Source organism: Hakea prostrata, chromosome 11, assembly GCF_041222555.1.
Source record: "Hakea prostrata isolate BN-2017 chromosome 11, UWA_Hpros_2, whole genome shotgun sequence".
NCBI classification, from domain to species: Eukaryota; Viridiplantae; Streptophyta; class Magnoliopsida; order Proteales; family Proteaceae; genus Hakea; species Hakea prostrata.
In genome coordinates, this window is record NC_142610.1 from 12136597 (window position 1) to 12208685 (window position 72089).

The window sequence follows — 72089 nt, forward strand, 5'->3', positions numbered from 1 at the left end:
GCCCCAAGGCAAAGGAACAAACTATCTCCAAGATGGGAAGGACCTTACTTGGTGGTCCGAGAGCTACAACCGAGAACCTAGAAGCTCAAGGATATGGAAACTAATAAAGAACTCGCTCACGTGTGGAACACCATGCACCTAAGGAAATTTTACCGGCAAGGGGGGCGGATAATGCGAAATTACAACTCCAACGAAAATTCTTGTATCAAAACTTTCTTGGAGACCAAGTGTACAAGAACAACATTCCTGCTACCATTCTACTCTACAACTATTTTTCAATCGGTGAAGCAGGGGGAGAAGTGGTCTGCCCAAGGTCGTCTTCAGGAGGTGAAGGTAGAACACCAAAGGAAGAAAAGTTGGCTTCCAGAAAGGCGTCCCAGGAGTCTTTTCCTACAGCCAGCTGAAAGCCAAAATTTGTAGCCTCTCACAAGTGCGAGCATCAAAGGGTGAAACTTGACAGACCAATCGTAAGGTTTCCTCCAGCAGCTTCTTCACCATAAGATCAAAGGCTGTATCCAGGCCAAATTCAAAACCAGGAATGGCCTTATTGGCAAGCTCAACCTTAAAATCCTCTGAAGCTTTGTACTCATTGATGATATCCTCAACATTACGGGAGCTGCACATTATCAACTCCTGAACATTCTTCTCAGAAATCGGTAGGTCGGCAACCAATTGATACCTCTAGGTAGACAATTTGAAATGAGAAGCAGAGATAGATTCGACCTCCTTCCGGAGCTCAGCTATCGTGTCATCGGCGGCCTCCTTGTCGTTGTGAAGCTGGGACAACTCGGAACTCATCTCCTCCATCAATGCGGATTTAGCAGCCAAGGCATCTTTCTTCCGTTGTCTTGCCGTCTCGGCTTCCGACCAGGTGTTGTCTCTACCCCTTCGATAGTGCTCGCAGTTTGAGCGAACCTTGCCCAAATCTAGCATTGTCTTCTCCAGACTCTTCTTGGACTTGTTGGCCTCTACGAAGGCTTCATCAGATTCCGATTGAAGGATCCTATATCTTTCAATCTGATAATCTAGATCGCGGGTAACACTGGAGTGTTCTTGGATCGATGCCCTGTACCTCCTCACATATGACTCCATCAGACTCAGAGAGGCATACAGATGCCTGCAGAGAAAGAATAAGTCAGGAAAGCTTATGGAACAAGAAAAAGCGAAGTACCGAGAGCAGCCTGAAGCTCAAAACTTAATGAGCAAACTGCGAGTGAATTTTCAAAGACAGCAAGTCATCGTAGGCTTCTCGGTAGGCAGGAGCTGTGGTATGCTTTGCTCACATATTCGACTTTACAGGGTCTCCCAGGATCCTATCCCTCTTGTAGAGCTCCCATTACAGAACCCATCGAGGGGGGAGGGAAGGCAGAGTACCCTTAGTAGGCATCGCCATCTCACTTGCAGCTGCCATGCTGGAAAACCCGACTTCGGGCACAAATGCTACCTTAGTGGCAGGCGCTACTGTGTCAGCCATCAGAGGGGTCTTCTCAGGGATGCTTGGAAGAACAACCACTGGAGGATCAGAATCTTTTCCAAGCTCTTCAGACGGAACTCCACGAATGGGTACCACTCCTATAACCACTCCTGCAAGGGACGACCCCGAAGTCAGATAAGAGTCAGGTGTAGGGGGCTTCTCAAAGCGAACCACCTTCATCTTGCCTTTATCCGGAAGAGATGAACCCAGACGTTTGCGGCGCACAAGAGGCTCTTCCTCCTCATCGGGAGTCTCCTCGGTCTCCTCAGTATTAACCACGTCCTCTTTTGCTGCTTCTCGGTTAATGTCAAGTGTTGTCTTCAGCTCCGAGTCGGGAGGAGTCCTAGCCACAGGGCCTGGAAGTCCAAACGCTGACGATGAAGATCCGGCTCCTATCCCCTTGGCTTTCTCATGTTCCCTCCTAGCTGCGGCGCGGGAGTCCATGTAGCGCTAAAAAACGAAGTCCTTGTTGACGGACATCTCAGGGTCTACAAAAACACACATATATCAAGACGACACCGATGATTGAGAGCAAAAAAAGAAAAAAGGACTTAGGGACTTACCAGCCATGACTTCCCAGAGAACTAGAGGGGCCTCAAACTCCATCTCTCGGCCATGGATGGGAGTCCCCTTCCTTGCTGTGAAGAGGGAATACAAGTCTAGCTCTTCCTTGCTCAGCGAGGGTTTGATGCTCATTTGTAGAACATAATTCTGGCTCGGAGATAGCCAACCTAAAACGATACTATCGGAAGGGATGCGACAGGCAATGAACCTAACTTTCCATTTTTTGTGGCTGGTAGGGAGAGTTCCCTCTTCAAAGATGCGAAACTTCAGGGAGGAGGTGCTCCGCTTGCAGAAGCTAAACCAGCCTTCCTACTCTAGGGCTTTTAGGGAGTAGACAGACCTAAACACGTTCAAGTTACAGTCGATGCCCATACACCGGCAATACCCCATAAAGCCGACGAGGCTCCTCCAGCCGTTGGGAGCTAGCATCCCCGAATTAAGCCCAAAGTAAAAGAGGACTTGCATAACGAAAGTGCAAAGGGGAAGCCTCAGGCCGCCCAATATAGAGTCAAAGTACAGAGGGATTTCCCCCTCTTTCAACAAGTATGCCCTCTCGCAAGGACCAGGAAGTCTGACCGGGTATTCATTAGGGATCCTGAATGCAGTCTTCATCAATCGAATGTGGTGAGGACGAAGAAGGCTGGGAAAGAATAGGGACCCAGAAATGGACTCGCCTTCGACATCGTTGCAAACTGGAGGACTCAAGGGAACGACTCCCAGGGTCGCTCCCCCAGACTTATGGGATTCTGGAACTGCACCCCTACAAACAGGCGATAAGGGTTTCACCACAGGGCTTGCAGCCACAGTTGAAGCGGAAGAAATAGAGAGGGGCTTGTCAGCAAAGGGATCACTGGAGATCCCATGTTCAGCCCATGGACCTGAAGGAGGAGGGGCACTGGCCACGGTAACAGAACTATGTTTCTTTACCAATTTCCTACCCATTGCACCAAAACAGGGAAGAAAAACTTACTAAGGAAGAAAGGCACCCGACGTGTAAAGGAAGCTCTAAGATGATGCTCGGAAAATCGCAGGTGATTTGAGAGCGTCAACCGGAGAGAGTCCAGCCTGAAGTTGTTCAAAATAGCGCAAAGCTTAAGGGCTAACTCCAACGGATACTTTGTCTGCAAAAACTTTGGTTCAAAGTTAGCACCACTTGAGTGTGGCCCTTCGCTCAAAGCGTCAGTTTAGGAAACGACGTATGCGAAGTGACCCCTGACGACAACCGTATGGACAGTTGGCACCCACTAATGCTGACGTCTCGAGAATCACCTCCTTTGCTTCACACGATAGCCAAGAAGTGATAATAGGACTTCTCAAATGATTACAGAAGGATTGTTCCTACTGACTCGAGAGTACTCTTCGTGACTGAAAAGTGTCACAAAGATTAGGGGGCTAATGTTGTGGATGACCCGAAGAGAACCATTGGACCGGGACGGTTGAGTTAGAACAACCTTGTGATTCCACGATTCGGACAAATATTGCTCGCCAGCTAGAACGAGAGACTTCTCGGACGACAGTAGGCAATGTAGGAATGGCTCGATGACAAGCCCAATTGCTATAGTTGCCCAGCAGCCCAGCGTCTTTTCAGTAAAGCCAGCGGCCTTTAGGGGATTCGGTATATCTCCTCGCAGGTGATGCCTCCCAGCATTAATTTCAGCAATAAATGTCTCGAGGCTTGTGCAATGACAGGAGATAGCTTGCATGCTCCACATTCGCTCTAAGACTGCCATGGGTACTGCAACACCACCTTTTGTCTCATTAACCAAGGAGCGATGTCACATCAGGCCGATACTTGAGTTGATTCTTTGATTGCAAGAGGTACTCACAGCTGCCCTGAGAACTGCCGTTGCCAGAGGGCAACATCACCATGGCACAGAGGCTATCTCCACCATCGAGCCCCACCATGAAGGATCAGTTGGCCATCGCAGGCATGGAAGGCTCATAGGTTCGTTATATATAGAGGCAGCACCCCCAGGTAGAGGCGAAGCTTCTCCAGCCATTACTCCTCATAACTATACGAAAAATATTCCCTCCATGAATTCCTAGCATTTATTCTTCAAACATTGATTCTCAGCTTCTTCTTTAAGGACTGACTTAATCATTGGAGGTGGTTTCCCGTCCCAAGAGGCGACCCACTCTCACCTTCGTTCTAATTCCAGGAGGCTAAGGAGAACCTGAACTGTTCGACGAAGCTGATCTTTCCCTCAACAATTTCCATAAAGACCTTTTTAAGACTTTTTTTAAAGGAAAAAGGTAGAGTTAGAAGGAAAAAAGAAGATAGCAAGGGGCCAGAATGCCAAATTTTACTGAGATAATGGAGCCTCAACACAAGTGCGCACACACACAAAAGGAAAAGCAAAAATAAAGGATGTATAAGTTATTGAAATCGAAAACCAGAACTAAAAGGTCTCTAAGTCAGAATCCAAAATCAATGCTTAATCAGACATAAAAACAAACAAACAATAAAAGTTAGAGAGAAAGTACCATCCCATATATACTCTGTCTCTAATATGCCAGCAGCCAGGAATTCCTCTTGTGATCCATAGTGTTTTGCATACAAACCATTTAGCCTGAGCAATTTCTTTGACTGCGTCAGATCTGGTAATCTTACCAATGATGTACACCCTCTAAAATCCAAGACCTGCAAAGACTCCCATAATTCATCACCAGCTTGAATCTCAGTCAGCTTCTTGCAGCATGCGATTATTAGTTCCTTCAAATTTTTACAATTTGAGAGATCTGGTAATCTTTCTAAGGACTCACACGACAAAATATTCAGAGTCCCTAAGAATTTCAATTCATTAACGCCATGAATCTGGGTTAGATTCTTGGAGTCTGCAATCTTTAGATTCTTCAAGTTTTCAAAGTTTGACAGATCAAGTATTATGATGGAATCACACACACTAATGTCCAACCTTTCCAAGAACCCCAATCTGCCAATACCTTGAATCTCGGTTAGATTCAAGCAGCGCTCAATCACTAGATGCTTCATGCTTTTTGGCAGACCATGTAATATTTCCAAGGATTCACACCACCTGATAGTCAAGTTCTCTAATAATTCCAACCTGTCTAAACCATGTAATCTTGGAATGAGTCGGCATCCTACTATCGTCAATTCTCGCAGGGACTCCAATCTGCCAAGGCCTGGGATATGGGTTAACTTCCAACAGTACTCAATCCACAATATCCGCAACTCTTTCAACCTTGAAAGATCAGCAGATAATGTCTCTAATGATGTGACCCAATTTATTCTCAACTCTTGTAAGCATTCATAGTACTCAAGGTGCTCAATCTCGGACAGTACGCGACATCCAGTGATATCTAATTTTCTCAAGCTTTTCGAATCTCGCAGGTATGGTATTTTTACCAATGATTTGCAGTCCTTTATCTTCAACGCCTCCAGAGAATCCATCCCTTCGCCTTCAAAATCAGATATGAAGTGATTCCTCTCCAGCTTTAAAGTCCTCAGATATTTCGAACCCCTCAGTTTTGGTATCTTCTTTAATCTTACACAGCCTTCAATGTTGAAGTCCACCAGGGAATCCAATTTCTCGTCGACGCCTTCAATTTTTTCTAGGCTGCCACAATGACCAAGATCTAATATCTGTAAATTCCACAAGCCTCCTGGTGTACTTGATAGTGTTAACAATGACGTGCAACGGTGGGCACAAAGTCTGGTCAAACTCAAGGGAAGAGATGAGATATCTCGAAGTGAATAGCAAAATGAAATATCAAGGCTAGTCAAACTTGAGGGAAGACCTGAGACGGTTTTAAGTAATGTAACATTCTGACTAATGAAGCATTTCAGACTAGTAGGAAGATCTGGAAGGGACTCAAGTCGGTTGCAGCCACTTATCTCAAGCGTTGCCAAGGAGGTCATGCAACCCAATTTCTCCGGCAGCTTTTGTAGAGTACGGCATCCATTTAATTTCAGACTTTCAAGAGAAGTCAACTGACAAAGTTCATTTGGGAGCTCCACCATACTTTCACAATCACTTAAATTAATTTCTTCCAAGGAGATCAAGTGGCCCAGCTTCTCCGGCAGAGTGACCAGACCAGGACATCTCTCTAAATTGAGCCTTTTGAGTGACGTCAACTGGGTAATTTCACTCGGCAGATCCTTCAGATACTTGCAGTGACTCATATCTAACATGATCAAGTTCCTGAGATAATAAATGGATTTATCCATCATCATCAATTTTCCACAACCTCTAAGAATCAATACCTCCAGGAGTAGATTCCTTGAAACATCAGGAGTTCTAGATAATTCATGACAATACCTGAGATCTAGAACTTTCAGACGGACAGCAACCTACAAAATTGCATTTATGTAGTAATTAGCTCGAGAAGGACAAAATAGAGATTTTTTTTTTCCATGCAAGATTTTGCTATTAACAAATTATATGAAATAGAAAATTAATTGCTCCAAACCTTAATGTGCTCCCAGCCAATCCATTCATCTGACATTCTAGAATAGGATAGATCAAGAATAACCAACTTTATTGGATGGAAGTTGGGCAGTTGATATTCAGATGGACAAAATGCTCTCCAACAAAGCCATCTTAATTTTGAAAAAGAATAAGTGATGTTCTCAGGAGAATTTCTTCCACATAACATTCTTTCAGAAACAGATGTAGCATCAATATGAAGTAAGCTCAGTTCTGTCATTGAAGAAATTCCTTCATTGGCAATTAGATTATCTTCTTGAACATGGAGTCCTTTAACAGTACTTGTTCCCTACAATGACAACCTCAATTAAGTAAGAATAAAAGAATACCTAATTCTGAAAACTCCTCACATAGATTAATATATATATATATATATATATACCTACCGTCAGTGTATCGACTACTTCAAAGGCTTCCTCCTCAGACCATATTCGAGAACGTTTTCCCGGTACGAGTTCATTTTCTTGATAAACAATGTATCTTCCGAAATCCCGAAGCTGATCATGCATCCTTAGGTTATTATATTCATCAATCGTTAGCAACGACCTTGCACGGAGAGTATCAACTCCCTCTTCAGCGAAAAAACCATATCCTTTCCAAAAGTAACATGCAATGTCTTTATCCTTTCCAATTAAAAAACAAGCAATGTCAAGAAAAATTTCTTTCTCCACAACATCTAACTCATCATAACTTACTTTCAAGCTTTTCATGACATCAGTATTGGGAAATTTTTGCAATTTCTTTAACACATTTTCCCATTTTGATCTTTCTTGTCTTGAATAAAGAGATGAGCCTACAACTTTAAGAGCCAAGGGAAGTCCTCCAGTGGTTTCCACAATCTTTCTTGAAAGATCCAAATAATAAATTGGAGGTTTATCAGTTCTAAATGCAGAATGGCTGAAAAGGACAAGTGAATCTTTTGGATCCATTACTTGGGGTTCATAAGTCCTTTGGTTTGGGGCAACTATGAGATCCATATTTCTACTTGTGATAATGACCCTACTTCCAATACTAAACCATTCACCATTTCCAACCAAAGACTTTACTTGATCACTTCTATCCACATCATCAAGCACAATAAGAACTTTTCTATTGTGGAATTTTCCCTTGATTAGTTGCATTCCATCAGACACATTGGTAATATTATGTTTTTCTTGACCCAAGATACCAGTGATAAGTTGGTTCTGCAAATATTCAATCCCATGCTTTTTAGCCTTGTCACGAACATCTTCAATGAATTTATGCTCTTCAAAATGAATGAGGACTTTACTGTAAACAGCCTTAGCAATTGTTGTTTTTCCAATACCACCAAGGCCGTGGACCACTATAGTTTTTCGGTCAGTAGATTCAATGTCTAAACGGTCCAGCATATTTTCAATGTGAGATTGAATTCCTACTAGGTTGTCAAGAAGAATGGAACGACTCTTTTGCAATTCAATCCGAATTGTTTTAACAACTTCCTCTATTAACTTTCCTTCGTACCTGCATAGTTGAAACCAACTTAATAGTAATAAAAGCATTTAGGTGATGAATGATATAGATACCGAAACAAATTAAGAATACTTAACAGGGAAGAAACATTAAGTGGATTTATATTTAGGTCTCATTTGATTACTTTCATTTTTGCATGAATTCTTATCAAAATTGTCCTTAATGTTCTAGCTATAGTAGTCTACCAAGGGTTGCAGTAGGCTAACGTTCTCCATCTAACTGTTCATTCATTTGTTTCAAACAAACAACTTTGGGATCAATTAATCCCATCTCCTACTAGTTTGTGGCTGATATATTTGCTGTCTCTTCTGTTGACAACATCCACCTTCAGTTGCTTTCTTATTTACGGTAAGTCTGTTACCCATGTTCTTATCTTGGAGTTACAATAGGAAATTGAAATCAATTGTAACCCAAGACAAAGAGAAATGTATAATTCTGTACCTAAGTTCTCTTGTAGTTTAATAACAATTTTATCTTTCAGCAGAAAAAAGGAAAAAAGAAAAACAAAGTTCATAATGAGCAAATAGAATGCAAGCAAGCAAAGTAGATAAATCAATATCCCATATGTCAATTTTTGAGGGACCTTAACCTAATATATATTAAACATGAAAAAAAAAATTCGTATCAATAAGAAAGGGGAACTCGATTACAAGTGACAACACAAGTATTTCTTTTTTTCGTACATAAAAGAAATTGAAATTGAAATTGATATAGTTTATTTAAAAGTATATACAATGAAAAACTTGGATGTTAAGCCTAGTTTGTGAAATCTTCTAATTACTTTTCACTTTTTATTATCGGATAAAACTCTTTTTGATTGGTGTCAGTTATCATTCTCTTCTTTGCCTATTTGAAAATCTAATACAAACAACCATTGTCGTTCAAAAATGACAAGGAGTTTTGTTTTTTTTTTTTTTTTTTTTTTTTTTTTTTTTTTTTTTTTTTTTTTTTTTTTTTTGAGGTAAAAATGAAAAGTAGTTCGACAACAATAAAGAGAAGAGATTATAAAATAAAAAATAACTTCAAATACTGAATACAGAGAGAGAGAGAGAGAGAGAGAGAGAGAGAGAGAGAGAGAGAGGTGTATTATATCGACTATATATAATATATATAATTTTAAGGGTAAATATCACTTACCTCCCCTCTTACCTGGCAAAGATACCAAACACTTCCCTTCTGTTAAATTTTGCTGGAATATGCTATGTTAGCATTGTTATATCAACCTCCATTAGTTTTGATGATAATAAATATGAAGTACTGATGTCTATATTGAGTCATGATTGTCCAGTTCAATATGAAAGCATGTGGACCTAGTCCAACTCATTAGATGTTCGAAGCCAAGTCAAAACAAGCCAAGCTTGAACAAGAAGTCTACGTCAAGATGAACAAGAAGATTCAAGAATATCAAGCCAAGCTTAAGCAAGACGACTTAGAAAAATTCAGGACTTAGGACACTCTCATGCACACCCACATGTAATTGCACTCAATTGCACATGTATCATGTCATTGGACTGACCTAGGACATGTTAGGAGAGTTATAAGGCTTATGGTTGGCTATAAATCCCTAACCCACCCCCCAAGTACCTATGATTGAGTTTACTGGGCATTTTGTGTTGCAGACAAACATCCGTCTGGTCACAGAATGTTGTCCGTTTGACCAGATGGAATTTCGTCTAGTTGCAAATAAGCCTAATGGCAATATTTTAACGGTTACTCTTTAGACGGAGCTCTGTCTGAATCAAATGGACGTCCATTTGAACTGTACTTTCACTGAAATTTCTAGATTGGGCCAAACAATTGTGTGCCATCTTTATAGGCCCAATCAACCCCATTTGAGACCTTCTACCTTGCCTATTGAGCAATAACTCACCTACAACTTTCAAGCTCTCAAATTGTGAAGAAGCACTTGTTATTGCCTTCCATCCCCACTCAACTTTGAAGAACATACCAAGGTGTCTAAGCAAATTCATTGGAGCCAAGTTTGAGGTGATTGAAGGGTATTTAAAATCATTTGTGGTGCATCCATTTTTATCTAAGCTTTCATTTTCATTGCATCACATTCACACTAGGGGTAATGTGTTACACCCCTTGTTAGGTAACATCCTACATCTCTTGTATTGTATTTGTTCAATTCTAGTCAACCTTGACTAGAATTGATTAAGGGTGTTTTTGCATTAGGATAAACAAAGATTATAAATGGTACTCTTGCCCTTTCTAAAACAAAGATTATAAAGGATTTTCTTGCCCTATAAATTGTAAGGGTTTGATCTTTACCCACCGTGTTGAAGTGAATCACTAGTGGAATACTCTCTTAAGACCAAGAGAGGAGTGGACATAGACTTGTAAAGTCGAACTACTATAAAATCTTTTGTCTTTATGACTGATTGTAATATTTTAATTTCATTTGAAGTTACAATATATCTTTTATTTGCAATTAAAATGAATAATTAGGCAAATCCACTAGTTGCAACTTATTCACCCCCCCTCTAGATTGCTTTGACAATTCTACTTTTACCCTTAAATATTTTTTAAAACCCCAAACTACCCTCAACTTCAAAGACTTTTTAACTTAAACCCTAATTGGCCTCAATTACCCAAGTAGTTAAAACACTAAAGCACCGTCAACTTCTTTACATGGCACCTACAATTATTGGGGTGAAACTAGTGTCCACCCACTATTATGGCCTAAATTGCATGGCACCCATTTTCAAAATTATAAGTTACCCAAAATGAGGATTTTCTATTAAGTTGGGTGTAAAATGACCTAAATGCCCTTTGGGCAATAAAATGACTTAATTACACTTATTTAATACCCTCCCATAACTAACCCTCCTATCCCTTGCCAAAAACCACCATACTCCCTCCCTGCTAGGAACCACTGCCACCCCCATTTGAAAGATGAACTGTCTAGTGTTGGCGCATCTCAAGCATATGGAAAATCGGCCAAATATGCAGAAGTTTATCTCCTCTTCTTTTTCTTCTTCCAGAAGAGGTACTATGCAGGGGCATTCATTCTTTGATAGCTGCTGGTAGATTGAGAGCTTTGCCAGATCCCAGGGGAGTAGAAGTTCCTTCCATTCTGATGTATGCTGATGATATTTTTATTTTTTCAAATGCTTCTTTATGTTATGTTAAAGCTTTGAAAAATTTCTTATTGAAGTATCAAGAATTTTCGGGTCAACATATTAGTTTGGAGAAGAGATAGCTTTTTCTTGGACGTGTGCCTCCTAGTCGAAAACAGAAAATTGTGGACACATTAAATATCCCAATTGCTCTCTTTCCTACTTGATATCTGGGGATAGATATTTTTAAAGGAAGAGTTATTCGTGTCGATTCGCTGTCAATTTTAGACAAGATTAAGAATCGGCTACAAGGGTGGTGTGGAAAGCTGTTATCTTTGGCAGGTAGAGTGGAGTTGGTACATTCAGTTATTTCTAGCATGCCAATTCATAATTTTTCAGTGTATTGGTGGCCTAGCTCTATTATTTCTCAAGCAGAGGCTTGGATGCTTAATTTCATTTGGACAAGGAGTATAGAGGCTGTGAAGAAGGTTACAATGTCTTGGGAAAAAGTATGTACTCCAAAATGTGAGGGTGGTTTGGGTATTCGGAGATTAAGAGATGTCAATTTTGCTTCCTGATGCAAGTTGGCTTGGACAATTAAACATAAACACTCTGTTTTTGCTCATTTTTTAAAGGGGAAGATGGTGGACAAAAGGGGAAATTTAAAGATTTATGGGCAGCAGTCATCTTTGATGTTGGGATTGAAGAAGGTTTAGGGTTTTGTTCAAGCTAATGAACGGTGGTCAGTTGGAAATGGTCAGAATATAAATTTCTGGTTTGACAGATGGTTGGGGAATTTTACCATTGCAGACTATGTTGGTATTCCTCTAGATTTAGAGGGTCATTTGAAATTGACTGTTGCAGATTGTTTACAGCAAGGGGAGTGGAGATTTCCGTCCGTGGACAATGCCAAATTTCAAGAGGTAATCTCTCTTATTATGTTATATCCTGTACCTTGTGCTGGTTTTGTTGATGTTTGCCATTGGCAAGGTTCGGTGGGGGGAGAGTTTAGTTTTCAATCGGCATGGGATCTCTATCGTAGAAAAGGAGAACAACTGGAATGGGCTAAAAGTATTTGGAAGACTTCTTTGCAGCCTAGACAACAAGTTTTCTGTTGGAGACTTTTTCATGATAGGCTACCTGTTGATGCCTTGTTGACTCGGAAAGGGATTATACTGGCCTCTCGTTGTAATCTATGTGGTAAAGCTTCAGAGGACATAGGACATCTCTTTCTTCACTGCTCATTTTCACGTGGATGTGGTGAAGCTTTTGCAGCAAAGTTTGGTTATAGTTGGACAGTAAAAAATTCGATTGTAGAGTCGTTTAAGGCTTGGAAACACCAGGCTTCACAGTCTCCTTTACAGACTGCTTGGATTAATGGATGTTGTTTGCTTTTATACTTTCTTTGGATGGTCAGCAATCAAATCCAGTTTGAAAATTTAAATTTCAGGACTGATGAGGTGGTGAGTTTAATTTTTTCTGACTTAGTACAGTTTGGCTTTAAAATGGATGGAAGAAAAGTAACTCCTACAATTTTTTCGGATGCAAGAAGACTGGGCCTTCACTTCTCTGTTTTTAGTGCTGCTCCTCCACAAGAAATTTTTTGGTGTCCCCCTGTTGTAGGTTGGGTTAAACTAAATATTGATGGGTCTTCTTTAGGCAATCCAGAAGGTCTTGGCGGTGGAGGAGTATTTCGAAATGAAGTTGCTGCGGTGGTTTTCAATTTCAGTCTTTTTTTAAATGTTAAAACCAACTTTGAGGCTGAAGTTGAAACTTTCATTCACGGATTACGTTGGGCAAGGCATTTACAAATTAAAAAGCTTTGGGTAGAAAGTGATTCAAAAGTTGTGGTGACTTTAATACAGCAGAAGAAAATACCTTGGTATATCTTTCATATGTGGAGAGAGTTACAAGAATATTTGTTGACTATAGATTGGAAGATTTCACATTGCTATCGTGAAACTAATACAGTGGCAGATTTTTTGGCAAATTCGGCAGCTAGAACAGGAATTTCTGATATTAACATTCCTTGGTCAGCTTCAATCCTTAATGAACTTGATGTGGATGCCTCTAGACGTCCTAGATTTCGTTTTATAAGTTAGTGGTTTTCTAATCTGAGCAGGAACCAGTGAGGAAGGGTGTATTGGGGGCAACAGTGGTTGCGGGTAAGGGAGGTTGGTTCTTTATACGGTATTAATTGATGTACTTTTAATATTTCTTCTTCGCTTAATATAATGATCCTTTTAGCGAAAAAAATCTGGCCAAAAGCCAACCTCATGGAATTCAGCCTCTAAGACATCCCTACAAGGGGCTTTTTATCAAAGAGGTAGATTTGGATGTGGATGCTTCCCTTCTAATCGTCCCCCGCAGTTAGCTCAATCACCTTCTCAAGTTGGTGGCCCTAGATAAAAAATCATTTTTCAGAACTGTGCTTGGCCTCGCCATAAAGCCAAGGATTGTTATCAACACTTCAACCATGCAATTTAAGGTACCAAAAACTCATGGTCCTTCTATGAATATTTCTGAAAAATATAATGTTTCTATTCCAAACAAAAATTGGTACCCTGATTCTGGAGCCACTCACCACGTTACCAATGCTTTTGACAATGTTCATTTTGCTTAACCCTCATTGGATCAGATCGTGTTCAAGTTCGAAATGGTGTTGGCTTGCCTATTGGTAACACTGGTAACATCTCTATTGGTACAAATTCTTCTTTGGTATATCTGAATTTAGTTCTTTATGTTCCCTTTATTTGCAACAATTTACTATGGGTCTCACAATTAACAAGGGATAACAATGTTTGAATTTTACCCTATCTTTTATATGAAAGATCGTACAATGGGGAGATGTCTCCTTCAAGGCAGCATTAAGGATGTATTGCATCAACTTTGCTTGGGAAACTCTTTTTCTCCCAAAGCATTGGTTAGAGAAAAGACTTTTTAAATTGGCATTCACATTTAGGGCATCCTAATTCTAAAGTCGTTAAAAGTTTGATTTACTAGTTAATTCAAAGAATTTTGTTTTAGTGTGAGATGCTTGTTAGAAAGGGAAAAGTCACAAACTCCATTTTCACTCTTCTAACTCTATTTCTTATGGACCCTTGGACTTGATTTTTTCGGATGCATGGAGACCTTCCCCAGATGAGTCTATTGATGGCTACTACTACTATGTTATTTTTGTAGAGGATTTCAACAAGTTTATATGGTTTTATCCTATGACTGTCAAATATGAAGTTCTTACAATTTTTAAAAGGTTCAAATTGCTTTTTGAGAACCTCTTTTCTAGATATATTAAACGTTTTTGTGGTGACAAATGAGGAGAGTATATGATCGTCTCTAGCTTCAAGAAAATGGAATTGAACGTAGAATTTTATGCCCTCACACATATGAACAAAATGGAGTTCCTGAGCATTGTCATTGACATGCTGTAGAGACTGGCTTATCTTTTTTGGCTCACTTTTCTTGCCCTAGAAAATTTTAGGGGCATGCCTTTGAAATTGCTTTGTTTCTAATAAATAGATTACCCACCAAAGTTCTGAAAAATGTTTCTCCCTATTTCAAATTGTTCAAAGGCCTGTATGATTCTTTGAGGATTTCTCGAAGTGATTGCTATCCTTGCTTGAGACCATATGATAAACACAAGTTAGAATTTAGGTCTACCTGACATGTTTTTATGGGATATGGTTTCTTCACTGAAGATAACTGGTTTGACCCTGGCACTAGGAAAATTATAATTTCTTGCCATGTTGTATTTGATGAAAGGTTTTCCTTTCCTTGTCAGTGAGGTAAACCCCCCTCACCAACCCAACCACTTCCCACAATTTCAGGACCACCACCTCTCTTGAGACCCCACCTAGGCTGAACTCCCCTCTTACGGTTTCTCCTGCTGACTCTTACTCCCCCATGCCACCTACTGAGTCCCACACTTCCACACCTTGGGCTTCCTCTCCTAGCCACCACGATTCTAGAGTTTCCTCCACCTCCTTGGCCAAATCACTCTCACCCATTCAGCTGGTTGTTGATCTCCCTTATGAGACGCAAGAAACCCTACCCACTACCTCCACCCAACCTTCACTCAACACCTACCCCATGATCACTCAGTCCAAGGCCAGTCCTAGGGCTCTCATCACTTCTATCACCAATCCTATCCCTAGCCATGTTAGCCCACTTCCTTAACCACTGCAAATAAATTTCCTCACTAGTGGAAAGCTATAGATAAAGAGTTCACTGCTCTCTTGAAAAATGGTACTTTCCTTAATCCTTTTTGTGTCTCAATTTAAGCTAGTTTTTTTCTAAACTTCTTTCCTACCAGTTTAAATTTCATGATCATATCCTGGTCTATGCTTATTATGGTTTGTTTGGGCTTTCTCTGTAGTGTTTTTATGCTTCTAATGTGTTATCATTTATTTTTGTGCTCCTTTGTTGCTGTTTCTCTAGTATTGTGAATTTCTATTTGTGCTTATATTCCTATTGTTGTGCTTTTTGTCCCCACCCCCCTACCCACTTGATTCTTGAAGGCAAGGCTTTCGGCATGTTTCATTTTTACCCATCCTGAAGTTTTTCGCGTGGAATGTTTGGGATTTAAAAAATAAATTTACAATATGTTGGATGCAAAAGTTAATCAAACGCAATGATCTTGATGTCCTTTTTTTGTGTGAAAATAAGTGCGCCTCTCACTCTAACCTTATGGATTCTTATAAATCATGCTTTTTGGGATTGGTCTTTGTGTTTGAACGTGATAGCTCTAGCATTAAACTGTCTTTTTTTTTTTTTTTTTTTTTTGGGGGGGGGGGGGGGGGGGGGCCTTTGATCCTCACAAAGTCTTGTATTAAATTCTCAATCATTTCTTACCATCTTCTTTCATTGCTGTAAAATTCTAGGACTTACATTTTGGATAGATCTCTGTGTTTGTTTATGCCCCCCCCCCCAATATGGTCCTAGGAAAGATGCATGGGTTTCTCCGCATTCCCTCCTTTCATTTTGAATAGATCTCTGTGTTTGTTTATAGCGCCCCTCAGTATGGCCCTAGGAAAGATGCATGGGTTCTTTTCATTCCCTCCTCCTTTCTTTTTGTGTGCAAACTCTATACCTCTACTCTACTTCTAAAAAACTTGGAAGTCCCTTTTACACTTCCCCTGCTTTACATCAGTCCTTGAATGTTTGTCTGATTTCAACCTATCGGAACTACTTTGCCCTTGTAAGAATTTCACCTAATCTCATAAGAAACCTCCCCTCTCATTTGGTGCATGAACGGTTGCATAAGTTATTTCTAGGGCATGATTTCCTCTCTCTCTCTCTCTCTCTCTCTCTCTCTCTCTCTCTCTCTCTCTCTCTCTCTCTCTCTCCTCACCGTCCCTATCCTACCTTCCAGCCATTGAGTTTGACCATACTCTTCTACTCCTGAATACTAACCCTATTTGATGACAGGAAAGAAACTCTTCCACTATCAAGCAGCTTGGCATCTCTACTGAGGCTTCTTTAAGGTAGTAGGTTCTTCATGAATTCCCTATGTTGAGTACAGCCACTAGACAACATCCATATCATGCTTCACATAAAAAAATTGATAGGATGGGTTGCCCTTGTGATGTTCTAGAATTTGACTCTTTATAAAATGATTGGCTAGTCTAGCCAAGTAGGCCCTCCAACAGCAAGGGGCGATGACTCTATTCAATATTGTACCACAACATCTTTGTACTTGTTCGTTTTTTACTAATTCAATAGAAGTTCTTCTTTGTAACTGAAAAAGAGAAGAAAAAAAAACACTATTATATGACAATTAGTATTTTGAAACAGAACACCAAATAGAGTGTTTTGAGATTGGAGCCATCTTCTATGTAAAGCAAGACCACAGCAAGAAAAAGGAGAAAAAAAATATAATGTAAAAAGAGCTTAAGGATCTTCTCATGTGCACAAAAGTTATTAAAATTATTAGTTAAAACGACATTTTTTCTAGAGACCTACTAAATTGAAAAACAAGTCGGCGCAAAATTAAAGTCAACCTTTTTTTTTTTTCCTTATATAGTAGATTTAGTCAATTTTAACTTAATAAATAGAAAATCTATAAATAGAATTATGTTTAAGCTAAGTTAGGAACATAAAATTAAAAATTACAATGAATTGTGGTAAGTAAAAATTTATTCAAAATAAAAAGTATTTTAAATTTTAACTTGCCCATAAATAAAGTTGAATTACAGTTATTTATTTTCTTATCTAGTAAATCCAACTTGGTGACTTAATTTATGGTGGGAAAATTAAAAAGTTTTTTACATGAGCCCCTCCATTTTCATGGGAAACAAAGCGTACCCCCTCTAAAATCAAAACCTTGCAAATACCCCTCCACCCTTAACCCCGTTACTTATAACTGTTAAATAATTTTAATATGACCATATTTCCCTTTGTGTGGTCCTCACAAGTGCTTTCTTGACATCCGCTTGTTTTCAAGTGCTTTCTTGACATCGGCTTGTTTTCAAGTGCTTTCTTGACATCTGTGCATACCCTTTGTGTGGCCCTCACATGGGATCATTATGAACGGCAAATGAAGAAATCCCCTCTTTCTTGCTCCCTTATATCAATGTCCCAAAGCCCAACAATCCCAGAATCGTCCTCGGTCTATAGAAGGAAAGAACCTCATGTTCACTATCCTGTTTGGCACAACTTGTTCTATGTTCTCCGATTTCAAAGTCAGGGATCCCAAATCCAGTCTACTCCCAACCCCAATTTCCTCTCTCAAACTCCTGCAAACTAATGAAGCAGCTTCCCCTTCCGACTCTATTTGGGTTTTCTTCACAACGCTCATGATTGTATCCATAAGGCCTCTGTTGTAGACATTACCCATAAATACCTTGACCAGAAGAGTGGGTTTTGGAGGCTTGACGAGGTCGTCCGTGAGGCCCCTTGACAAGGTGCTTCTTTCCTTGGGTAAGCAGAGAACGCCGTATCTCACAGCCCAATGGACTGGGGGGCTTATGTTAATGAGGTAAATGGTCATTCTTTATATTCCAATCTAAACTTGTGATTGTACGATCTGACTAGTCATTCTATGTAACATGGTTTGACCATACAGTCTATGGTAGGGTTGACCACTGCGTCAACAGAGCCCAGTTAGGGCAAACTTCTACCACCTGGCAACTACCTAGAAGGATAAGTCAGGTAAATGGCTCTTCCTAGAGTTACTTTCCTAACGTAACTCTTCTTAGAGTTATGTTCATAGTCTAACTCTGATATCTAAAGCTATATAAGCACATCAAGCAGGCTTTATGTAGTAAGTATTTATAATCTGTGTGATCAATTACTTAAATTCTCTATTGAGTAGTTGTGATCATATCTCATCGGTACTGACTTGCTCGTCGGAGGCATACCTCGTGTAATATCCAGCCCTATTCTAACCCTGACCCTAACCCGGATCCACTTTTGTATTGAGGTCCGAAGACCCGAAGCGGTGGTAGAAGAGACCTATGGACCATTCTGATTGATGATCATAATTCGGAGACTGAGCCTATGGACATTGATGATGATACCCCTTGCTTAAATGCATTATCAGTGTTTAAGGAAAGTCTGTGCATTGGAGAAGATTAATCTCGTTGATGTACCTAATGACCTCCTGTGCACAATCCGAAGGTATTCCCCAAAACTAGACTTCTTGATTGAATTGTGGAAGAAAACCTCACTCAAATTGGCCTTGTATAGCCTTTCAAATCCCTACTTGAAGTTGCTGAACTAAACCTGTTTTTCTGCTGAGAAACATTTTGGTTGATCCTTTTGGTCGATACCATCGACCAAAGTTTCCCAGTCTGCCAAGTTAAAGATTCCATGCATGGAATATTCCTATTGTATTTATTATGACCTCGAGCCTTGAGCCTTGTGCAATCATTTTTCTCACCTGAAATCGTGGGGAGAGCTTCCCAAGGCACCTCCTTGGCTAATGTGAAGGGCACCTCATCAAAAACTCATTGTTTACTATTGATTCTTGTCTACTTCTTCCACACTAAGGTATGAATCACCATTCCACTCTCTATCCTACCATTTTCTACTCTTTTCTTTTCCTTTCTTGCTGGTGAGACATTGGAAATGGTGCTGCAACCTTGCAACCACCACTCCAAGTTCTACACATGATTAACCTATGAGATTCTTAGCCATCCATTGATGCTATGCCTCCACCTCATGCCTAGCTTATGTAGTCCTCTATTTTTCTATTAACATCATGTCATTTTGTACCAAACTGAGTTGTAGGGCATGCTATGTTCATGTTTATCACTTCTATATGATTCCAATCGAAATCCTAGTAGTTCCCCTAGCTATTACATGCCATTTCCATGACAATGGAATCAATCCCAACTCATGCCATGATGTTTGTCACTTGAACTTGTTAGCTCAATTTGGGGCTTTTTGTTTGGACCATTGGATTGGGTAATTTTCTTGACTTATAGTGTCCTACTACTGTTGTTAAGTGTTCTTCCAAGTTTCAGATTGATCCGAACACCGGAAAACCAATTTAGGATGAAAACACCCAAAATCCATCATTCTGTCCCGAAGGAAATTTTGGTCGATCCTTTTGGTCGATACCATCGACCAAAACCATAGACCAAAGTTGTTACTGACAACAACCTTGGCCCGTTTTGATCCAATTGATATCCAATCTTCCTAATTTCTTCTCTAACTTATTATTGATGTTTGTTTAGGGCCTTAACAATTATTTTGAACTATTTCTTGGTACTCTCAATTCATCATCAATTCAACCCAAGGTAAGGATGGTTATCTCCATAAACATATAGATCACCAACTTATGATTTATGTTCTTGTTTATGAATGGAACCTTTTGATTACTTTTAAATCTTTATAAGATTGTTATATATGTGTTAGAACAGTAGTATTGACATCTTTATACTCTTGTCATGTTACATTATTATTCTTGTTTACTTATGTCTATGATGATTCATTTCAATATCATGTTTTAACTTTTATGATAAGATGTATTGGATGCACGAAAGATGATGAACTTGAATATGTGATTGCTTACGTATTGACTTGGGATTGGGGAGTGTTCTATTGACACTTCTGTCCTTAGGCATCGGAGGGAATAGTATGGGATGTTCTCCGATGGTGCCTATCGACACTCTCCCGGGTTATTGGATGACATACATAGGACTGTCTAGTTGGTTGGCTAGGTTTATCCTTGTCGTGTCAGACCCGAATCGGAAGGGCATTGAGACCGAACAACCCGTGGTAGTGTATGGTTGGATGGCCGCTCTAGGCCGGTAACCAATCCGGTAGGGGACATAAACCATGCTACGGATACCTGAAAGGGGCCATTTATTGGTAGAGTTGCATATGGATAGACTTGGGCTCACGGGCGCTCAACACCGGTAACCAATCCGTGAGAGGATGTGAGAGCTTCCCGTTTACTATATGTGGATGACCAATAGGGTTGATGAGCCCGAAATCCGGGATTTCGCTGACTCTAGTGTGAAGGATACCGGAAAGGATCGCCGGGGGCGAGGAATGGACGTATCTGAATCTAACTTGACCGACTGAGTAGATGACTTGCATTGGGCTAGGCTTTACTGTGACATGCGCCAGTACTTGACCAAATGGTGATGTGAGAGAGCGGTGACCGATCCCCTTACCATGGTTTTTTGATGACTTTACCGATCTTCCCCGGGCATTCCCAAGATATGGAAATGGGAGAGTGACTGACGACCCAGAGAAGTACGGTGCTATGACTTAAAGCATGTCTAACCTAGAGACTAGCATTTATAGAGTTAGAATCATACTGCATCATATGTTCCATATCTCATTGCATTATGTATGTTCTGTATGTGTATGATTTCTAATTATGGGATAACCGCCTTGCTGAGTTCTTCGAACTCATTCCTTTTGTACAAATGTTTTTAGATTATCCTACAGGTACTGAAGACTACGATGGCACCCCTTCGAGACGGACTATAATTCCGCATACTACCCTTCGGGTAGTGGCATCTATGAAGATCCGAGTGTTGGTGCTGAGGAGGATTACTATCCGCACCAGGGTTAGCCCCACGGTTGTGAGGGAGCGGCAAAGCTAGGTTTACTTCATCCGTACCATTGAGGAGATTGTTATTAGAGTAGAGGAAACCCTAGCTTAGTGCCCCATTCCCTTGGTGTATTTTTGGAGTACTTGGACCTTTAATTAATTAACTTTTTGGAATTATCTTTAATACCTGGACATGTAATTAACATTATCACACTTCTTTTCCGCTACTCTGAGAGAGTGGTTATCATACCTTCTCTCACCTTTATGATTATGTTCATACTTTACTGTTATTCTCTTCTGCACTCTGATTTATTTAATCTTTTCTTATTCATGATACTTAGTATTTATTGTTTTACTTTGATTATCTTTGTTCATGATTATGTCATTGTGTATGTGGGAGGCATGGACCTATGAATCTTGATCCTTGGACTGTGGATCACATTCCCGAGTATTCCAAATGGGGTACCGGCTGGGACACCTCAAACACCCAAGGTTGAGCACTTGTTTTTCAGGAATGTGACAGGGAAGGACGAGCATAATTTTGTATCAACAATTGGCGCCGTCTATGGGAAACGCATCAAAAATTCATGGTGCGAGTAAGATCAAAGGTTGTGAATGATAAGGAGGTTGGGGATGAAGTCGATAAGGAAAATCCTCCGCCAGAAACCTTGGAGATTCCTCAGCAGAAGGAGAATCCCGACCAAAGGAGAGAGAATCCTAATCAAAGGAAGGAGAATCCCGAACAACTGGAGAAATCTAACCAATTTGCAACACTAAATCAGATTGATGAGCTTCAAAAGCAACAATCTGAGCTCCAAAAAGAAATCTCATCCCTGAACGAACTGGTCAGGATGACCATGCGTCAAATAATCGCCCCAACAATAGGTTCTCAAGAAAATCGGAAAGTCCCGGAGGGGAGCAGGCATGACGATCTAGTCATACCTGACCAGACACCCCGACCATCTCAAGAAGAACAACAGAAGTCAAAAGAGAAGGCGGGAGAAAAGTTTTGAGCATCGAAGGAGGCAATTCCAAAGGAAAACCCTCCAAACGACGAGGATCGAGGTAACAGCGCTAATCCAGTCAAAGATCCAAAGGACAAAAAGAGTAGCAACAGCCTGAGTAACCGTGAAGAGCACATGAACAAACAAATTGAAGAATTAGACAAGAAGTTAAAGAAATTGAAGGATCCTGGCAAAGATGAACTATATGCTATTCTAAAAGAGGATCCTTTCATCCGAGCCATCTCAGAAGCGGAGATGCCAAAAAGCTTCAAGTTGCCCTACCTTCACTCTATTTGATGGATCATGATGCCCAAAGCATCATATCACATGCTACAAATCGGTTATGTCCACATATAGACATAACGAAGCAGCTATGTGTCAAAGTTTCCCTGCCTCTCTAACCGGTGCAGCGTTAGATTGGTTCTTGGCAGTACCAAACGGCTCTATAAAAAGTTTTGACCAACTAGGTCGAGTATTCCTATTACTCTTTCAAAGCGGAGTTGGTACCAAGAAGAAAGAAGATACTTTGTTTTCTAAAAATCAAGGTCGAACGGAGTCCATTCGAAATTTTCTTCAAAGATTCAACAATCTTACCACGCAAATTGAAAGTTTGGATGAGAAGATTGCTTTCCATGCATTGTACCAGGGGCTTACCCATGAAGGGCTGCTTGAGCGACTACTGCTGGATAGCCAAAAATGTATATGGATCTAGTCGAGAGATGCCATAAACAAGCAGAGATATCGGAAACCCTAGAATCTTGGAAGAGAGAGCCAAGGGTTGAAAGGAGAAACAGTCGAGAAAGTGTCCCACCGACCAGAATGTTAGGGCTAAGTTCGACCAGGTTTGGTCAAGCAGAACCCCACAAACATCATGAGGTCGGCCATCTACCACTCAATACAAGAATGTCGGAGATTTTGATGCAAATCAAAGATCAAGGATTTCTCAAATGGTCGGTAAAATTCACGCACCACAAGGAGAGCGTGATAAAAGAAATACTGCAAATATCATAAAGATCACGGTCATTGAATGGATGATTGCAGAAATCTAAAGATAGAGATTGAAAATTTAATCTCACAAGGACAATTAAAGAAATACACCCAAACCAAGCAAGAAGATCGACCACAAAACTATTCAGTTGGAAAAGAGGGAGACCAAATAACCAAGAAGGGAGGAGGAGTCCAACCAAACGCCGACCAGAGGTGGATGACAGTCAAAGAAAGAGAAGTCCAATATACACGGTGTTTGGTGGTCCGATAGAAGAATCAACCCGACAGACAAAAAGAAAAACACGATATATTGGAAATATTGAAACTAATAGAAATATATTGACAGAGCCAATCACTTTTTCCTCCAAAGACCTACAAGACATCACAATTCCCCATGATGATGTTCTAGTAATCAAAGTTACCTTGGCAGGAACTGAGGTTCACAGAGTCCTAGTAGATACTGGATCTTTGGCAGATATATTATCATTAGAAGCCTTCAAGAAGTTGAAGTTAAGGGAGGATATGCTTGTCCCATGTGAAACTCAGCTTTATGGGTATACAGGTTCATCCACCCAAGCAGAAGGTACTATTCGGCTAGATTTGCGAATTAGAGAACATCCAAGAGATAGGGTCGTACAATCCAATTTTATGGTTGTATGAGACCTATCAGCATATAATGCTATTCTTGGACGACCAAGTCTTTGTGTGCTCGAAGCAGTGGTCTCCTCTTTACACATGAAGATAAAATTCCCCACCACAAAGGGAATTAGTGAATGTACGGCCGACCAGAAATCTAGCCGACAAAGCTACAACAATTACATGCGAAAGAAGGCAAGGATGGACTCGACAATGACTATTGAAGTCAGGGATGATCGAGATGAAGAGATTTTGCAAAGAGCCGAACCTGTTGAAAAACTCGAAAGAATCTGCCTCAATCCCGACCAGAGAGACCAAGGCACCATGATCGGATCAAAGCAAGAAGCAGATTTCAAATCCAAGCTCACTGAGTTTTTAAACAAAAATTCTAATATATTCGCTTGGTCGGCAGAAGATATGCCAGGGATCGATAGGAAGGTTGCTGAACACAGACTATGTATCGATCCACAGGCAATTCCGGTGGTGTAGAAAAGAAGGAATTTCACTATTGAGAAACATGAAGCCATCCAAATCAAGGTGCGAAAACTAAGACAGTCTGGTTTTATAAAGTGCACCAATCACCCAACATGGTTGGCTAACGTGGTGATGGTCAAGAAGGCAAACAGGAAGTGGCAAATGTGTACAGATTACACAGATTAACAAAGCTTGTCCAAAGGATTATTATCCACTCCCAAGAATTGATCTTCTCATAGATGCAACTGTTGGACATGAGATGCTCAGTTTTATGGATACTTATTCAGGGTACAATCAGATCTTAATGCATCTAAACGATAAGCACAAAGCATTCTTGACTGATAGGGACAGCTATTACTATAAGGTAATGCCATTTGGTCTAAAAATGCGGGAGGAACCTACCAAAGGGCGGTAAACAAAATCTTCGCAAATCAAATTGGTCAGAATATGGAGGTGTATGTAGATGATATGCTGGTGAAGAGCATCTCAAAGAGAGACCATTTGGCTGACCTAGCAGAAGTACTTCGAAAATATAAGATGAAGCTTAATCCTGAAAAATGTGCTTTCGGAGTATCTTCTGGAAAATTTCTTGGATTCATGGTGTCTCAAATGGGAATTGAAGCCAACCCTGAGAAGATAAAAGCAATCATGGACATGAAACCACTAAGAAACATCATAGAAGTGCAGTGTTTGACTGGTCGGGTAGCAGCGCTGAATAGATTTATTTCCCGATCAGGAGAAAAGTGTCTCAGAAAAGTGTCTCCTTTTCTTTAAAGCATTGAAGCAGGTAGTCAATCAAAAAGGCGATGTCTAGAATCAAGAGTGCCAGGACGCATTTGAAGAATTTGAAAGAAAAATTGTCCCGACGACTGTTGCTCGTAATGCCGACTAGTAAGAAGGAGCTACAATTACACTTGGCCGCATCATCAATAGTAGTTAGCGCAGTACTCGTTCAAGAAGAAGGTAATATACAAAAACATCTCTATTATGTTAGTCATGTTTTAAATGATGTAGAGACTCACTACCCATAAGTGGATAAACAAGCATTGGCACTAGTCATAGCGGCTAGAAAACTCCATCTGTACTTCCAATCTCACCCCATTGTAGTGATGACAAATTTACCTCTGAAAAAGATTCTTCACCGACCAGACTTGGCAGGGAGATTGGTGACCTGGGCGGTAGAATTGAGCAAACATCAAATAGATTTTAAGCCCCGACTAAGTATTAAAGCTCAATCCCTGGCAGATTTTATTATTGAAACATAGGAGTCAAACCAGAATGAAATTGAGCCAGTTCTTGAATCGATTAAAAGGTGGACCTTGTTTGTGGACAGATCCATCAATTCACAAGGGAGCGGAGTGGGCCTATTAATGAAGAGCCCAGGGGGATTTGAAATTAAATATGCCCTTCGTTTCAAATTTAAAGCTTCTAACAATGAAGCCGAATACGAAGCCATGTTAGCAGGCTTAAGAATGGCCAAAGCTCTAAACATCCAACATCTAGAAATCAAAAGCGACTCACAATTGATTGTAAATCAAGTAAAAAGAGTCTATGGAGCCAAAGAGAGAAGAATGGAGAAATATTTGAACCTAGTCAAGAATTACAAACAGTACTTCCAAGATTTGGAAATTACTCAAGTACCAAGGGCAAGAGAACGACCGGCCGATTCATTATCTCACTTAGCCACAGAAGGCATGGATGTTCAAGAACTTGTGGTCTTCTTGGAAGAACTTGTCAGTCCCAATATAAACGTGGTTTGACCACATGCAAATTTCAACCGAGCAAGGGTGGATGGAGCCAATCATACACTATTTAGAGAACAACCAACTCCTAGAAGACCAAAAAACTACCCGAACAATACGACAAAGAGCAGCTCGGTTCACAATCAGAGATGGCCTACTATACAAGAAATCTTTTACCCGATCACTCGTGAGATGCCTGGGCCCGCTGGAAGCAACCAAAGTTCTAAGAGAAGTACATGAAGGGATTTGCGGTGCTCATGTGGGATCCCCACTGTCCAATACAATAATACGCCAAAATTTTTATTGGCCGACCTTGGAAGAAGATGCAAAAGACTTTGTGAAAAAATGTGACAAGTGCCAAGCACACACAAAGGTCTCTCACACACCAACAGTTCCCCTGACATCAATTTTGTCCCCGATACCCTTCGCAAGATGGGGAATAGATTTGGTAGGGAAATTACCAAAAGCATCAAGAGGAAGAGAATACTTGGTGGTGGCAGTGGACTATTTTACAAAATGGGTAGAAGTAGAGCCCCTCACAACTATTAATACCGAACAAATGAAGTGCTTCATCAAGCACAACATATTATACAGGTATGGAGTCCCAAAGATTTTGGTGACTGACCATGGAAAACAATTTGAGAATGCAGCTTTCACTACATTTTGCAAGGAGCAGGGGATCGAACACAAGTTCTCATTAGTATCTTATCCCCAAAGTAACGACCAGGTTGAAGTTACTAACAGGACTATGCTCAATGGGCTCAAGAAAAGGCTTGACCAGCTCAAAGGAAGATGGGTGGACGAGCTACCCAGTGTACTATGGTCGTACCGAACAACCCCTAGAACGACCACTGGAGAATCACCATTCCGACTAGTTTACTGTGAAATCCAGCCCAAACCTAGCCAGGTCACCCTATCTGTTTTGGGTAAAGAAGGGTTAGTTTAAATGTTGACTTTAAAATTGGACCGTGATTTCAGTTTTGTTTAATGTTGACTTTGAAGTTTGACCGTGATTTCAGTTTTACTATCTTTGAAAATCTTAGGAAGCCATGTCAGACCTTTCTCTTAGGGTTGATCCAATGTCCCAAAATGAGGGATGATGTCTTTGTGGGCCATCTCAGTAGAAGATATGGTGTTTGACCCAAAACCCATGGATATTGATGATGGTGTTTCCTTATGGAAACTTTAATTGATTTGGTGTTGAACTACTCATTGGTGAAGAAGAACTTGGTTGATGGACCTAAAGCTTAGTTGGACCTGGTTTGAAGACATCTCTCCATACTAAGTAAGTAGTATGATGCGTTGAAAGAAGCCCATCCAAAAATATTGAAGTTAGGCCCATTAAATCCCTATTTTTGAACAAGCTGTCTAGGCAGTGGCATTTTGGTAATTTTCTGTTTTGAAGACTTTTAAAAGCTTTATTTCTTTTAATTTCGTGGTAAACTTTCCCACTAGGTTTCTAACTCTCTATGGAACGTGGAAAGGACCTTAGAACTTCCTCTTTGGCAACCAATCAATCAACAGGGTCAGTTTGGTCAGTTTGGTGAAATCCTAGTAATTCTTGGACTCTGTGTGCTATTTAAAGAGGGGGAACTCCATGTTTTCCAATCACAATCTGTTCTAAACCTTTGGAGAACGTGGGAAGAGCCCTAGATCCTCTCCTTCGAAGCCAAGGAGGACCCTCAAGCATCTGTTCAGATTTCTTCATCGGTTTCTCTTCTAAAAGGTTTATATTCAATTCGCTTCTTCTTTAATTCATTCTTTCTTCTCTACTTATGATATTCTGATTATGAGAAGTGTATTACACTGCTGTAATGACCTCTTCTTTAATTCTTTTAGCCCTAGAGTGAATCCCCCAATTCACTCTATGATCTTGAAGCCATATGGCGATGATTCTTGAATTTGACTCCACCAAAATCTTGATGATACTTTCCCTGAATTTTCTACCTATCTTTATGATTGTGGGGAAGGTCTCATACAATTACCATGACCTTCCCTTGTGTCCTCATGATTGAGGAGTTGATCCTTGTTTTTCCTTGGACCAATTGGCAACCCTTCTATTTTCTATTAATTCATTGGATCCTCCCCAAGACTTTGTTTATTATGATTTCTTTATCTTTATTCCCTAGGGTGAATCTTTATTCTCCCTAGTCTTCCCATGGGATATTAGGATTTCTTTCCTTTGAATTTATTTACATTCTTTTCTCTCATTGGTACACCCTTCCTATTTCCATTCTTGATTTTGAAATATTAATGAGATGTTCCTTTATCTATCTTGGGTTGTTTTTTTTGTGAGAGTTTATTATGGGTAACTCTCATGAGAGGTAACCAACTCTTATGAGAGGTAACCATATCTGAGACCCTAATGTTCTTTTATCTGTTGGAAACTTCCCAACACCTTTTCAGATTGTGCATTCTTTGTTTCTCTTTTCCTAGGGTGAATCTTGATTACCCCTAGCCTTTCCATGAGAGCCATCAGTTTTGTTCTGAATCTGCGCACCGAAGAGGGGTGAATTAGTTGAAATACATAATGAACTCCTGTGCTCAATCCGAATATATTTCCCGAAACTAGACTTCGTAATGGACTTCCAGGAGAAAACCCCACTCAATTTGACCCCATATAACCTTTCAAATCCCTGTCCGAAGTTGCTGAACTATGTCTGTCAAATCCTGCTTGCGCATCAAAGAAGATGAGCTTATTTGGTGGATCTAATGAACTTCAATTCTTGATCTGAAAGTATTTCTGGAAACTAGACTTATTTATTGACTCGTAGAAGAAAACCTCACTCAATTTGACCTTGTATAGCCCTCCGAATCCCTGTTTGAACCTTGCTGTTCTGCTTGGTCGACTGATTGGTCTACTGGACCACTCGACCAAGCACTCGACCAAAGGGTTTGCCAAATCCGATAATTTGTAATTTTTAGGGTTTTTCACTTCTATTTAAACCCTACTTCGAGTTTCTTAGTTACGGCAGCCTCCTAAATACTTTTTGAACGTGAGAAGACCTCTCCGAAACTCTCTCTGGTGATTTCGAAGATTCCTCTGCAGATCTGAAGCCTCTCTTCTCTGTTCTTAAAATTCAAGGTGAGTATCTCTTCTGAATTATTAATTTTCTTTTCTTGATCTTGTTCTTGAGTGAGATCAGGAAGTAGATGATGCATCCTTGCCACCATCCCTTCGTGATCTCCTTCGTTTCTTTGAGATCTATGATCATCATCATGATCTCAACCCTAGCCGAAGATTTTCTTGAAACCCTAACCCTTGCTTGAGTTCTGGAAACTCTTGTTAACCTCCCATGCGAGGGAAACCTCATGGGCAATGTTTCTGTTAACCTAAATTAGTTTTCCTATAATTTTCTTATTGCTTTTGGCCAATTGTTTAATTTTTTTTTTTCATTCTGTGATCTCAACCTTTTTATGGGAACCATAAGGTTGAAACCCTAATTTCTTGGGTTAAATCAAGAACCCAAATTTTAACCATGACTTGATGTTTTTATCTTCCTATATGATTCTAATACATCCTAGGAAGTTCCCCTTCAAATTTTGGATCAATCCGACTGCAAACGAGGAAGTTATGACCAAAGCAGTCTGTACAATTCCGTATTGACTTGCTTGGTCGACTGTTTGGTCGACTGGGCCAGTCTACCAAGCACTCGACCAAAGGAGTCAGTAGCTTCGTTTTTCGCCCGAATTGATTCGTTTGCTCTTTGATCTTTTAGGCATCATTCCTAATGTTGTATCTATGATTGTTAGGAGTCTATTTGCTAAGTTTGGAGTTGCTCTCTTTGGTTTTGGAATTTGGATCATATTCTTCGATAATCAGGTAAGGACAGTTAATTCCTTAACTACATAGATTGCTTGTTCTCTGGTTTCTACTTTGTGAAACTATGAGATTACTTACTGTTATTATAATTTAATTCTGATCTCTTACTGTGAGATCAGTAGCACTTGTTTATATTATCTTTTTCATTTTTTCATGTTATATGAATTACCTATTATTGCCTAATCTGATTTTGCTTTTACATTCTCTTGTATATGATGAACTGTTGGTTGTATATGTTATGACTGATCTGAGAATGTGTTTGCTTAAGTTTGGTTTGGGATTGGGAAGTGTCCTTTTGACACTTCTGTCCTTGGACATCGGAGGAAATAGTATGGGATATTCTCCGAAGATGCCCATCGATGCTTTCCCGAATCAATGGTTGTCATACCTAGGGCTGTCTAGCAGTGTTTGGCTAGGATATACCCCTGTTATATCAGACCCAAATCGGAAGGGTATTGAGACCGAACGACCCGTGGTAGCAATGGGGATTCGTGTGCGCTCAAGACCGGTAACCAATCCGTGAGAGGACATGGATCACATTGTGGATACTCGAAAGAGGCCATTTATTGGAGGGTTGCATATGGCTAGACTTGGGCTCATGGGCGCTCAAGACCGGTAACCAACCCGTGAGAGGACATGAGAGCTTCCCGTTTACCATATGTGGATAACCAATAGGGTTGATGAGTCCGTAGTCCGAGTTGGTCGGTGCCATAGGATACGCTGACTCTAGTGTGAAGGATACTGGAAAGGATCGTCAGGGACGAGGAATGGACGTATCTGGAACTGAGTTGATATAACTGACTAGATGACTTGCATTGGGCTAGGCTTTTCCCTGACATGCGCCGGTACTTATGCCAAATGGTTGTGAGAGAGTGTGTTGACTAAATCCCCTACCATGGTTTGATGAGGACTTTACCCAATTACCCGGCAGACCCAAGATGCCTGGATGGCTGAGGGGGAGTGACTTGACCTACCCAAAGAAGTACGGTGCTATGACTTAAAGCATGTCTGCCATAGAGACCAGTATACATAGAGTTTAGATGCATACATACATTACTTGTTTCATATTGCATTGCATCTTGTTATGGTTTGCCACATGTTATCTATGATGTTATGCATCTTTCGAAACTCATTCCTTTTTTTGTACAATCTGTTGTTAGACTTCTCTACAGGTTCGGGATTTCTTTGACGGTACATATAAGGAAGCGCAAGGTGAAGAAGATGAAGACTGAAGGAGAAGAAGAGCTGACTAAAGATGTGGATTAGATTTCTTTTGTTTCTTCTAGACTTATATTTTACTTTACTTGTATTAGCTTAGAGCTTTATTTAGATTTCGATCTACCCTCTGCATGTGTTTGTAGGGTATATTTCCGCTATACTCTACAATTGTCTTTTGATTTGGTATCTTGTTATTCCGCACTCTGATATTCTCTAGTGATCCTTCTGAGATCCTTTCTTGACTTTTATTATAAATTACTTGAACATTATGATTTGTTCTTGCTTTTGATTTTGTTATTGTGCGAAATGGATATGATCGTTCCTAAACTTGATCTTTTGGGCTGTGGATCACACTCTCGGGTATGCCAGTTAGGGTACCGGCTGGGAGGATGTGACACTTACGGTGCAGAGGCAAGAGTCCCAGTGGAAATTCAAGTTGGGTCACTTCGGGAAAAAGAATTCAAAGAAGAAGCAAACATTGAAGGAATACAAACTAGTTTGGATCAGATAGATGAAATAAAGGACAAAGCCTAATTTTCGACTTGAAGAATATCAGCTGAGAATAGCAACATATTACAATGCCAAGGTTCGGAATGAACAATACTCCCATGGTGAACTTGTACTTTGTCGAACGGCCGCTTCATACCCAACCAATCAAGGGAAATTATTCCCTAATTGGGAGGGACCATACATAGTCATACGGCAAGTTGCCCCGGAGCGTATCATTTACAAGATCCGGAGACGAACGACAGGATCCCTCCATCATGGAATTCAAACAACCTCTGAAAATACTATGAATGAGCATAGTAACCACGATAGTCACAGATACTTCAAATTTTGTTTACCTCAATTTTGGTATTTACTTCAATTTTGATTTTTTAGCATGTAATGGCTAGGGGAGATTTATAACACCAGTACTTCAATTTTACTTCATCAAATAAATGAAAACAATCATATTACTCGCCACACGATCTAACGTCAACATTGGCTGACCATACAGAAAAGACCTAAGATTCATAGGCAGAAAAGACCTAAGTTACTTAGGCAAGAAAGACCTAAGTTACTTAGGCAAAAAAAGACCTAAGATTCTTAGGCAGAAAGACCTAAGCTACTTAGGCAAGAAAGACCTAAGTTACTTAGGCAAGAAAGACCTAGGCAGAAAAGACCTAAGATAATTAGGTAGAAAGACCTAAGATACTTAGGCAAAAATGACCTAAGATACTTAGGCGGAAAAGATCTAAAAAACATAGGCAAAAAGACCTAAAATACTTAGGCAGAAAGACCTAAGATACTTAAGAAGAAAAGACCTACAATTCTTAGGCAGAAAAGACCTAAGATTCTTAGGTGAAAAGGACCTAAGAATCTTAGGCAGAAAGGACCTAAGATTCTTAGGAAGAAAAGACCTAAGAATCTTAGGCAGAAAAGACCTAAGAATCTTAGGTGGAAAAGACCTAAGAATCTTAGGCAAAAAAGACCTAAGATTCTTAGGCGAAAAAGACCTAAAATTCATTAGGCATGAAAACTTCAAAGATTTTTTCATCATACACAAGTTATCATGCCTGTGAGGTAGTGGGTTATAACCAAGCAATTGTTGACGAACAACTACTTGGCCTTATGACCGAACAAACCCTTACCGAACAACATGGCTTAAATGGTGAACAAAATACTCAGCACTAACAAACATTAAAAAATACTTCACATATTCGGTGTCAACAAAGACAAAGGTCGGACTCCCTACAAAACCGACCAGCATACATAAATTATGCAATGCCGATCAAGTATACTCCATTATTTTTATGATCCCAATCAACATATGACTGAACATCCGTTTACCAAACAGCTTACCTAACAACTTTGTAGTTTGTACAGTAGAATGCCACTAACGATGAATATACATTACTTCAATATACTGAACAAAGGTACTGACATAGAAAAGAAGATAAATATGAAATATCATTGTTTCAAGACTGCCACAGGCAGTAAAAAGTTTAAGGATTGATGGTCAATAACTCAAAAAGATGATTATTCAGTTGCCACATCAACTGAAGATTTCTGGCCGGCTACATCAGTGTTCGTTGAAGGGCCGGCTGGGTCTTCCTCCTCAGGGGCCCGCTCCCAGTCGGAGTCAAGAAAATCCTAAACGTCCACCTCCTTGGGCAAGCCAAAAGCCTTCTTACCACTGCCCAGGATGGCCTAGGGATCTTGAGATCATCATAAATGCTCGGATCAATATACTTCTCTAGCTTCTGTAGATCAAGTCCCTGGAACTCCCCGATAATACTAGAAAAGGCAGCGCGCCGACCATACCTAAATCCAGGGGCAGCAACCTTTGACACCAATTGTTGACACCCCTTTGTTTGGACCCACCTTCGAATTACTTCATGACGCAACTCAAGGGAAAGATCTTCAAACGTGGTAGGAGAAGCTTGAGCAAGTTGATCGGTCAAATCCTTAATGAAATGATCTTTCTCAAGCTTTTCTTGCTCGGAGGATGCAAGAGCTACATATTTACTTTCCAAAGTATTCTTAAGCTCGACGACCTCTAACTTAAGGGCGGATAAATGGTCTTCGGCAAACTTCGCTCGTGCATCCGACAAAGCTTTCTCCTCCTGCATCAAAGTCTTTTCCCCGACCAGCTTCTCTAGTTGGGCACTCATATCCTTAACTTTCCCTTCAAGCATGTGGATGGCAGACATATCTCTTCAAGCAACTTCTATATTTCCTGCCCAGGCTTGAGTTAAAGCACAAACCAACCTGGCAAGAGAAAAGTTATTCAAAACATATAAATGAGAACAATAGAGAAAGCTACTCAGGAGAAAAGAATGCTTGCCTGGTCATCACATCTTGTGTTCGGGAAGAACCAATATCTCTCAAAAACTTATGGTCGGAAGGAAGAACAACTCCCGGCAACCGCTCCTTGGCAACTTCAGTCCCATCTTTGTGATTGTTTAGAACAAAGGAGTCAGAATTAAGAGACCATCTGGGGAGAAGAGTGGCTGATTGAACAGTTGGTCGGGATTCAATGGAAGGATCCAATGGAGAGCTGGGAAGAACATTCACATCTTCTCTCGTTTTGGCCATGAAGGACATGGGAGCTTTCTTTTTGGCCGCCCGAGGAGGAAGATCGGCGGTGCTTTCTGGCCTCTTAGAAACCAAGGAGGATTCCAACGTCTGCTTATCTTTGGCCTAGAGAATTCGATCAGGCTTGGTCGGCACCCTTTCTTTAGCCTCTTCAGCTTCCTCCTCAGCAGCTCGTTCACAAGCCTCGGGATTAAGTTTCACTAAAACCAATATACGTTGTTAGTCCCGACCAAAGTTACATCAAGGAAATAATATGCACAATACAAGGTATAACTCACCGGGAAGGAACCCCCAATGGCGCAACACATTAGGGTATTCCTATTCTTAGAAGGAAGCCAAAGAATCCGCTGCCTGGCACGCTCCTTGGCCTCAGTCAAAATAGGAAAATCATTTGATCCTTCAGCTGGACCACGAACCCAATACACGGGAAAAGTAAGTTCGGTAGGTGGCCAGACAAAGAAGTATTTGGGTCACCATCCTCTTGTATTGGACGGAAGGGTACCAATTCCGACGAAGTTTCCTTCCCAACCACATTGGGAAGATGTCTCTTTAGACAAATAAAACCATCCATTCTATTCTTGCTTCTTTGTCATAAAAAAGTGAAGAAACAAAGGAAGGGATGGTCGGACCTTAACATGTTTACCCTGGCAAAAACCCCAAAAGCATATGACATTCCGCCAACTATTGGGTACGAACATTCTTGAACACATATGGAAGTGAAGCATAATTTCCCGAAACAAGGGATGGACGGGAAGACGGGAGCCACTCTTGAGTGCATCTTCATAAAGAGCGAATTCCCCGGGCCAAGGAGAATTGGCCCTTTCTTCAGTGATTGGTACTCGGAGAGCATAGTCAGAAGGAATCTCATATTTTTGCCTAAGGTAATCTAGTCGTTCTTCACTCATTTGGGAAGGAAGGAAGTCTGGACCAATGGAGTATGGATCATAGTTTATATGATTGGGCGTTAAATCTTTCACTTGCTCAAGCTTATATTCCTCGAGAGAAATGCTATCTTTCCACTTTTTACGATCAGCTTTGAAACGAGCTCGGGCGCTAAGGGAAACAGTTCTAGGTCAAGTGTGAAACCCAGCCCTAACCTTGACCCGGAAACCCTGTTGTTTGTAGGTCTAGCAACCCGAAGTAAGGCAAAAAGTCAGCTTTGGGCCATTTCAATAGGAGACTTGGTGACTGGATTGAAATCCTTGAGTGTTGATGTCAGTGTTCCATTTATGGAAACTGCACCTTGTTGAAGATCGGATTAGTTGATGGACTTGGAGTGCTCTTTGTATTGGTTCGAAGGCATTTCTACCTACTAGGTATGTCACTTTAGGTGTGTGCAAAACCCCTTGATGTTTGAACTTGATCTGAGCCTTCAATTCCCTGTTTTGAAGTTGTTGTTCTGATTGGTCGACTCATTGGTCGACTAGACCAGTCGACCAATCAATCGACCAATTGATTCTGTTTTTGAAAATTAGGTCGTGGCCACTCTATTTAAGTCTAATCTCGGGAATATTCTGCCTCATCTGCCTCCTAAGCCTCTGGAACGAGTTAGAACTACATTCTAATCAATTCCCTTGCATCCTTGGTTGATATCTCGCAAGAACTCAAGTGATCTTCATCCTCCTGCATCAAAGGTATGTTTATGATCTCTTTTCTTTTCTATCTTTGATTTTCTTTTCTTCAACCTTGTTCTTGATTGAGATCAGGAAGGAGATGCTGCATTCTTGCAACCATCTATTCCATGATCTCATTTCGATTCCTTGAGATCTATGATCATCGTCATGATCTCAACCCTAACCAGTTAAATTCTTGAAACCCTAGCCAATTATTTCTTGAAACCCTAACCCTTGTATGATCTTTCTGGAAACCTTTCGGTAACCTCCCATGTGAGGGAAACCTCATGGGTAATATTTAGGTTGATCTAAATTTAATATTCTATAGTTTTTCTTGTTGTTATTGGCCAACAATGTACTTCCCTTTCCTCCTGTGATCTCAACCTTTTCATGGGAGCCAAAAAGGGTGAAACCCTAATTCTTGGATATATGTTAATTGACCCTGTTAATAGCCAATCAATGTGTTTTCTTACAAGAATTTTTTCTATCATCCTCTAATTCTTTATCCTTGATCATACTGTGTTTTCTTCATGATCCATGATTTAACCTAATTAGGTTAACCTTTTGGTTCCTAAGTTGTAACTTGGAAACTTGGTTTGGGTGGTGGTTTGATGTCCTCTATATACTAGGATGCTATGGGTGGTGGTTTGATGTCCTCTATATACTAGGATGCTACCATTATAGTTTCCCCCTTATTGTGTACCCTTTTGAACCACCAAATTCGGATTCTTATTCTAAAAATTCTGATTCTTGAAGGCCATTGTCTCTATTGGTCGACTCATTGGTCGATGGGGCAGGTAGACCAATCAATCGACCAATGAGTATAGCAACCTCATTCTTGGTCTGTTTTGATTGATTTGATATCTTTCCTTCTATGTATCTTTCCTAACATATTGTATACACTTGTTTAAGACTTTCTTCTCAGGTTTAGTCAAGGTCTTAATTGATTCCCTAAGTTCCTTTACGAGTTAGAAGGTAAGGACTGTTATTCTGTAATTACATAGATCGCATACTCTCTGGTTTCTACCTTATGAAACTATGAGTTTACCTACTGTTGTTATACTTTATATTTCGGATTTACTACTATGAGAACAGTAGCACTTGTTTATGTTTTCCTTTTATCATTTAAGCTTATGTGAATTGCTTATTACTATGTTGCTTAACGATTAGATCATGATTGTATACTCTCTTGTATATGATGAACTGTTGATTGTGTATGTCATGTTTGATCTGAGATTTTATCTGATTAGGTATGATTTGGGATCGAGAGGTGTCCTTTTGACACTTCTGTCTTTGGACATTATCGGAAATAGTATGGGATGTTTTCGGGGTTGTCCATCGACGCTTTCCCGAATTATTGATTTTCATACCTAGGGCTGTCTAGTAGTGTTTGACCAAGATGTCCCTGTTCTATCAGACCCAAATCGGAAGGGTATTGAGACCGAACGACCCGTGGCAGCAATGGGGATTCACGGGCGCTCAAGACCGGTAACCAACCCGTGAGAGGACGGGAATCACATTGTGGGGGCCATGTATTGAAGGGTTGCATATGGTTAGACTTGGGCTCATGGGCGCTCGAGACCGGTGAGTTATATCCGTGAGAGGACATGATAGCTTCCCGTTTACCATATGTGGATAACCAATAGGGTTGATGAGTCCGTATTTGAGAGAGTCGGATATGCTGACTCTAGTGGAAAGGATACCGGAAAGGATCCCGTGAGGGGAGGAATGGAAGTATCTGGACCTGAGTTGATGTAACTGAGTAGATGACTTGCATTGGGCTAGGCTTTACCCTAACATGCGCCAGTACTTATACCAAATGATTATGTGAGAGAGTGTTGACTTAACCCGCAGCCATGGAATGTCCAAAAGGGATGACGGACCCACTACCAACACGAGCCGTACGTGTGACCTACCCAAAGAAGTATGGTGCTATGACTTAAAGCATGTCTGCCAATAGAGACCAGCATACATAGAGTTTAGATGCATACATACATTATCTTTTTCATACTGCATTGCATCTTGTTATGTTTTGCCACATGTTATTTATGTTGTTATGGATTAACTACCTTACTGAGTTTCTTTGAAACTCATTCCTTTTTGTACATTGTTTTGTTAGACTATTCTATAGGTACTGACTACTATGAAGAACCATACACTTAAGCGCAAGCCGATGAAGCGTACTACACGCAAGGTGTTGGCGACAATCAAGATTACTCTGATGATCCCTCAGTTGATCAAGTTTCGTACCACGATTAAAGGCAACGTGGAATTAGAACATCTCAGCTGGATTGATGAAGTCCACTATTTTGAAGATGTCATCTATAGGATAGAAGACTCCTATGTCTAGTTTATCTTTCTTAGTTCCTTTGATTTTAGTTGTTATTCCTTTTAGACTTACATACTATGTTCCGCTGTATTTGTGGAGTGAGTTTCCGCCTCACTCTACTTCTTTTGATATCTTCTGATATCTGGTATCATTTTTTGCACTCTGATTATATTGTTTATTCATTTCTTGACTTTAATCTTTTGTTTATAATATTTAATCCTTGATTATTCTCTGTTTATGATTATGTTATTGTATATGTGGGAAGATGATTTCCTCGATACTTGATCTTCGGGGCTGTGGATCACACTCTCGGGTATGCCAGTTAGGGTACCGGCTGGGAGGATGTGACATCAAGACTCTATATCAAGTTCCTTACCATCATTACCAGAGGGTTCTCTACCAGGACGATTTTCAAAAGGTTCGTCGGACCGTTCAGTGGTGCTATGACCAGGAATTTTTGTTTGTTCGGTTTCTGAATCAACTATAGAAGATGAACCAAAGATTTATTTGCCTAAGTCTATTTAGGTCTTTCAGCAGTAGAGGTTTTCTTCAAAATAACCATGGTCCTCTAAAGGCAAGGTTTGCTGTAGAAATAAAGAAGGAAACACAGAAGAACAAAGCAAAAACAGAGAAGTTCATAAGGGTTTGAGAAAAGAAGTCATGCTACTCACCCTACAAAAATTACATAAAGAAAAAGGAAGAAATAGAAGGAACTTACTGGTTCAAGCTGGTTGAAGAACACAAAGCCAAACAACAGTTCACGTAAGTTAGATGAAGAAGACGAAGCCAAACAACAGCAAACTTTTGGAAGCAAGAAGCTGCAATTTTTTACTTTCAGAGTTGCAGAAACAAGGTGAGAAAGAAATGAACGACGACTTATATATAAAAAGAAAAAGATTCCTATCCAAAGAAGCTAAGCCCACATACAACGAACGATGATGATTGAATTCCCCAAAGATGCTAATCCAACAGTCTTAACGACTAACATGTGAATGGTGGAAGATGAAGAGTTTTTCGACATAATGATGGTTATTTAATGAGACATGACGGTTGTGACACGTGTCAAGCCTCTAGTGAACTTTGTAAGACGTGCATTGAAAAACGTGCGCTAATGATGGCTACCCGTAAGTACGACATTACATTTTTCAAGAAAGAGATAATGGTCAGCCCTACCAAGTATACAATGACTGGGAATCATATAATCCCTTGGGTCGAACACATAGCTCACGGCCCCAATGGACTGGGGGGCTTATGTTAATGAGGTATTTCATTCTATATATTCCAGTCTAAACTTGTGATTGTACGGTCCGACCAATCGTTCTATGTAACATGGTTTGACTATACAGTCTATGGTAGGGTCGACCACTGCGTCAAGAGAGCCCGGTCAGGGCAAACTTCTACCACCTGACAACTACCTAGAAGGATAAGTCAGGTAAATAGCTCTTCCTAGAGTTACTTTCCTAACGTAACTCTTCTCAGAGTTATGTTTAAAGTCTAACTCTGATATCTAAAGCTATATAAGCACATCAAGCAGGCTTTATGTAATAAGTATTCATACTTTGTGTGATTAGTTACTTAATTTCTCTGTTGAGTAGTCGTGATCATATCTCATTGGTACTAACTTGCTCATTGAAGATGTACCTCGACCACCCAAGGTCGAGCACGTGTTTTGCAGGAACGTGACAGGGAAGGACGAGCAGGATTCCGTATCAACAGGAAGTTTTACTCTGATTCACCCGTTTATTCATGAACAATGGAACTAACATAAGCTCTGCTGGGCAAAGGTATTCACGGACGTCAAGAAAGCACTTGAAGACAAAAGAACACACATGTGAGGACTGCACAAAGGGTGATATGGTCATGTTAAAATTCTTTAACAGTTATAACTAACGGGATTAAGGGTGGAGGGGGTATTTGCAAGGTTTTGATTTTAGAGGGGGTGTGTTTTGTTTCCCATGAAAATGGAGGGGGCTCATACAAAAAACTCAAAATTAAAATAAGAAACTACGTCCAAAATATACCTTAAATATTATGGAACCAATGAAATAGAAGTGTTATGTTGGACTTACATGCCCTCCTTCAAATGCCATCCAACCAGCTCTCCGACCTCTTTTACAGCTTTTTTCCATTGCTCTATGACCTTCTCTTCTTTATTATTCTGGTGTTTCTCAAAGACTTCAACATCTGTTTCTACTAAATGCTTCTGGTATTCATTGAGGCACAAACTGTATTCCGTAGGGGCGTTCACATTGAATTCTTCCTCGTTTCTTTTTCTTGTTTTTGGTAAGAATTCTTCCTCGTTTCGTACATCCCTTGGTTCAATTTTGTAGAAAATGGGGAAGATGACCTGATTCTTTGTCTTCTTGCATTTGAATATCTCAACCAATTCATTGAGACACCACTTGGTAGAAGTATAATGCTTTGAAAAGATGGGAATGGAGATTTTTGACTCTTGGATTGCAGTGATTAACTCAAGACTAATATTGTCTCCCTTGGGGAGTTCATCCTCATCCCTGTATGTTCGAATTCCAGCTCCAATCAAAGCATGATAGAGGTGATCGGCGAAACTAGTACGAACATCTTTACCACAAAAGCTCAAGAAAACATCAAAACGCCAACCTTGAGACGACGAGGAAGAAGAGGAGGATGCCATTCTTATAAATTGCCTGAAAATCGATCGACCGATCCTTTGAAATGTGAATGGTGGATATTGATAACGTATTTCACCTCTTTAAATTTCTGAAGTCAAGTCCGTCTTCTTTTATTTTGGTAATAAAGTCAAGTCGGTTTTGGATTACTAACAAGTGGCTCATTTTATATTCTAATAAAGAAGATTAAAAATTTTAAAATAATCAAAAGAAAGAGTAAAGGAAAACCAAAGTAACATGCAAATTGGCAAAGGGACGTCAACAAACGACAAAATCATTACAGCTGTTGTCTTTTTAACCTTTGAAGAAACAAAACAGAAATTGCATTAAAACTTTCCAACAAAAACGAAAAGAGGAAATTACATAGGCCTCCTTCGTTTCCATTTACGCTATGGAATGTCCCTCACAACCAGAAAACCTCACAAACACCCTTCCTCAAACGGTTTACATTTATAATCATTAAAAATCGAATGACTATTTTTGTATATGACGATATTACCCCTTAAAGAAGTAGAATAACTCTTATAATCCCTTAAGTTTCATTGTATGATCTCGTATCGACTCAAATTATTATACCTCTTTTCATGTTGGCCAATGCTAATTGATTATATTTATTGTACTTTTTCTCATGGTTTTAATTTTAAATAAGTTCACTTTACATTGAAGGGTTTATTGAATAATGACTAACTGATACGAAGAAATTATGATCGAATCGGGTTCGTACCTGGTTTGACCCTTGACCCCGGTTGAGACAGAGGGAACCGACTCGCTCCCGAGCAAACCGGATCCAGAAGATGGCTTGCTGAAGAAGAAAACTGATTCAGCTACAAGCACGCCCTAATCCTACTTATGGATTAGGGTAATTACCCTAACGATGGCAGACTCGAATTGACGGCTGCAGCTAATCATTATCGAAGGGATAATCATCGCATAACCAAAAGAGTTATCTCAGGAGTCCTCTACTAGTCCAAACTAGTAGAAGTCTGTTACACAACGGATCTATCTGCTAAGATCCAACGACTACCCGAAGAAGGCTCAAGTGCATCCAACGAAGGAGATTCGAAGGTACACTCTATATAAACCTCACTACCATACGAGGTGAGAAAAAAGATCGAAAACACACAATCTGAGACTCAGGTTCAGATACATACTGATAGACTTAAACTATCAGCGCCCTGCAATCTAGATCACCTTTCCCAGTTCTTCATTACTTAGCTCTGTGCTTCTAGCAGAGCCGTTTGTGATTAAGTTCATCAACTGACTTAGCCTTCGGAGGTGGACTCCCGACCCCGCGGTCGGGCCACATCTGACGCTTTCGTTTTGCAAGTCATCACGAGGAGATCTAAGGGCTGAGCAGATTTTGGACGCATCATTTGGCGCCGTCTGTGGGAAAGACTTGAAAAGCCATGGTGACTAGATCAGCAGCCGCTGCACAGCGCAATTCCGGTGTTCACATCCCTGGAGCGAATAATCCAGATATTCCCCAGGGAAACCAAAATCCTATCGAGGTAGATGATGGTCAGAGAGGACGTAATCCTCCTGATACACTCCAAGATCAATTGGATCAGGTAAAGATTCAACTTTTGAACCTGATCAACGTGATTCGGGGAGACGTGCATTACCACGTGATCAAAGATTGGCTGAAGACCGGAATATCGGTCAGAATTTTCGTGAAGGAGATCGAGGACCTAGGAGGATTGATGATCAACCTAGGCGAGACGATCGGTTCGACAGACCGCAAGAGAGTACAATTGATTCAAATACAAGGTTGGGTACAGGGGTAAGAACTCACTCACCCACTGTCAGAAGAACTGTTCGTGATGATCGAGCAGTTTGCGACGAGCGGAATGCTCGGGAAGGACGGGCTGTTCGTGATGATCGAGTAGCACGGGATGATCGTGTTAATCGAGGTCGTGATCATATTGCTGAAGATCATCTGACCCAGATTGGTCAAGAATTGGCCAACATCAAGGAGAAATTAGGGCAGTTGGCTAAGGGAAGAATAACTGAGGATATTTACTCAGTCATTCGGAAGACTCCCTTTGCCGAGCCAATTGTGGGATATCAGTTTCCCCATAACTTCCGTTTGCCTACCTTTTCAACATTCGATGGCTCCGGAGATCCAACAGCTCACATCGGCTATTACCAACAGACCATGGCAGTTTCAGGTAATTCGATGAAATTTTATGCGGGGTTTTTGGTTCATCTCTAAGCGGAGCAGCACAAAAGTTGTTTTCGAACCTCCCCTCTGGAAGGATCGTAAACTTTGATGAATTGACGCGCAAATTCATAGGACGATTCCAGAGTGGAATACGGGTCAAGAAAACGGAAGAAACCTTGTTTACCGTCAGACAAGGAAAGAACGAATCAATCAGAGAGTTTCTGAAAAGATTCAACAAAGTAACGATGGAGATAGAAAATTTGGATGAGCAAGTAGCCAAAACTGCTCTATTCACGGGACTCACTAATCGAAAACTCTTGGAGTTATTACTACAGGATATGCCTGCGACTTATGCTGAGTTGGTACAGAGATGCCAGAAGCAGGCTGAAGTCATGGAGATTCTAGACACGCGCCAAGGAGATAATAAAGTCTCCAATAAGGAACAGAAGGCTCCTGAGCAGAAGCAGAAGCCAAAGAAAAATGTCCGTGATCGGGTTGGAAAATCTCAGGCTTGGCGCCAAAGGTCTCCCGGTAAAAGTGAGTACACTCCATTGAATGTTCCTCGGGCTGATATTTTAAATATAATCAAAAGAAAAAATATCTTGAAGTGGCCGCCTAAAATTCTTTTGAAACTCGGAGAGCAACAAGATCGAGAAAAGTATTGCCGATTCCACAAGGACTATGGTCATTATACAAATGACTGTCGTCATCTGAAAGCAGATATTGAAATATTAATATCTCAGAGACATTTGTCCAGTTTTGTTAGCAGAAGGAGGGAGGAGCCACGTGAGCCACGTGCGGCTGCTCCTAAAAGGGATCGTTCGGTTAGTTCGGAATGATCAAGGGAGGCCTCAAAGTCTAAGAAGGGCAAGGAGGTGATTGAAGCTACTCGGTCACCGATCCTTACCATCTTCGGGGGACCAGAGCCCTAATCACTCCAGAGTCTGAAAACAAAATCCAAATTTGTTGGAACCGGAGAGACGCATAAGCGAAAAAAGCTGAATGGTGAAGATTTTATCACCTTTAGCGAGGAGGACGAAAGAGATGTTTGTTTACCTCATGATGATGTCATAGTCATCAAGGTAGAGATTGCACGTCGGGAAGTGCATAGAGTTTTGGTTGATACAGGGTCTGCAACTGATATAATTTCTTACGAAGTGTATCAAAAATTGAAGGTGGATCAGGACTTGATGAAACCTTCATCCACACATCTGTATGGTTTTGTAGGGTCATCTGCAGTGGTGGAAGGATCGGTCCAGTTGGACTTATCTGTTGGAAGTTTTCCTAAGGAAACAACCATCTGAATTAATTTTTTGGTGGTTCGAGAACTGCCAGCTTATAATATTATCCTCGGGCGACCATCTTTATCCAAGATAGGTGCTATTGTTTCGACAAAACACCTGAAGATAAAATTCCCGACTGATATGGGAATGGGTCAAGTCTCCTCGACCCAGAGGATCTCTCGGCAATGTTACGTTGCCTATTTAAAAGACAAGGAAGGCCCGAGGAAGGTAACTGCCCTACCTATAGAAGTTCGAGATGATCGGGAAAAGGCAGAGATGCAAAGACCCGAACCAGCGGAGAAGCTAGAACAAATTCAGCTGTGTACTGAGGATGAGAAAAAGATTACTTATATCGGGTCTGAACAGCTGGAGGAATTTAAAGATAAGTTGAAGTTATTTCTTCAACAGAATAAAGATGTATTTGCATGGTCTGCTGAAGACATGCCAGGAATCGATCGGGCTGTCGCAGAGCATAAACTCTGGATAGATCCTAAGGCGAAACCAGTGATACAGAAAAGGAGAAATTTCTCCATTGAAAAATATGAAGCCGTTCGTAGCGAAGTTGAAAAACTCAAGAATTCTGGTTTCGTAGAACCAATTGAATGCCCAACTTGGTTGGCCAACGTGGTAATGGTAAAAAAGGCGAATGGGAAGTGGAGGATGTGTACAGATTACACAGATCTTAACAAGGCTTGCCCTAAAGATTGCTATCCGTTGCCTCGGATTGACCTCTTGATAGATGCGATTGCAGGATATGAAACTTTAAGTTTCATGGATGCCAACTTAGGGTATAATCAGATCCTTATGAATAAGGAGGATGAGAAGTTTACGACTTTCATGACTGATCGTGAAAGCTATTATTATAAGGTCATGCCTTTTGGCCTGAAGAACGCGGGAGCAACATATCAGAGGGCCGTCAACAAGATTTTCAAAGAGCTGATAGGAAAGAATGTTGAAGCTTATGTTGACGACATGCTAGTGAAAAGCTTTACAAAAGCAAATCATATTGCAGATTTGACTGAGGTATTCTCAATACATGCGAAAGTATCAAATGAAGCTAAACCCAGAAAAGTGCGCCTTTGGAGTCTCCTTGGGAAAATTTTTGGGCTTCATGGTATCACAGAGAGGAATTGAGGCTAATCCTGCAAAAATACAAGCTCTGGTTGATATGGAGGCTCCCAAAACTGTTCGTGATGTGCAATGTTTAACAGGGAGAGTTGTTGCTTTGAATCGATTCATCTCCAAGTCTGGAGAAAAATGTTTGCCTTTCTTCAAGGCACTTAAAGACTTGAAGGGCAGCAAGGAAGCAAAATGGACTGAAGAGTGCTAGAAAGCTTTCAAGGAGTTAAAAGAAGCACTTGGACGACCACCGATCTTGTCCAGACCGAAAAAGGGGGAAATATTACAGCTATATCTAGCGACATCCCTTTCAGCGGTCAGTGCGGTACTTGTTCGTGAAAAAGATAAAAAACAGTGGCCGATCTACTATGTAAGCCACGTGTTGCTAGATGCGGAGACAAGATATTCGCAGATTGAGAAGCAGGCTCGGCTCTCATGATGGCCGCCAGGAAGCTAAGGCCATATTTTCAGGCTCATCCAATTGAGGTATTTACAACTTTTCCTCTTAGTAAAGTTCTTAATAAACCTGATTTGTCTGGAAGGATGGTGTCCTGGTCAATTGAACTCAGTGAGTTCCAAGTGAGTTTTAATCCCAGAACTGCAATCAAGGCTCAGGCATTAGCCGATTTTGTTGTAGAAACTATTGCACCGGTGGAACCCACCATCGAGGATCCCATTATACCAACCACTTGGGAGGTATATGTGGATGGTTCGAGTAATAAAGATGGAGTAGGAGTTGGAATTCTATTAAAAAGCCCAGCAGGATTTATTATTCGATATGCTTTGAGATTTGCATTTGAAGCAAGTAATAACGAAGCAAAATATGAGGCTCTGATAGCTGGACTTCGGTTGTCAAAAGCATTGTCTATTGCAGATGTTACTATTTATAGTGACTCTCAACTTATAGTCAACCAAGTCCAGGGGGAGTATGGTATTAAAGAACCTCGCTTGCAAAAATATCAAGAGATAGTGCAGGCATTTCAAAACCAATTTCGGAATTTGAAGATATCTCAAATTTCGAGGAATGAAAATTCAGTGGCAGATGAGCTATCCCGACTAGCCAATGCAAAAGAAAAGAACCTAGACCCTTCGGTCTATATTGAAGAAATAACTTTTCCAAGTTATCATGAGAACGAAATTTCTGATATTGAAGCAGAGCATTGCTGGATGGATCCGATAATCCAGTATCTAAGGGATGACAAATTACCTGAGGATCCGAAAGAGGCAAAGTTGATCAAGATTCGGTCAGCTAGATTTGTCATTCAGAATGGGAGACTATACAAAATATCTTATTCTGGACCCCTTATGAGATGTATAGGCCCCGAAGGAGCAAAATCAGCTTTGGCTGAGGTTCATGAAGGAATTTGTGGAGCTCACATGGGTGGACGAGCCCTGGCTCACAAAATTCTGAGACTTGGGTTATATTGGCCTAAGGTCCAAGAGGCTGCTATGGAGTATGTTCATCGATGTGGTAACTGTCAAATTCATGCCACAGAATCGAACCGCCCGGCGGAAACCATGACTTCAATTCTAGATCCCATTCCCTTTGCGAAGTGGGGGATTGATATCATGGGCAAATTCACCAAGGCGACAGGCGGACGGGAATATCTGATAGTAGCAATTGATTAATTCACGAAATGAGTTGAAGCTAGTGCACTGGCAGCAATTACTGAGAAAAAAGTGGAGAAATTCATACTTGAGTCAATCATATATCACTTTGGGATTCCAAAGATTATCGTCACTGACCATGGTACTCAGTTCGACTGTCCACAATTTGAGCAATTTTGCGGAACATATATGATCGAGCATCGTATGTCCTCAGTGGCATACCCCCAAAGCAATGAACAGGTAGAGGTTACTAACCGAACACTACTAGAAGGAATAAAGAGAAGATTCGAAGCTGACAAAGCTTCTTGGGTCGAAGAACTTCATAATGTACAGTGGGCCTATAGAACTACGGTTCGAACACCCATAGGAGAAACTCCATTCAGGTTGGCATATGGATCCGAAGCATTGGCACCAGTGGAGATAATGGCGGGGACATTACGGGATCTTGAGTTCGAGGAAAAAGCAAATGAACAAGGACTGCATGATAGTCTTGATCTGTTGGACGAAGTTCGGGCAAAGGCAATAGCACAAACTCAACATTATCAAAGAAGGATAGCGTCTCATTATAATACTCGAGTGAAGAATCGTCGGTACTTAGCCGGAGATTTGGTGTTGAGAAACACCCTAGCTTCAGACCCGCGTCACCAAAGAAAATTGGACCCTTCCTGGGAAGGACCTTATATGGTTGTAAAACCAGTTGGTTCAGGAGCTTATAGGCTGAAGAACATCAACACTCAGAAAGAGTTGGATTGGTCGTGGAATGCCAAACATCTCAAAAAGTTTTATCCTTGATGATGATTTCAATTTTGTTCGCGATGTAATCATTTTCAACTCAATCAATGCAATTTTTGGCTTTCAACAAACTATTTTTTGATTGGGGGGCATCATACACCACATTCAAGAACAAGATCCAACTATAAGGCATCGGATGAAAATTCGTGTGGGTCCTTCAACACTTATGGAATTTTTTCGGATCTTCTTAAGTCGAGGCATCGGATGAAAATCCGAGTGAGTTCCTTTCGCAAGGCGTCGGTTTGAAATTCGAGTAAGTTCCTTCAAGACTTATTGAATTTTCGAATAATCTTTAAGTAAAGGCATCGGTTTAAAACCCGAGTGAGTTCCTTCTCAGACTTATTGTATTTCTCCGGAAATCCTAAAGTAAAGGCATCGGTTTAAAACCCGAGTGAGTTCCTTCTCAGACTCATTGTATTTCTCCGGAAATCCTTAAGTAAAGGCATCGGTTTAAAACCCGAGTGAGTTCCTTCTAAGACTTATTGTATTTCTCCGGAAATCTTTAAGTAAAGGCATTGTTTCTAACAACTAAGACCTAATTCAACAGCAATTCAAGTGGCTAGCAAAGTTCAAGATGAAGTTAATTTCTTATTTCTTCAAAAGATCGAAAGAGGCCAGTATCAAAACAATTACAAGAGCTGGATACAATCTTCGGTCAAAAAAGAAAATCATCATCGATGACTGTTAAGAAGTTTTACAAGATCGACACGACTTTGCTAGAACAAAAATATGAGTCAACCATTGGTGTGGATTCAAGGAAAAGAAGAGAAGAAATGAGGATTACAAAAAATATTTCGGTATGCATAAAATCCTCCGCAATTTCATACTCTTTGTCCAGCTTGTCCAGGAGAAGTATGGTCCTCGACCAAACTTGCATTCAAGACGAGCTCGTCATAATTGACTTCTTCCACGGGAGAATAAACGGGAGAATCTTCCAGATAATGCATAATATCTGGATCGGAAGGTGGAAGATCAATCTTATCTTTGGTCCAGTCGGGAGGAGGAATACCCAGATTGGTAAATACTTCAGGATGGCAAATAGCACTGTAGGGAGTCGTATCAAAATGAGGATCCTTCCTCAATATTGATTCCCATACTTCGTTCTCACCATCCTGGTACGCCTGCAAGTTATAAGCATTCAGCATATCAACAAAGGGCTTACTGTGTAAATACTTGAAGACGCAGGCTCTGCGAACATCAGTTGGAAGGGATTCGGGCAAAGGAACGACAACTTGCCTTTGAGGTAACGTTTCAGATCCTTTGGCTCCTGACTTTCCAACTGCTCGCTCCAGTTGCCGGATCTTCTCCCTGGCATCATCCAAGTCCGACTGAAGACGACCGATCATCGAATTCATTTCTCCAACAACCTCCCAAGCTAGTTTCCGAAGGCAAGCAATCTCAGCATCTTTAGCTTCAGAGACTTCCCGAAGCCTGGAAACTTCATTGCTCAACCTACTGAGCCTAGAAACTGCTTCCACTTGGTTGTGGAAGTTACCAGTAAGACTCCTGCAAACAACTTCTGAGTTAAAAAGGAGCAGAAGAGTAATTTTTCAGAATCGAAAGATAATGAAGAAAGACTTACATCACCAGTGACTTCGTAAAGACTTCATCTGGAAGTTGGGAAAGAACTGCGCTCTCAGAAGTCATTCAAGCAGATGTGCACCATTCCAACGCTCTGTCAAACTCGTTTGACATTAATTCGGGTGAAGGATGAGAAGGATGAGCTACACCAAGAGAAGGATGAGCTGCATCACCTGTCACCCGACGGAGCTTCCAAGTGGCAAAATACTCCAACTCCAAAGGAGAGAAGGAGGATGCCAAACAAGCATTAGAATTGGAAATAGGAGCAGCACCTGCTGGGACCACACCTTCATCAGACGCCAACATAGTTGCCTCAGATGCCCGAAGAGTCTCCTTCGGGGGTGCACCAACGGTCTTTGCAGCAGGGGCATCAGCAGCACCATCAACAACGGAGTGATCAAGATCTTCCTGGGAAAGACGAGCGATCACTTCGGTCAAAAGAGGCGTACGGGCGGCATCAATAGAAACTGTGGGAATCTGACTTGAAGATTCACCAACAGTAGTCACCTTCCGCTTGGAGGATTCACTAGCTGAAACCACCTCACTGGCCCCAACCACTACTGACGGAACGATTTTCTTGCTAGATTTCGCTCTGATAAAGTTCGGGTTGATCTTGGGAGCCACTATGCAAAAAAACAAAAAACAAAAAAAAAAAAAAAAGGGAAAACCCTAGTTCTCTATCACTTCTAACAAACCCGATTAACTAAACCCCAAGTATTACTACTGTGCAGTTTACTCAGGGGGGAAGTGGGGAAAGAGATGAGTAATCAAAAACAAAAACTCACTTGTTCAGAAGTTGATAGAGCTATTGTTGGAGTACGAGGAATACGGAAGCAGGCAGAAGGACGGAATGTCGCTTTAGCACTTTGGCAAATCTAACTTGCAGATAGCAGGATAGAAGGAGAGTACCCACGAAGACTTTAAATAGCCTTAGGTATTAAGACGACGGTTGAAGGCTAAGGACAACCAACGACCCAGATCGAAATGACGCTTCGAAATCCGCAGAAAGCAAGATCAACGGTTGGAGGGATGCCACATGGAAACATGTGGAAACGAGCACCCAATGCAGAGATACCTCCAATCGTCGCACCGCCATTATAATAATGGGTGTATTTCCAATTCATTGGAAACAGTGAATGGTATACAAAAGCAAGAAAAAGTTTGAACTTCGCAGAAGGGAAACGTGTGGACTTTGCAATAAATGAAGTAGTGGGGAAGATTAATGCATCTTTCCGAAACGCATCTTCACAATATTTCTACAAGATTATTATTCGGCGAGGAATGTAAAGTTAAGTGATAAGTTTTATCATTTATACTTTGATATTCAAGACAAGATTTCGGCAGGAGACAGGGAAATGGAAAGGCCAACATGAAAAAGAAATGTCTATTCATTAACAAGGAGGTCAATCTTTACAAAGAAACAAAAGATAACTCCCTAAGCCTCTTCTTCATTGTTGCCCGAGGGACCCTGGTCGGGAGGACTTTTCTCAGGATCTTGAGAAGAGCCTTCCTCAAGAATGACATTGGCTGAGTCCTCTACAGCAGCAACTTGAGACTCGGCTTGTGATTTCTCCTCTGGAAGCGCCGGCTCGTCAGCCAGGTATGCCTCATATTGAGGGTCAGCTGGAAAAGGATCATCTTCTTCCCGAGCCCAGTCTGGGAGATCCATGCCAACTTTCCCGAAGACCTCTTTCTGGCACACCTCACGAAAGGGAGCAGTATCGAAGGAAGGGATTGATGCGAGAATTCGCTCCCAAACGTCATTCTGCCCTAAGCGATAAGCTTGAATGTTGTAGGCACCTAGCAACTCGGAGAAAGGTACGCTGTTCAGGTATTTCCGAACACACTCCTTCCGAAGCTCTGGCTTTATATGCTCGGGCTTGCTAGGGATTGCCAACTTCAGATATTCTTCGTTCTCCCTACATCGGAATTCAAGCCTGTCACCGAACAACGTGGCAGCTGCTTTTTGCTTCCTGGCCTCGCGCTCAACAACAGCGGCACGAATCTTCAAAGCGTCGAGGGCCTCCTTGAGGGAGATTACTTCTTCCTCATGCTTTTTCTGCAGCTCCTCAGCAGCTGCAGTAAGCCGGTCTATCTCAGAATTGGCCATGGCCAAATTCTCTTCACAGGTTTGCAGCAAGGAGCTGGTGCGGCCAACCCGACTCAATGCTTCCATGTGTTGATAGAAGCTCAACACAGCATTCCTGGGAAGGCGGAAAATATTATGAGAAGTCATAACAAATTATGAAAAAATAAGTAAACGAGAAGACCGGTACCTTGTGGATTGACTAACAAGGGAAATGTCATCCAGGGCTTCAAATTCCTGGCAGTCAGAAGGAGCAAGACTAAGGGAGCTCCACTCTGCAGCTTTCTCAGGGTCCTGAGTCACCCTGTCGATCAACTTCAGGGTCCACTGGGGGGTGAAGACCTCCTCACAATCCGTTGAAGCTTTGGATTTTTTATGGGAGGAAGCATCAATTGTGTCATGCCTCCTTTTGGTTCGGGCGGAGGAGGAGACATTAGACCTCTCCACCATTGGCTTCTTCCCTTTACCAGAAACATCAGCTACGGGCCTGATATTCCTGATACCCCTGTAAGAGGGGTCGGGAGAGGGAACAGAAGCCTATTGATCTATGGTCAAGGCTCTGGGTGATCGTTGCTCAGCTGTCACAACGGCCCTAGCGGCCTTCGCTCACAGGTTCTCAGGGTTCATTCTTGGAGGCACTGCAAAGAAGAACAAGGGTCAGAATTAAAGACATATCACTTCAGTAAAATTAAAGGATGATGGTTAGAAGCTCACAATGAGCCAAGCCCCAGTACTGAAGAATGGAGTTATACTCCACCTCAAATCAATGTATTTCTTGATACCATGGAATGGATTTGATCTTCCTGACGGCCGCCTCGTCTTCTCCGGATAAGGGGAGGCCTCGGTTATTCTTGGAAGAAGAAGTACACCGCCTCCAGGCGGTTGGGAAGTTAAGATCCGATGGAGGCGCTCGACAGAAAAAGTATCGATCGCGCCATCTTTTGTGGTTAGAAGGGCAAGTTCCATTGGCAAGGATGCTGCCCCTCCAATCAAGTTCAGCCTTATTGCGTTTGGACAGAAAAACCCATCCGGGAGGATAAGAGATAGAAAGAACATGAAAATGTACAAAGAGAGAAAGAGATGGCGTAATGCCAAGTTCAAAACACAAACCCAAGAAGCCGACGATGAGACGCCAGCTATTGGGAAGGAGCATTCCGGGACAAATGTCCCAATGATTCGAAGCGAGAACAAAGGATTAAAAAAGGGAAAGCGAACCCCGCTTTCCAGTGCATCTATGTACAGAGAAAATTCACCGGAAAGGGTTGAATCAACCCTCTCATCAGAAAGGGGGGCCCTAACCTGATAAGAGGAAGGAAAATCAAAATCTTGGATGGCTGAAAGAAGGGTTTCCTCATTATAAATGGAGGGAACAGAGCCAGGTCCACCATCGGACCTGGAAGTTTGAGGCTCCCTAGAAGACTCGACAATCTTGGAAGACCCAGACTCGAGGAGGGCAGGAGGAGTTTCGGTTTTTCTCTCTAAACCTTTTTGAGAAACTTCAGCAAACTCGCGCCAGAGGACAGTTAGGGTTTTGTTATCACTATCCGACTGTTCGGAAGCAGGAGAAGCAAAAGCTTCACTACTATTACCAACACTGGGTACCAGAGAAGCCCCATTGTCCGCCATTACTTGTTTCAGTAAACTACAAAAAGAAAAACACCAGTAAACTTACTGATTCAGTGAGGGCGAAGCTTGAGAGCAAGAAGGCGCGAAGCAGACAACAAATGTTCAAATTCCAGACAAGAAGAATGAAACCTACGAAGACAATGAACCGCTTTTAAAACACCAGCACGAGTGTTCGGGAATCTGAACGATCGAGATTGATTCAAAATCAACGACCAAGATTGAAAGACCTTTTGAAAGTTTGAACTCACGAATCCGAAACAGGCGTTCGGAAACCGTCGCTTGGATTACGTGAGCCACGACAGATCGACTGCAAGGTGACACGTGGCCTTACCCTCACAACGCTCGAGGAAAAGTGACCACCGCATTAAATGTGATATGACATTTAATGGAGCACGCAGAGTCTATCGCCTGACGAAGAACCCAGTTAAAAACCAAGCCCTCGGGATCGACCGAACGCTTGGTCTAGGGGGCTCGTGATACAGAGAAATTATGATCGAACCGGGTTCGTACCTGGTTCGACCCTCGACCCCGGTCGAGACAGAGGGAACCGACTCGCTCCCGAGCGAACCGGATCCAGAAGATGGCTTGCTGAAGAAGAAAATTGATTCAGCTACAAGCACGCCCTAATCCTACTTATGAATTAGGGTAATTACCCTAATGATGGCAGACTCGAATTGACGGCTGCGGCTAATCATTATCGAAGGGATAATCATCGCATAACCAAAAGAGTTATCTCAGGAGTCCTCTACTAGTCCAAACTAGTAGAAGTCTGTTGCTCAACAGATCTATCTGCTAAGATCCAACGACTACCCGAAGAAGGCTCAAGTGCATCCAACGAAGGAGATTCGAAGGTACACTCTATATAAACCTCACTACCATACGAGGTGAGGAGGAAAAAACACACTATCTGAGACTCAGGTTCAGATACATACTGATAGACTTAAACTATCAGCGGCTTACGATCTAGATCACCTTTCCCAGTTCTTCATTCCTTAGCTCTGTACTTCTAGCAGAGCCGTTTGTGATTAAGTTCATCAACTGACTTAGCCTTCGGAGGTGGACTCTCGACCCTCGTGGTCGGGCCACATCTGACGCTTTCATTTTGCAGGTCATCACGAGGAGATCTAAGGGCTGAGCATATTTTGGACGCATCACTAACACTTCTTAAAATAAAGAGATCACACATTCAACACTCTTGTGGTATGCATAATAGTATCCACCCCTAATATAAGACTACTAATTTCGAAAAAACAATAATACTATATTTATTTTTTTACCAAAGAAAAAACTCAAATTTATTCTTGCCAAAAGTTTTTTCACTGTTATTGCGAGATAACATCATACCTGTCACACCCCACCCAGCCGGATCTGGTCATACCCGAATACCCGAGGGGGTGATACACCACAAGATCTAGGTTCAGTGACAAATCCATACAAAACATGATATAGCATAATTAAATGGACAAGAATAAATCAAGTTCAAGTAATAAATTATCAAAATCGAAATAATGGTTACAGTCATCCATTACTTCAAAATAAAAGGTATAACATCAGACTTTTGAAAAGAAAAGAGAGTAGTTTTATTCATAGCGGAAAAATAAATTAAACTTGTTCTCTAATGGAATCCAATCCAAAAGAACAATCTTGATACTGGCATGAAGCTCCATGTGCGTCCACTTCTTCTTCAGTACTCCTTCAAGAAGATATACTACCAACGAATCCTCCATTTGGAATAAGTCCTCATAACCTACAGTATAATCTAATAGAAAAAGACATATAAAAGGAAAGAGTTCAAAAGAACTCAGTGAGGTCAACTCAACATCATATCACACATTCATTCTCAAGATTCCACACTACACATAAAACATGAATATCGATAATGTAATTAATGACAATGATATGATATATGAATGATTATGCTCCTAACTCTATCATGAAGTCTCTATGGTAGACACGCATTAAGTCATACACCAGTCTTCTTTGGGCGGTCTCATCACTCTTCCCTCACGGCTCTGATGCACGTCTGTTGGGTTCTCCGCGGTTGTTGTGTAAAGTCCTGTCAAGCCATGGTTGGGGATTAGGTCACCACTCTCTCACATCCCCATTGGTATAAGATCTGGCACATGTCAAGGATAATCCTAGGCCAATGCAAAGTCATACAGTCTCGTACTACATGTGGTATAGATACTTCCTCTATGGCACCAACCAACTCGGTTCAGTATCCAATATCTCCCCTCATGCCTAGTGCCCTGTTGGTTCGATACTTTCCCACCTAGAGTCAACGTATCCTATGGCACCAACCAACTCGGACTACGTTGACCCCTAACCCTATGGTCATCCACATATAATGGACAGGACGCTCTCCATGTCCTCTCACGGGTCATTTCACCGGTCTTGAGCGCCCATGAGCTCTTGTCTATTATATGCAACCCTACCATCTCATGATGACAGTGGGCCTGCTTGACACACAGGACAGCCACTAACATCACGGGTTAACCGGCTTCAATACCCCTGCCGAAAGGGTAGTAGTACTCATGAGGTCACCTAACCAAACACTTCTAGACATGCCCTAAATATGTAAATCAGTAATCGGGAAAGAGCCAAGGGCACCATAGGAATGCGTCCCATACCGCCTCCTCTGGTATCCTATGGCAGAATTGCCAAAAGGACATTCCCCATTTCCAACCACAATATAAACAATCATATAATATCACTAGAGCAATGTGTGAACCCACAACCCTAGTGGAAAATACAAGGTAGAGGAAATAATAATATTTCTCCTCTCATACAATCACATTCCATTTCATAACAACAATAATAGATTTCAAAGCAAGGAGCAACATCAGAAGTAATAATAAAGATAAATTATAGCAATTCATATTTAACAAAAGACATAAAATAACCACAAGATAATACTAAAGCAATACAATATATCAATAATGAAAAGTAACTAACATCATTACACATGTAATATAAAGTTAAGTATATTCCTCACCTTTTACTTTGTTCTTTTCTCCAATGATCAGTAATTCCTTCTCACAAATTAGTGACTAAAGATATATTAACCTATTCATGCAAAAGAAATAATTATCACAAATTAGAGCTAATTTGGGTTTCAAAGGATATCCTAAAAACTTCCCACGAAAACCCGAATTTGAAAACTAGGTTAAAAAGGGTAGTTCTCAACATCACTAGTGAATGGTCTCTAATTTGCCACCAATTCGAAGTCTAAACGAAACAAAATTTTGGGGAAAGCTAATTGACAACAAAAGGATCCTACGGGTACCTTCAATTTTATCCAATTTGACTAAAATCAAGAAGCCCCAAATTTGGCTCTCATAAATCACCCGTGGGTGACCTAGAGAGTCAAATTCTAAAATCTTTTGCGAAGGAATAAACCATTACTCCCAAGCTCAAGGGGAACCTTAAAATAATAAAAGAGAATCATCCAATATACCAAACATGCATTCCTTTAAGATCTCTCAAAAGGAAAGAAGAGAAAATAATTCTCACCAACTATGATTAAAGAGAAGGGTTAAAGAAAACTAACATTTCCTAACAATTTTGCGAAGATTCGGATCACAGACACCTTCGGAAGAATGGAAATCACTCCTCTCTTTCGTTTCTCCTTTTCTCCAAAGCCTCCGCCTCTTTCTAACCTCTAAAAATGCATTTATGAATGAGATAGAACATAAATAGGGTTTAAAAATTCAAATTTCCAATTTTGCCCCTAAACAAAAAATAGGGTGGGGGTTGGTTCACCCAAACGGCCCAAACTTCTGGTCCATGATTGGACCCCCAAACAAACTCCGATTTTGATGATTTTTGGCTCATTGGAAAGGTCTTTTGACGATCTTCGATTTGATATATTATTCGCGCCAATCGGATTCTCCATCACTGATCTACAGATATTCCAAAATTACCCTTTTTACACCATCGGGATTAATCTTCTCTCTTCACTTAAACTCTAGGAGAGTTTTTGAGTCATTATAAGGGTTATCTACCAACATTGGTTCAATTTCCAAACTTTCAGGCTTGACTTGAATGGTCCACGATTGTCGCCGAATCAAGGCCCAGGTTCTCGGTCTTAAAACCATGGGTTAAAGGGGTAGAAATCCAAGGGATTTTACAATACCATAGATGGCTTGATTCAGTTAATGGTTAGGGTCATCACTGCTGTGGTGATGGAGGGTTACGTAGATAGGGAGATCAACTATAGGGTTGAGATGGGGTTGTGTTGTGATTTTTACAATAAAGTTTCAAAATAGTTTGTCAATGCAGGGTTGGTTGAGTGGTAAAGATCCATACTTCTCAGTGGGGAGGTTTTGGGTTTGACCCTTGCAGATGACATTACATTTCCAGTATTAAAAAAAGCACGAGTACCAAAAATAAAAAATAAAAATAAAAAAATTTAGACTCAACCTCCAATGGGGAGATCTTAGGTTCGCACCCATTCGGCCGTATATAAGAAGCTCTAAAAAAAAAAAAAAAAATTAAAATATCTAATGTGTTCTAATAGAATAGATCGACATAACAAGACCCATTTGTCGGAATATAAGAAGCTCTTAAATAAAAAAAAATTAAAAAATAAAAGATTTAAAATATCTAATGTGTTCTTCTAGGCAAAAGAATTTAGGTCTAAATGCAAAAAATGCAAACAAAAGTAGATCAATTTTTTTTTCATTCCCGAGGAAGTGCATATCTTACCCGAATCTTCTCAAGACCCATTCGGCGGTATATAAGAAGCTCTTAAATAAAAAAATTAAAAAATAAAAGATTTAAAATATCTAATGTGTTATAATAGAATGTGTTCTTCTAGGCAAAAGAATTTAGGTCTAAATGCAAAATGCAAACAAAAGTAGATCATTTTTTTTCATCCCTGAGGAAGTGCATATCTTACCCGGATCTTCTTCCATAATGGTACGGAACAATAGTATTATTGGAGTAGATACACGAATCACTTTAAATACAAGAAGCCGAGTAGGCGGATTGGTCCGAGTGGAGAGAAAAAAAAAAAGGATTCAACTAAAAATATTTTCTGGAGATATCTATTTTCTTGGAGAAACAGATAAGATATCTCAACACAATGGTATCTTGATACAACCAGGAGGGGAGAAAAAAGATTCTAAGGAATCAAAAAAAAAAAAAAATTTGAAAAATTGGATCTATGTCCAACGAATTACACCTGCCAAGAAAAAGTATTTTGTTTTGGTTCGACCCGTAGTAACATATGAAAGAGCGAACGGAATAAATTTAGCAACGCTTTTCCCACTGGATCTGTTGCAGGAAAGGGATAATTTCCCCTCAACTCCCTGTCCGAATAAATAAGTAAGTCCTATAGGATCGGTGGATTCTTGGTTAAATCCCCTTGCATTTATTACAATTTTTTGCTGAGAGAGGGATCAAATGGTAGAGTTCATTTGTTAGTAGCTTAGAGGATTAGAAACATGACTATTGCTTTTCAATTGGCTATTTTTGCATTAATTGCTACTTTATTAATCTTACTGATTAGTGTACCCGTTGTATTTGCTTCTCCAAAAGGTTGGTCAAGTAACAAAAATGTTGTATTTTCCGGTACATCATTATGGATTGGATTAGTTTTCTGGTTGGTATCCTAAATTCTCTCATCTCTTGAACCTATTCGGTATTTCCTGAATAAAAAAATGAAATGACCCCTCCCCCGAATTCCTTGGGGTTGTGAGACACATTCAAATTCAATAAAAGTCTCGAAAATGAGAACAAAGAAAACAAAATTGAAGGGAGGGGTCAAACCTCTCGAATGAAAAGAAAGAAAAAAAATAGGAATAATTGGAATAATTTAGATTGGGATCGTCCTGAAGATGTTATCTGGCTGGACGCTGCACAAATAGGATCCAGACATGATATAATATATCATATATGTGTGAACATATACAAACTTATAGAAAATGAAAAAATTGTGGATACGGTCGAATGGTAAAATTTCTCTTTGCCAAGGAGAAGACGCGGGTTCGATTCCCGCTATCCGACCATGTTGAAGTAGTAACGTAATATGATAAATTTTTTGGTATAGTCGACATGGTTCTATTACTAGTTAACAATCATACCTCCATTTGGTTTAAAAAAAAAAAATGTTGTGAAGCTACAAAGCTGGTATAGTCAACATGGTTCTATTACTAGTTAACAATCATACCTCCATTTGGTATAATAAAAAAAATGTTGTGAAGCTACGAAGCTGCTCTAGAGAAGAACTAGGGATAATTACTATTGCCCCCTGTATTTTGATTTTATTACTACTGTATCCCCTGTACTTTTTAAAATTACTAATCCAACCTTTAACTTTGTCTTCAATTACTATTGCCCCCCTAACGTTAAGTTCCGTTAGTTTACTGATGATGTGGCATCTTTAAATTTTTTCAAATATCCCAAAATACCCTTATACTTATCTCTTTACTTATTTATCTTTTTGTCAAGTTACAATAATACCCTTAATTAAGTGTGGAGAAAAAAATAACTATAATCCGTTTTATTTTAAAAAAAAACCACAAAATAAATAAAGAATGATTGAATAAAATTCAAACAGAAACCGAAAAGGAAGGAAAATCGAATTTAATTCAAATTGGAAACTGAATATCACCTAAAATATTTTCAAAATAAATGAAGTTTAGTGAAGGTGGGAAACCAAATTGGATTTGGATTTTGCTGATTTCTTTAATTCAAAATAAATGAAGTTTTGTGAAGGTGGAAAACCGGATTTAGATTTTGCCCATTTCATTAATTCAAAATAAATGAAGTTTAGGATAAAATTGACATTTGATATAGTTTTTATAAATGGGGTATCATTGTCTTTTGATTTCTTAGTTTTAATGAAGGGCAAATTAGACAATACATATTTAAACATAACAGCTACTTAACACCGTTATAAGGAAGGGGGTGTAATAATTCCGTAAAGACAGGATTTCATTAGTAATAAAATCAAACTACAGGGGGCAGCAGTAATTATCCCTACTTTCTATTATTAATGTAATGAAAAACTAAATCAAAATATTAAGTAGGTCTCTTAGTTTTTTTGTTAGAAACGAGAAAATAAGTCTCTTAAAATTTGAAGGAAAAAAACTCTCATTTATAGATTATTTAAAAAAAAAAAAACTAATAATGTAAACTGCTAATCAAATGAAAATAATATCAATTTGCTGATCAAGTAATTGTTGTCATAATGTTACTTAATTTGGTTAACAAGTTTTTTTTTTTTTAATAAAGTAAAATACATCCCTAATAATTGAAATTGTATCTTGTATCCCTTTAATTAAAATAACCCATCAAATGAAAATGATGTCAACTTGCTGATGAAGTAATTATTTGTCATAATTTACTTGATTTGTTTAATACGATTTTTTTTTTCTTCTTTTTTTCTTGGGTACAAAGGATTAAGACGATTTACATTGCTATCCATATCTCTTTCTTGGTTTGGAAAACTGGTTTTCTAAATTAAAAGGATATAATAGGTCCCCACACAATTAGAGAAAGTATTCTTATCTTTTAAATAAATAACATTGAAAGGATCTAATTGCCATTTTGATTTATTGTGAGATAATGCCATAATTAAAAATAACTATGGGAGTAGCAATGATAATTTCTTAAAAAGAAAATTCTTGGAAGCGTCACCCACAATTGAATATGACTTTAATGTCACTATGAAATATTTAAGTATAAACAATTTTCAACACGCTGCCCAATGTGTGTGGGCATCATCATATCTTTTTCCAACTTTCATGTGCAAGGGTGCGAAGATTCCTCCCCCGCTTGTGAAAAGTATAATATTAGTTAGTAAAATGTTGTCCCTATATCTAGCGACTTTATTTGACAACAGGCAAGGTTGGGGTAATAATGTACTTTTATCTATCATTAAGGACAATTTTAAAATTAAAATAATTAAAATTATGGTTTAATGGATAACACTAACGGATTGGACTAATATGTCATCATAAGTTCAATTTTAGGATGTCTATGTTTATTTTATTTTATTAAAAGATGTCTATGTTTATGAAACATACTTTGAAAAAAATGCTTGCGAAATATAGAGAGGGATGTCAATACATTAAAGCATTGGAGTCTCAGAGCAATCTTTTCTAATAGTATATTAGAATGGTCTAATTGATGAGTAAACATCATTTGCTATGCACCATTTTCTGCAATGTACATATATACCAAATAAAAGGTTAAGAAAACAAAAGAACTAACAGACTATTTTAGACTTTTATTTAAAATTAAATTTTTAATCTCAATATTTTATTTGATATAGCACAGAAACATGTGCACAGTGGATTTTTTTTTCTTTTTTCGTAATTGATATTTTAGTTTATATTTAGGAATGATAAGAATATTAAGAATAACTTTGGAAGTAGCAATATTAATTTCTCAAAAAAGAAATTTCCTGGAAGCCCAAGGACGGTGACGTTTTTTTTTTTTTTTTTTTGGTAATTCAAATTCATTCAACCAAAGAAGCACAAACATCCGAGTTACAAAGCTTGGATAACCAAGAAGTGGACCTTGGCCAGTGAACTCTGCTCGGCACAGAGACAGCCATCCTAGCCAGGGAGTCAGCACAGTGTTAGTCTCCCTTGGAGAAAAAACAAACACACAATCTAAGAATTTAGAAGCCGAGTGATGTGTCCAAAATTTGCTCAGCCCTTAGATCTCCTCGTGATGACCTGCAAAACGAAAGCGTCAGATGTGGCCCGACCGTTGGGGTCGGGAGTCCACCTCCGAAGGCTAAGTCAGTTGATGAACTTAATCACAAACGGCCTTGCTAGAAGCCACGAGCTAAGTAATGAAGAACTGGGAAAGGTGATCTAGATAGCAGGGCGCTGATAGTTTAAGTCTATCAGTATGTATCTGAACCTGAGTCTCAGATTGTGTGTTTTCGATCTTTTTTCTCACCTCGTATGGTAGTGAGGTTTATATAGAGTGTACCTTCGAATCTCCTTCGTTGGATGCACTTGAGCCTTCTTCGGGTAGTCGTTGGATCTTAACAATTAGATCCGTTGAGCAATAGACTTCTACTAGTTTGGACTAGTGGAGGACTCCTGGGATAACCTTTAGGTTATGTGATGATTATCCCTTCGATAATGATTATCTGCAGCCGTCAATTCGAGTCTGCCATCATTAGGGTAATTACCCTAATCCATAAGTAGGATTAGGGCGTGCTTGTAGCTGAATCAGTTTTCTTCTTCAGCAAGCCATCTTCTGAATCCGGTTCGTTCGGGAGCGAGTCGGTTCCCTCTGTCTCGACCGGGGTCGAGGGTCGAACCAGCTATGAACCCGGTCTGATCATAATTTCTCTGTATCACGATCCCCCCAGACCAAGCGTTCGGTCGATCCCGAGGGCTTGGTTTTTAACTCGGTTCTTCGTCAGGCGTTAATCTCTGCGTGCTTCATTAAATGTCATATCACATTTAATGCGGTGGTCACTTTTCCTCGAGCGTTGTGAGGGTAAGGCCACATGTCTCCTTGCAGTCGATCTGTCGTGGCTCACGTCATCCAAGCGACGGTTTCCAAATGCCTATTTCGGATTCGTGAGTTCAAACTTTCAAAATGTCTTTCAATCTCGATTGTTGATTTTGAATCAATCTCGATTGTTCAGATTCTCGAACACTCGTGCGGGAGTTTTAAAAGCGGTTCGTTGTCTTCGTAGGTTTCAAGAAATTAACAGGGTCTTGTTCAGTCTATTTTTGAACTTCATGATGGATCTGGTGTGGTTGTCACTGTGGCAGTATTTTTCTGTCTCTCTTTCCGTTAGAATATAGTAGAAAAATCATTGATGATGGGCAAATTTTGTTCATTAATACTGTCCCTGTTAGATGGAGATGCTAGGTGGTATAAATATACTCTAATTGTAGATACTGTATACTTGAGCAGGTTCCTTGTTCTTGAGGGAAATCGAAATATCACTTTGAAGGATGCTTGGAATGTTATGAAATCTCTGCCTAAGGTTCATTCTGATGTTGATCTTTTTTGATTCTGCACATGCTTTATTTTGAATGTCTGTCAAGTTTTGTTCGTTAATAGGATTGGAATTTATTGAAGATATCCTTGAGATCTTGCTCGTACAACAAGGCCAAACATCATATCTGAGTGAGTTCAATGCATCAACCGCTGTGCGATTGCTTTATAGAATCAACATATAGCATGATGTCTTGATCTTCAGCTACATTTTGTTAGGTGGACGAATAAATTAAAGAGCAAATAGAAAGATATCAGGAAACAAATATGCAGTGCGAAATGGTAGGAGATAGGAGTATTGAGTTTTATGAATGAAGCCACTGGAAGTTCTAGTGTAAGTGGGAGGCCATTATTCTCTTCAAATGAACTCAGACAAATTCCTATTGTTACTTATTGATGAACAAACTACATACACCCATGTTTGCAAACTCTTATGTTTACTCAGATTTTTGTTCTGTTATATTTATAAGCCCTATGATTCAAATTATCATCCAAAGTCGAATGTGGGGGACCTCAAGGATATGCTCATCATCGAGATGAAGTGGAGAAATGGTTTTGACATAGTTTGCACAAGTTGGAAGATGGATCACCCACTTTTAAACACATGATGGTCTCAAATTATCGCTAGGTAACATGCTTGAATAAGCATGTTGCTTCACGTGCAACAGCTATGTTCTAGCCAAATTGGAAGGAGGTGTGGGACTCTTTCTTTTTCTTTTTCTTTTTTTTTTTTTTTTCTTTGGGGGGGGGGGGGTGAGGCTTTCTTGTAGAATTAGATAATGGTTTCTTTTGATGTGTAAATGATGGTATAAAAGTAGACAGAGAGATTGAGAATCGGAGGAGCCTCAATCGATTGAGGAATTCCACAATTACTTCTATATTTATAATATAGTTTCCTAATTACAATCAATTTCAAAACAAAGAAGAGTCAAATATGTATTCAAATGAACATAGCACCTGGTGCTAAATCTCAAGCCTACTTTTGTTTCCCAAATGCTCTCTATCACCCCCTCAAGCTGGAGAATAAACATCAAACATTCCAGTTTGTTCTAAATATGCCTCACTCTTTTGTGATCATGAACCCATGTTTAGGATCTCTCTTAAGGTATCTCAATATGTGCATAACTACATCAAAATGAGTGGTACGAGGGTTAGACAAGAATTGACTTACAACACTAACTAGAAAAGCAATGTTAGGTCGAGATGCAACCAAATATAGTTTTAACTTTCCAATCAATCTTCAATACTTCTCTAGATTGCCAATGACATCTCCATCTTCTTGCATAAGTTTTATATTTTAATCCATCAGAGTATCCTGTCACACCCCGACCGCCGGGCCCGGTTACCCGCTTGACAACCTGTGGGTGCGAACCGTCACAGGATCCATGGTTTTAGTCTATCAATAATAATAAATACAAATACATGTAATCAAGAGCAAGAAAAGTGCAATAATCAATAAAAAGGTTACAAGAGTCCAAAAACTCCAATAAATATCCAAGAACGAACGAAAGAGGGAAAATCAAGAATCAAAAGTAATATCGAGTTCAGCGGAAGCAAAATAAATAACTAAATAATCTTCTCTCTGGTTTTCTTTTCTAAATCTAAAAAGGGGTTTTCTAAATTAACAAGTAAAGATGTCCTCCAATCTTTCTCCCTACGATCATAACAATCCTGGCAATCTGCCTCCGTCGGCCATCAATGGTTGCTATAAGCGGTCATCAAGCATCTTCAGGAGGCTTCATGCTCTGCAAGTTCATGTATCACTGTCTGTGTCACATCAGCTTCATACGAGAAGGCTCCTTCATACAAATCATCTCTAACTTTCGACGTTGTGCAACCATCTGTACAGTTTATATAATACATACAATGAAAGGAATGAGTTCCAGCGAACTCAGTAAGGAACAAGCAGTTCTCATATATATGTCAATACAATCCACGAATGCACAGATGAAATGATATGGATGGTATGCAGAAATATGAATGCTACTAAGATCTAACTATGCAAGTCTCTAACAGCTGACATGCTTTAAGATATACACCAGCCCTCCTCTGGGTAAGTCTCATCACTCTGATCCGGCAAGGACTGGTTACCTCTGTAGGGATCCTGGGCAAAGGGGTAAGTCCACACCTAGCTCTCAAACCATGGTTGGAGGTTAAGTCGACACTTCTCACCACAACCATTGGCAATGAGTACTGGCGCATGTCGAGGTTTCTAATCCAATGCAAGTCATAATGGTAACATACTATATGGAGTCCAGATACTTCCCCTATGGCACCAACCAACTCGGTTCAGTATCCTTCACAACCAAGGAGTGAGAACCCTCACGGACTGGCTACCGCTGTTGGACTCCACTCCTTAACCCTATGGTCATCCACATATTATTGGGGCGGATGCCCTCATGACTCCTCACGACACCCGGTCCGTTCCTTGGACGTCCATGAGCCCAACCCTAACATATGCAACCCTACCATTACATGACCAACAGTGGACCACTGAGTCTCCGCACGGACTGGTTACCGCTGTAGGATGAAACATAGTCACGTCACCATTGTCACGGGTCACCCGGCTTCAATTCCCCTGCCGAAAGGCTAATAGCATGTGGGGTACCTAGCCATGCAATTCTAGACTTCCTAAGTATGTCATCCAGTAATCATGATAGTGCTGGAGACATCAGCAGGCATGTGTCCCATTCCACAGCCTTCTGATATCCCAAGCTAAGATATCTCAAAGGAATACCCCTTCCATCATAATCACACTACATCACTCTTTATCATACCATGAACAGTTGTGCAATATCATGAAAGATAAAGTACATCAAGGAATACCACAAACAGAAAATGTACAATAAGATTCACATGCTTTATACAATTACAGCAAGTTACATGATCAAAGAATAGTAAATAGAACAACAGAATCATCATGTATATGTAATTGCATATAAATAAGAATGCATGTCCTTACCTGTAATTATGTAAAATTCCTCTAACTTGAATTCCAAAAACTATTATAAGACTTTTACTTGAAACAGAGAACACCTAGGCATAGGGTTACAAGAATATATAAGAGTCAAGAGTCAAAACAAATCCAAAATCAAACTTACACAAACACTGGAAACCGGACGGTCGCTTAAGCCTGTCGCTTAGGTTGAGCGACCGCCACTAGTGACCGCCCCAAAAACAAAGTTTCAAATCCGAAACTCAGGCATCTGATCATCCTTTTTCAATCCGGATTTCGAGTGATCATGGCCTAAGTCTCGAATCTAACACTCCTAGAGACAATAGGTGAAGGGAAAACTAACAATCATCATAAATGGATTACCCAGAAACTCTCCCGTTGACTGGATCTATCCATTAACAAATGTAGGGATTCGTTTCTGGACAGGATCTCATCAAGAACATTGGAAAGGGATTACAACAAATCAAATGGATAACCACTAACAAAAAGGGTCAATTAGAGGTTAAAAAGAAGAGAATTGCAGATGGAGATTCATTACCTTAACCAGAATCACCAAGAATAGAAGAGAAAATGTTCCATAACATTAACAGCACTTCAGACCTGAATCCCGCACGTTTCCACTACCGCCTAATCGCCCAAAATAGTAATCCCGAACATAATAATGCGTTAATAGGGCGAGGGATGCTATTTATAACGATCAGGGGGCAAAATAGGGCAAAACCCCGAAAACAGAACCGAGCGGTCGCTCCAGGCGGTTGCTTGGTTCAATCGACCACCACTAGCAACCGCCCCCATGTATATTGCTATACAAGGGTGCTTTGCTCATGGGGTTGAAGACCAAGTACAACCTAACCCAAATGAAGACATGGGGAAGATCTTAGTCCGAAAATCAATCTTAATAGGTCTATAACAAAGGGGTTAGGATTTCATCAAACATGGCTCTCATGGAAAGGCTAGGGGGAATCAAGATTCACCCTAGGGAAAGAGAAACAAAGAATGCACAATCTAAAAAGGTGTTGGGGAGTTTCCAATAGATAAAAGAACATTAGGGTCTCATATATGGTTACCTCTCATGAGAGTTACCCATAATTAACTCTCACAAAAACAACCTAAGATAGATAAGGGAACATCTCATTAGTATTTCAAAATAAAGAATGGAATTAGGAAGGGTCTACCAATGAGAGAAAATAAGGTTCTCAATTAAAAGTGAAAGGAAAGAAATTCAAATCATATAATTAGGGATTTACTAACAAGAATCCGTGTATCCCACGGAAAGACTAGGGATAATAAAGATTCACCCTTAGGGCAAAGAATTTACAATCAAGAAAGGTTTTGGGGAGGGTCCAATGAATTAACAGAAATAAAAGGGTTCCCAATTGGTTACCCTCTCATGAGAGTTACCCAAGAATTTCCCCTCAAAATCTCACCCTTTTGGTTTCCAATGGTCCAAGGAATATCAGGGATCAACTCCTCAATCATGAGGACACAAGAGAAGGTCATGGTAATAATATGAGACCTTCCCCACAATCATAAAGATAGGTAGAAAATTAGGGAAAGTGTCATCAAGATCATTGGTGGAGTCAAAATCAAGGATCATCGCCATATGGCTTCAAGAACATAGAGTGAATTGGGGGATTCACTCTAGGGCTAATAGAATTAGAGAAGAGGTCATTACAGTAGTGTAATACCCTTCTCATGATCAGAAAATCAGAAGTAGAGAAGAAAGAATGAATTAAAGAAGAAACGAATTGAATACTAACCTTTTAGAAGAGAAACCGATGAAGAAATCAGAACAGATGCTTGAGGATCTTCCTTGGCTTCGAAGGAGAGGTTCTAGGGCTTTTCCCACGTTCTCCCAAGGCTTAGAACAGATTGAGAGTGAAAAACATGGAGTTCCCCCTTTTAAATAGCACAAAGAGTTCAAGAATTACTAGGATTTCACCAAACTGACCAAACTGACCCTGTTGGTTGATTGGTTGCCAAAGAGGAAGTTCAAAGGTCGATCCCACACTATCAAGAGGTTTAGAAACATAGTGGGATAGCTTACCACGAAATTAAAAGAAATAAAACTTTTAAAAACCTTCAAAACAGAAAATTACCAAAATGCCACTGCCTGGACAGCTTGTTCAAAAATAGGGATTTAATGGGCCTAATTTCAATATTTTTGGATGGGCTTCTTTCAACACATCATACTACTTACCTAGTATGGAGGGATGTCTTCAAACCAATTCCAACTAGGCTTTAGGTCCATCAACCAAGTTCTTCATCACAAATAAATAGTTCAACTCCAAATCAAAAAAAAGGTTTCCATAAAGAAACACCATCATCAATATCCATAGGTTTTGGATCAAACACCATATCTTCTACTGAGATGGCCCACAAAGACATCTTCCTCATTTTGGGACATTAGATCAATTCTAAGGGAAAGGTCTGACATGGCTTCCTAAGATTTTAAAAGATAGTAAAACTGAAATCACGGTCAAACTTCAAAGTCAACATTAAACAAACCCGACTTCACCCAAAATAGATCGGGTTTCCGGGCTAGATTTGGGCTGGGTGTCACATATCCTCCTTGCACTAGACTAACGGTAGAACACTGAGTGATCACTCTCGCCTTGAGTTAACCAAACTCTGTTACAACTGAAGTAAATCGGCTAAACCACGCACGTGGGGATTGTTTTGACCCATATGGTGACTTCTTCAAATGACACACCAAGCCATTCTCTACTTGAGCAATAAAGCCTAGAGGTTGCTCCATATAGACATTTTCATGGAGATTCCCATTATGGAATGCATTCTTCACATCTAGCTAATACAGGGGCTAGTGATGTGTAGTAGCTAAGGATATCTGAATCTGATCAAAGGTGAGCTTCACAATAGGAGAAAAAGTATCCAAATAGTCCACTCCATACACTTGAGCACACCCTTTTGCTACAAGTCTAGATTTCAATCTAGCAACTGGATCTTCAGGATTTACTTTCATTGCGAACACCCAACAACATCCAATGGTAGCTTTCCCAAGAAGCAAAGGAACAAGGTCCCAAGTATGATTTTCTTCTAGGGCTGCCAACTCCTCAATCATCGCGCTTGTCCACCCGGCCCAAAACTTGACAAGGCTTCAGACAAGGTCTTAAGAAGTGGTTGAGTCTCAATGGTAGATAAAAAAGATGAAAAGTAGGAGAAATATTATTGTATAAATAATAGTTAGAGATGGGATATTGAACATAACTCGGTGTGCCTTTACGAAGAGCAATTGGAACATGAAGATCAGAAATAGGGGGACTCCACATGATCCACGGGTGGAGGAGGTGAAGGTGGATAAGCCACAGGTGCAGGAGGGTCCTTAGATGTCATTGGACATCACCGATACACAACAGTGATTTCTGTCTGGATTGGTGGAAGTGGTTATCGGATTGAACAGGAGGGGAAATAATAACAGGGAGATCCACATCCATTAAAGAAACATGCAAAGGGTAGAGGAATAAGGAACAAACTAAAAAAATGAAATGTCAGTTATAATAAAGTATTTTCGAAGTTCAAATGAATAACAACGATACCCCTTCTGAGTACGAGAGTACCTATCAAACATATACTTAAGGGCTTTTGGATCAAGCTTAGACAGTCCGTGTTGGTGATCCCAAATAAAACAAATACTCCCAAAGACACGAGGAGGCAGCTTATGCCTAATGTATTCTAGGAAATAATAAGGAATACAGGATACCCCCTTTCGAAACAGACTAGGGCATTTGGTTAATAAGGTGACAAGCAGTTAGGACAACATTAGCTTAGAAAGGTTTGGGGACCTACATTTCAATCAATAAAGAGTAGGTGACTTCCAGTAGGTGGTGAATCTTCTGTTTTACCACACCATTTTATTGTGAAGTATCGTCATTGGATGATTGGTGAAGAATGCCAGGTGATGTCATAAATCTATTAAAAGGAGAGGAAAATATTCTTTTGCATTGTCATTTCAAAGAATTTTAGTACCCTAAATTGTGTGCGAATTTTTGTCACAAAATCACAAAGAATGTTAAACAATTCAAAATGTTTTTTCCTCAAATATATCAAAGTAATTGCAAAATAATCATCCGTAAATGTATCAAAATACTGAAAATCTATAGTGGAAATAATAGGACATGGCCCCCTGTGAAATCCAACCCAAAACCTAGCCTAGACACCCTATCTGTTTTGGATGAAGAGGTGACTTGTTTGGTGTTTGACCTTGAAGTGGGACCCTGAGTTTAGTATGGATATGTTTGGAAGGTCCTAGGAAGTCAGGTCAGACCTTTCCTTAAGTTGGTTGAAGGCCTAAGTGTCAGTTTTGACCTTGGAGTCCAAAATTCAGCAAGATGATGAAGGGAGACCCTTTGGTCAATCCCTTGGTCGATCCCAGCGACCAAAGCATTGACCAAAGCAACTCCAAAAACAGATTTTGTTATTTTTGGAAGTTTTGGATTTTGGATCCCCTATATATTGCAACCTCATTCTAAACCTAATATTTTGGCCTTTAAACTATTGGAGAACTTGAGAAGAACCCTAGAGCCTCCTCCTCAAGCCAAGAAAGATCCCCAAGCATTCCACCAAGTTTCTATTTTGATTCCTCTTCAACAAGGTTGGTATTTACCACTTTCTTCTCTAATCTCTTCTCTCTACTATTGTTTCTTATTGTTTTGATTATGAGGAAGGTATTACACTACAGTAATGACCCAACCTCTGGTCTCCCTTGTCTTAGAGTGAAACCCCATTCACTCTATGCTTTCTTTGAAGCCATATGGTGATTCTTCTTGATTTTGATTGAAGTTTTAATAGCATGATCTATTCTTATTGTAGTTTTCCATTTTAGTCTATGTTACACTTGTTTCTTATTAGTATTCTTTGACTGATCTACTGTCTTCTATCTCTTTGAATGAATCTCCATTCATTCTAGCCTTTCCATGTTGATCCATGGTTTTAGCCTAATAAGGGTTTTGTTAGAATTCTATTCTATTGACCTTGTTAGATGATTAAACCTTCATAAATAGTCTTAGTATGTTTTTGTGGAACTCCCTTTCAAATTTTGGTGTAATCGGACTTCAAAAGAAGGAGTTATGATCAATTTGGTTTTTTCTATCCGTACCATCAACCAAAGCATCAACCAAAGGACTGCTGACAGCAGATTTTCTCTGTTTCGACTCCGATCTTTTGGATTTACTTCTTATGGTCTATACATGTTTTCTCAAGCTTGTTTAGGTGATTTTGGATTTGTCCTCTAATCTCCACTCACAATATGCATATTTACATGCTTGATGTGTTATGATTCAAAGGCATGAGTTAGCTACTATTGTTTTAGTTTCTTAGCATTATATTACTTCTATAACTACACTAGCATGTTCATAATGAGAGTTACAAATTAGAATTGATTATTAAATGATGAGAATGTGATTTGGACTATGATGTGAATGTGAATGTGAATGTGAATGTGAATGTGATATGTATGGAATCATGATATGATGTGAATGCCTAGGTTGTAGTTGTGGAATGGGGAATTCCCTTTTGGCGTTTCTGTCTTCGGACACCAGTGGAAGTAGTATGGGACGCCTTCCTATGGTGCCCTTTGGCGCTTTCCCTGACTACTAGTTGACATACCTAGGGCATGTATAGATGTGTTTGGCTAGGAAACCCTTGTCATATCTGACCCTATCAAAAGGGGAACTGAGACCAAGTGACCCTTGGCATCAATGGGGATTTGTGGGCACTCAAGACCGGTAACCAACCCGTGAGAGGACATGAATCACATTGTGGGGGCCATTCATTGGTGGGGTTGCATGTGGTAGACTTGGGCTCGTGGGTGCTCGAGATTGCGGAAAGCATGAGAGGACACAAGAGCTTCCCATTTACTATGTGTGGATGACCAATAGGGTTAAGAGTCTACGTAGCCGGGAAGCAAACGATGACTCTAGTGGGAAACGTACCTGAAAGGGTTGCGAGAAGCAAGGAATGGACGTATCCAACCCTAAGTAGATGTGACTCAGTAGATGACTTGCATTGGGCTAAGATTAACCATGTACACGCGCCAATACTCAGACCAATGGTGATGTGAAAGAATGTTGACCTAACCCCAGCCAAGGTATGTCGGGAAGGTTTTAGGACCCATTTACCAAAGGGAGAACCCAAGATGCCAGGAAAGTTGAGGGAGAGTGATTTGAGAACCACCCAAAGGAGTATGGTGCTATGACTTAAAGTGTGCCTGCCAATAGAGACCAGCATACATATATAGAATTAGAAGCATACTTGCATATATTGTTTCATATTAT

At 40.2% G+C, this 72089-nt stretch overlaps 1 protein-coding gene across 1 annotated transcript; it reads right to left on the minus strand.

The window, feature by feature from the left end:
• Positions 1-7287: 7287 nt before the first annotated feature.
• Positions 7288-40666, minus strand: LOC149000152 (disease resistance protein RPV1-like). The gene is made up of 3 exons (XM_089139131.1): positions 40025-40666; positions 7419-7968; positions 7288-7329 (listed from the first exon to the last, which is right to left on the minus strand). Exons 1-3 carry the CDS (start codon positions 40606-40608, stop codon positions 7288-7290), a joined length of 1176 nt encoding a protein of 391 aa, XP_088995257.1. The 5' UTR covers positions 40609-40666.
• Between the last annotated feature and the right edge of the window lie 31423 nt (positions 40667-72089).

Bases quoted from the DNA above. Each gene is read 5' to 3' on its own strand.
- LOC149000152 (XM_089139131.1), bottom strand. From the start codon at position 40,608: ATGGCATCCTCCTCTTCTTCCTCGTCGTCTCAAGGTTGGCGTTTTGAT. The intron at 7,969-40,024 runs GTAAGTCCAACA...TCAACTATGCAG, and splicing joins TGGCATTTGAAGGAGGGCAT to GTACGAAGGAAAGTTAATAG. The intron at 7,330-7,418 runs GTAATGGATCCA...GGATCTTTCAAG, and splicing joins AAAGGACTTATGAACCCCAA to AAAGATTGTGGAAACCACTG.